Genomic DNA, 72,089 nt, shown 5'->3' with positions numbered 1-72,089 from the left:
AAAAACATCTATGGTTTTGTTTTGGTAGAAATTTTGTGAAATGAGTATGGCAACTCAACAAGTTAATTTGGCGGGATTAATATCATTTGATTTGGCGGGAATAGTTTCCCGCCAAATCAAATGATATTAAAAGAAAAGAAAGGGAGACACGAATACATTTTAAAATGCATTCTGTCAAGTGTTCACTGAGTGACAGTAAATCATAAATCACAACACAGAGTGAAAATACTGGGGCTTGTTTTGTGGTTCGGCCTTTGCCAAAACCTTCCGAAGGTACCCCCGGTGTCAATTGCAAAAGGAAATGAGATTCATTAACCTCTGGGCTGAGCCTGGTCTTCTGCTTGTCACCACAGCCATTCTATATTGGGCAGCCAGTTTGTAATGTTTTAATCGGAAAGGGAGCGGCGGAGTAATGAGAAAAGGCTGTCGCTCTTTATTGGCACCGGAGGCCAATCTGTGACTCGGAGACGACATTTGTCCAACCCCGCATCCAGAGGGGCGCAAATAGCTAAAGAGGTCCCATCGCTGCGAGACCAGATGACAATCAGTGTCAGAAACCCGTCGTTCTGATCAGTCTTCGCTGGGTGGCTTGGTGGGTATCCATTGCTATTCTAAACACACAATCCAGTGGGGTGGTATTCGCCGCCAGAATGATTGGTCTTGTCAGCGCCAGTGATTGAGAACTTGGCGGCTTCCAAAAATGGCTGTCAGTCCACGGAGAAAAGAAAGGGCTTGCAGCGACAAAAGCGTTTACCATTCATGCTGTCCCGCGAGCACGCATGGCGCACAGACATGTACTGCTGCACAAAGACCTGGTCCAGAACTCTTAGGCCGCCGAGCAACATCTGAACTTCTGTTGAGCTGTACTCCCTAGGCGCCTACGTTAATAGTTTCCACACATTTGTGCACACTGTGACATGAAATCTACAAGACATATTTGAGGAACGTGCAAGTCAGATTTGTAATTCACAGCGTGGTCAAGCTGTTAAACTGCTCGTTTGTTGTTTTGCTGCGGTGAAAGGTTTCAATGCCATTTTATGAGCATATTCTTTTCTCCTCCTTTTTTTCGTTCTTTTTATCAACACTTACAAAAAACTGAGATTAGAGGCATTGAACTATTTTTCTTCTTTCCACTAAAAAAAAGTATATATATATAAAGAGCATGAAAAAGCCCCTCAAAATAGACAAAAGAAAAGTTATCTGTGATCACAACCATATAAAATACTGAGGCGCACCATCTGTGTGATTCCAAGCCAAATTCTCACATCATCATTATGTGGTTTTTAGTTCCTATTTGCACTTTTATGTAACATCTGTGTCAAAATATGGCCCTTGGTTGACAGTAAAAGGATTTTTTTTTTTTTGGGGGGGGGGTCTTAAAAGGTAAGAGGTGAATAAAAGGGGCCACCATTGTATTAAATTAAAGTCCCGTGGTTGTATTCTCTTCAAATCTAACGTGACTCTCCCCTCTGGTTTCACCTCTACACGTGTTAATGTTTAGAGACCAAAAGGGAAAGGCAAAACAAAGGTTTGGATTGATTGGAACAAATCTTGGCTTTGCAGCTTTCTTTAAATATTTGTTGCTGATATTAACATTTTTCCCTTTGCAATTTCTGTACAAAAGATCTATTTATATATTTGCAATAAATTTGTATTTAAAAAAAAAAAAACATGTGCAAGGTCTCTTTAATTCCCCTGGATAGATGTTGGTGAAATGTAAAACTGTGCATCCGCTCTGTTGATCCGTTCAAACTCAGCTCTGATTACAGCCGAACCACTCGTTGGCATTTTTTTTTTCTTTTTAATCTTTCAATTTCCTCTAGCAAATTGCCAGATTTATGGAAGCAAGTCTGTGCCGTGCCCCCACCGGAAGCATGCAAATCTCTCAGCTTTAGCCAAGGTGTTGGAGACTTCGGTGTCAGCTGAAACTATCCCCAGACTCACAAAAAACTCAAAATCTGGGTTCAGAACCAGACACCGTGCCGTGACTGCTAGTTTCACATTAGACGACATTAGTGCTGATTATATTATTTGATACTGTGGATCATTACTCGTCAATTAAGAGCCTGCAGAAGACTGGTATCAGTCGTAAACTGTCCAGTTGGTTTCCACTTTAAAATTGTATTTCTTTATTTTGCACAATTTAAAAATAACAAAAAGTAAAGATAATAATATAATCAGCATTTCAGGGAGAGGAAGAAACCCCATGTGGGTTCATTTGAAGCCTTCACCTTAATAATACTGAAATTTCACAATTATAGAGAATACAAAATTCATATAAATAGTGATATAACTTTTTAAAAGTGTTAGCTGACTTAATGGTACTAAATGTACAATACTGTGAATGAAGCAAATAGAACATGGATATATGAAGGAGCACAAAAGGAAAAAGACTTACTTTTCTGCATTTAATCAATTTTTAAGCATCTTTTGTAATGTTTCAAAGAGAAAACATTTTTTGGTACATGGGAAATGCTATTACATAATTTGTTTTCCCCAACTGTTAATGAGAATTGACCTCTGCCAGTTTCAAGGTTTCAAAGTTAAAACCTTTGCAAGATGAAAAAGCCAGAGTGTGGACCTGTGAATTTGCTATAAAGCAAGTCTTGAATTGTTCCCTTCACTTGAATCTAATTTTTAACTTAAAAATATTTGAGAAATTTTGATGTCGTGAACAGTAAGAATTTTGGAAATAGAGAAGCAGATGAAATATGGGACTCTGATCAGGTTGCGATCTTGACAAAACCATTCTGAAGGAACAAATGTTTGAGGAGAGTGGTCAAAACTGTATTTTAAAATGAAAGTTAAGGATAAATGAGACAAGATTAAGGAAACAGTGTGAAGTAACCCTTCTTATTATGCCAATAATAAGTCAATTGGTTCTCTCCAATTCAATTTCTTGTCAACTATAACTACCAAGGATCATGTAGATGACACTTGAAGCATGTTTTTTCCAAATCTGAAAATCTATTCAAGGTTATTTACCTGACTGTTCGCAGCTTGTCAGGTCTGCCTCTGATCCTGTTGTTCTGGAAAACGGTGTTCCCCAAGGATGTATTTTGGGGCCGCTTGTGTTTCATTATTTGTAATGAAATTATATACCAACTGTGGCAGCACATACGCTGACAATACAGTCCTGTATTCCTCTGCTCGTTTCCTTTTCAGACTGCAGTTCCTCATTCCCAATGTGGCAACAATCTTAATTTTGAAACATCACACTGTGTTGGAAACTGGGTTTCTCATATAGATTAAAGTTGTGGTTCTGCCTATCTGCAACACCTGGTTACAACCCTGCTTGTGTCTGGCTAGACTATGGTGGCACCATTTACAGATTTTCTAGTCCTACTGCTTTGGCCATAACTGATCAGGTGACTTTGCATTATATTTCAAATTAAGACTACACAATCTTATTTTTACTACAGCTCTTGTTCTTAGCATGAAGCTCCACGCTAGACTCACCCCAGACTCCCGCATGTCTTTACTTGTTCCAAACAAAAGTTAAGAGACGTCTTAACCAAAAACTGTTCTTGCTGCACCACGTTACAATTGTGTCTCATCTTGGTGGAAGTAATTTCCTTATGTAAAGCATGAGGACTGTCTATGTGAGAAATAGTGAGATTTCCTTCACCACAACACACTAATGACCACTTGCGCTTTCCTTTGAAACCTCTCAGTGTATTGAGGACCCAGAGGCACAGATGGGCACTCAAAGAGTGGAAAAATCGAAGCTTGATGACTCATGGCAACAACGGGAACATCCACGTCACAGTTCCATTGAGATTCTAAAGGACCTAGATATCTACACAAATAGACCAAAACAAAAAAATAACTGGAATTAGAGAACACAGTTAATGTTACGGCATCAAATCTAGATGAGCGTTATAATGCACGATAAAACAACCCTTGTTCATCTCCTCCCTTTGGGTGAATTGTTTTCTTGTGCAGAGGTACACTGTATTAAATTATTCAATCATCCTCAACAGAAACTTATTTAAAGGCAGAAATCATCAACACAAATGTTGTGGCATATTTGCAGTGTAACCTTCATCTCAGACATACAGAAAAATATCAAACTTTTACCTTGCAACATTCATATGAAATACCAAAGATTTCAATAGCTTGTGAAGTCTCAAACTAATGAGGTATGTTTGGTGGGAACTGGTTCTTACTTACATGTAAGTTTTTCAGTCAAAAATACAAGATAGCTCATCAAGGCCATGCACATCTCTCTGTATGACCTCGTCCTGGTTGTAATTTTAGTATGGGAAGGAATGGTGAAGCAGCTGCCTGATATATTGAATCTGTACTCTTGTGCCAGAATGATGCAACAGAGTGTGACCGGTGAATCTTTCTTTATTCATCTCTAAGGAACTGATTATTTTGCCCTGACCTTCCACCCTTCTGGGGATTGGTGGATGATTCTGTTCTGGTCTGTCGCAACAACGCTGACAGTCCACTGAGGCTTTTGCGGATAGCGAAACTCCACAACGCGAGGGCGGAAAGGTCAAGGATCAGCCTTCTGTTAGCCGTGACACAAACGGGTCGCCGTGACCCGACTTTCTTTTTGCAGCGTTCAAAGGGAAGCCAGTGTGAAAAATAACAGCTTTCATATACCTAGCTCTATAATTAGAGGCAGAACTTCTCAGTTACATCACTGTACCACTGTATTACTTACTGCCCTTAAAACAGAGACCTTTAGAAACACAGCTAACCTCAATTTATTGAGACAACATTCTTTGGTGTATTCACACTGACGAGCAGAAATTTTACAATTTCACAGACACAGATGCTTTTTTTTGTAATAAATGAAGCCACATCCTAACAGCTAGGCTACAAACCATTTGTGATATCCTCCTTTTTTGTAGCTACTCTTACACCTCTGGTGATGGTTTCTTTCCGCCCTCCACGCACCTTGGTAGCAGGTGAAGACGCAACAGAAATACAGTTTCTTTTTGTTCATTCTCTGGTGATGGATACGGAATGGGTACTTGCTTTGTAGCAACTACCAAAATGTGACCATGACGTTATGACCATGACCTAATACTCGTGTAACTTTCAGTAATCGTTCCACCTCATCTTTGGCCCATGCAAAGAAATATTTCCTCTTTCTTGCCTCATAGTACTGACTACATCTAAGTACCATAGACATGTACCAATCAGGTATATTGTGTAGGTCTCTTTCACTCATCCGAGAATGGACATGGGCCTTCTGAGGGTGTCCTGTGGTGGGGCCTTTGGGTCCTATGGGTTGAGGGGAGGAGCCTCTGTGGATCATCCCACAGATACTTGATCAGTTTGGGATCTAGTGAATTTAGAGGCCAGGTCAACACCTTGTGCTGTTTAGTTATGTACATTTTCATGATTTATACATGACATCAGTGGCAGATGAAAGGACCTTGAACAAACTCCGGTCCATCAAGAACAATGTCCACCACCCTCTACAGGACACCATAGTCAGACAGAGAAGCTGGTCATTGCTGTGGTCATTGATGATACTATGCTACTCTATCTATCTATCTATCTATCTATCTATCTGTATGTATGTATGTATGTATGTATTAATGTGGATGTAGCCTTAAAGTCAGTATATTCCCCCACCAGAGCTGTTGTGGCGGCACACAAAGAACCACAAGCATACAAGGCAGGGGTGGTCATAATGTTTTGTCGCATCATAAATAAAATACAAGTCAAACGTATAACGTCACAAAAGTGCAAAACTATGTTTAGACTGCCCAAAATATACCTGACCAGTCAGGCTATCAGTCTCTTTCTATATTTGACTGAATGAGCCGTATACTGTCTTATTCCCCTCTCTTCCTTCCATTGTTTTTCATCCATCTCATATCAAAGAAACCAACTTCCCTTTCCTCGTCTGTCAATCTTGCTCTCTCACCTCTTCTCATCTCTTTCATCACATTTTTCATCATTCACTCATTGCCCTACCCGCTGTCTCTCTCTCTCTCTCTAACCACGTTCTTCCCCCACCACTTCATCCTGTCTTCATTGTTGCCTCCGCCTCCCTGCTGAGAACTGTGTAAGCCAAACTTGGCAGCTATAGAAATACCCCGTATTTCTAAATATTCATAACTCCCAAACCATCCATGTTAAGCTCTTTATCGCCTCGGGATTAAGGGGTGGATTAACCCCTGACTATCCATTCTGCATTTTACTAACATTTAATCCTGCCCGCTTTCTGCGAGTGCCCTTTCACGCCCGTGTCTCTCATTGTGTTGCTTCACTGTGTGCGTGCATTTGTTGTTCATACATTGTGCACGCACAAAAGAGGCACACATAGAAAAATAATAAAGGATGCAAAAGAGCAGATGATCAAAGTCTGCAGGGGAGAAAAAAGAGACGATGAGGTCCAACATTTTGTGGGAACTCCGCAGCTTTTATTGACCAGAGAATATGAGATTTACTGTAATCTCCCTTTGACCTCACATCGCTTTATCTCACACACACACACACACACAATAAACACACCAATCTGCCACAACATTAAAACCACTGACAGGAGAAGTAAATAACATTGACGATATTGTGACAATACAATGCTCTGCAGGAAACCTTTGGACCTGGCATTCATTCAAGTGGATGTTACTTAGACATGTAGCACCCACGGATGATCCACAGAGGCCCCTCCCCTCAAAGGCCCCCCACTAACAACATCCTGTTGCCAGACACCACAGGACACCCTCAGAAGGCCCATGTCCATTCTCTGATGAGTCTCAACTGTTGTGGAGGCTCAAGGGAGACCTACACAATATTAGGAAGGTGGTCATAATGTTATGCCTGATTGGTGTAGAACCCTTCATGCAGGTCTACAAGAATAAGACCATGAGGCGGAACCACGCTTGAGAAGAAGTGGAAAAAATTAATCAAGAATAAATTGTATACTTTGCATAAAACAATTTCAACATGTGTTCATACATAAACAACAGAATAGATGGATTACCAATCACTGCCACACATGACTGTTTGTAGAAATAAACCAAGAGAAATGGTGGCATACGCCAAATATTAGACTTTCACCCAAGAGACAAGGGTGTTTCTTCATATTGGACCATTAGTTCTTTATGTAGTTGACTTAGTATTCTTCTTTTTGGATTATTTTTGTCACTTTCAGTTGTTGTTTGTCAGGTTTGTGCAGCTAAATTATGTGGTTAGGATTAGACAAAGCTCAGGGTTTGAGCGGAAAGGGGTCTTAGTTAAACGTGCAAAGCAAACTTCTCTGATCTGCAACCAGCCTCTCTGTGATTTTGTTGGCTTAAATGGTGACAAATCTCACTCTGGCCTGGAGGTTTTATGCGTCACAGAACTGCAGAAGGATGCGTAACTACACAAAGACGTTGTCTCAAATATTCGTCAACTGCTGATGTTTTACTGGAGAAGACTGGCTGAGACATTCCTCATTTACAGTTTATATAAAATCCTGTCAAACTTTATAGCCGTGATGGAGAAATTAGCTAAAGAGAGCCAAGCCGGTTTTTGTACCAGGCTGTAAACATGTTTATTTCTGCTGTATTTGGATATTTTTAACACGGAGGTCTACAGGGACTGATTCGCTTTCACAGCCAGTTTCAAGTGGGCACTTCTGTGCTGCCGCTTGTGAAATCACCCATAAAAATGATCGTTCTGTGGTTCTCTCTTAACCTGTGACATATACAAATGTAATAAAATGAAATAAAAATGTAAATATTTTGTGTCACAGATAATACCGTAAAGTAATTGATTATTTTTGCCTTCCAGACTGCAGAGAATTTTGACCGGTGCGCGTTCTTGTCCGCCTCTGAGATGTTCAAAGCTGTTGGAAGCCATGGAGCCCAGAGATGGAACTACCTTCAATATTTGGTTCGAATCCGGCTTGATTTTTATCGGAGGATGCACCGTAGGACAATGATGGACCAAACTTTGGCCACACTAAGAGCCAAATCCTGACCTTCCTGCTCAAAAAGCCTTTCCAAAAAACATCCAGCTGCTTTTAAAAACAGAAAAATCATTGCAGTGCACCTGTAAACAAGGGATGAGGTGTACGTGTAGAAAATAAGCAAGAAAGCCTGAAGGAAAAAAAATACAACAAAAATGCCATTAATAATTCATTGTCTACATTTTCCCTGAGAACCTTTCTGTATTTTGAGTCGTAAATTGTTTCCAAAGGTTGGGGAGATGGAGGTGAAATGGGATGCTTAAATGTAGATGTAGAGGTAGAGTTATTTGATTAGATTAAAAAAAAAAGACATGCTGCTGTTTTGACTGGTCCTTTCACTTTTATAAAATGCTGATATTTTCAGTGCATAGCTTCGCACTTAATTAACAGAATTGTCTGTGTGTGGAAAAATACATTCTAATTAAAATAAAGCATCAGACCTGGAAATTGAAAATATTTAAATTACACTCTGCATATTTATGCTTTCTGCGGTTTGTGTTTAAGATATATGGTTATAGCTGGCACTATAAGAAATCTTCCAATTGCTAAAAGGAAGAACCTGTGCAGTGTCCTTGCTACCAGGGTTACTGCCTTATTCTGCAACCGTGATGGACTGATAAGTGGTTCTCTCACAGGGGCTACCTGAACCCTCACTCAAGAGACGGACTCACTTATTCAGTTTCTTACTCATTCCACAAATGCCAGGGGGTCTATGGAGAAGAGGAAGTTTCATGCACATTAGAAGTCACTAAGAGTAAGACGTTTAAGGATAAACCTATTAAGGCAGTAACCTGGAGGTGGGAGCAAATGTTTCAAACTTCTGCAGCAGCTTTAAGGTATACCTCTGTATAAACTTGGAATTGTTGGTTATCACTATATCCCTGTCTCCAAACCAGTCAAAATGCAGTTTACATCCATGTTTGTCCAGAATCACGTGGCATATTGTACATACTGAAGATCATGACATCGCAGAGAAGTTTATAATTGACCTTTTAAAATATGAAATGTAATCGCTGCATCATTCTTCCTATTAAATATCTGTGCTGTCTCAATTAGCATTTAAACTTGTACAGAAACCCACACCAAGTGATGCAAAAACCTTTTTAAATACAGTTAAGCATTAAAGGATCCCAATGTAGGATTTTGAGCCATCTAGTGGTGAGGTTGCATATTGCAACCTTCTTAATACCACCCCCTTTCCAAGCCTTTAGGAGAAGCTATGGTGACCTTCACCGGGCCAAAAATCCATAATCTAAGGTCACAGTGAAATCTGACCAACAAATTCTGTGCATTTTGTGATTTTGGCATTGAGTCATTTCAGGGAGTGTAGTTTCAATGAAAGACTGCCAACCCCTGTCCTTAGCCAGAACCTTAACCATCTTTTCACACAAAATAAAAAAACTTAAAATGCATTCCCATGACAAGTAAAATAGTCCTGAAGTGCCGTGCTACTCTACGATATCACGTATTTGTATTGTATTCAAGAGAATGGGACAAACGTGAGGTCAAAGTCACCTTTGTCCACCAAAAACCTATCACTTCCTCCTTGAGTCTAAGTGAATGGTTCCCCCAAATTTGAAGAAATTTCCTCAAGGCGTTCACAAGATATGCTGCTCAGGACAACAGGACAGACCCACTTACGGATGAGTGGGCGCACAACCCAAAAAGCAACCACATGATTTCTGCAACAACGTTTTAAAAACCAGAGCACATTTTCAGGCAGTTTCTCTTGGGAGCCACTGATAGTGTCATACTGGTTTGCACACGTGCAAAAAAAAGTGCCACAAGTATGAATGAGAAGTGGGAAGTGCAAACCCACTCACCACCACACTGTGTGAATTGGGTGTGAATGTCAGATTGTCGGTTTCAGAAAGCCACAGATGATAACGGACACAGACACCTCCCATCCCGCCTGGGGGAGATGGTTTCTGATTATATTTGACCAGCTGGACATCAGTAAGCTGCTCTAGACTGGTCCATTGGACATAGTGCTGGTCCAGCTTGCTTATAGGTCCGTCATTGTTTTCATGTGCAGATTTTATTAGATGCATTAAATCTTTACACATTGCCCTACTTGGATTACTGGATATCATACATAAACAATATTATGCACAAATTGTCTTTTAAAATCTACTCCTGCTTTGCAAAAGTGAAATGTGGAACCATATCTGGCTGTGATGTTCTCTCCGTCTACCAAACAAGTACAGCACTGTCAGCGACTGCTGGTGGGGATTTAAAAGCCTTCCACGGCACCATGTAATTACTCTGAATATTATGTGTCATCCAAGCTCCCACATTAAAAGCATGTCAGGAATCACCCTCTGCGATTATAAAACTATTAACGCTCATTTGAATGTCTTCTCATCCCTCCTTTCCACCCTCTTTCACTCTTTTTTTTAAAAAAAACCTTCCCATCCGTTAATCCTTCCTTATCTCTCTTCAGTTCATCACTCCTTGCATGGTCTCTCCTCGTGCGTTTGGCTGCCGAGCAAAGTGCAGCTAATGTGCCACCAGCCATCAGTCTTTCTATTTTCATCCTAGTCATGCCCCAAATAATTACATGAGTTGTCAGGAAATATTCTACGAGCCCTCGCGGTCCCTAGACAGTGCGTCGTACTGACTTTGGTGGTCTCCTGACATTTCCTGCAGTGTCGCCACGTGGTTCACATTTAAGTGAATTTTGCTACACAAATGTATGCCCCCCTCTCAGGAGGACTTTGGTGATCCCTTAACCTTTCATGTGGTAGCCTGACGAGCAAGTGGTATTAGTTTCACTTAATCGCCTGCTGCTGCACAGTGGGATGAAAGCACCTGAGACCACGCAGGAACGAAGAGAAAAGACAAGAAACTCGACCTGTAACAACTACCCTCTGAGGTCAAAATACGAATTTATGGTTCTATTTGCATATCTCTCCGTCTATGCAGAGTGAAACATTCAACAATTCAAGCAATTCCAACAAGCCAACATTGTGTCACCCCTGGGGCATGAATCTATGCGTAGGTGGTCGAAGGCAGATTGGTTGAATGGTTGGCTTGAACCGAAAAAGGGAAGGACCACAACAGATTCCACTACAAGAGGTGCAACAGCCAGAAAGCTAATATCGTGTAGGTCTCCCTTGTGCCTCCAAAACAGTTCTCATCAGAGAATGGACTTGGGCCTTCTGAGGGTGTCCTGTGGTGTCTGGCAACAGAAAGTTGTTAGTGGGGGTCCTTTGACGGGAAGGCCCTCTGTGGATCAGCCCACAGATACTTTGGGATCTAGTGAATTTGGAGGCCAGGTCAACACCTGTTCTTCATGTTTTTTGAGTTGTTCCTAAACTGTTTTCGTGTGTGTCATTGGTATGGGGTGGGTCTGCCTGGTCTGGTCTAGATGGGTCCTACATGTCTAAGTAACATCCACACCAATGAATGCCAGGTCCACTAGTTTCCCAGCAGAACACTGAATTGTCACAAGACGGTCAATGTTATCTACTTCTCCTGTCAGTGGTTCTAATGTTGTGGCTGAATGGTGTACTGTGGCTAAATAATAAATTTGGTCTCTGCTACAAAGAAATTCTTTGTCCAGTCTTTCCCACAGCAACAGCAAAATTGAAGAACAACGACACAAAACGGGACAAAAGCAACATATATTTCCAGTTGTACCCTAACGCATTTTGTGGCATGGTATTTCTGGGTAGTCTCGATGGATAGCTGCCTAGCTCCTGTTCTTGGCCAGAACTTTTATCATATTTTCATGCTGCTAAATGAAAAAAAAAAAAAAACCTTAGAATGCATTCCCATGCATCCCAACATCGTACATTTCCAGTTGTTCCAACCTGGCAGCAACCTGCTACAAGTGGCATAGCACCAAACCAGCACTGATCCGGCCTGACCATGCGGTTGTGGAGCAATGGAGGAAAAATCGCCAAGCCGATGGGGTCTTTCTCCATTCTCGCACAAATGAACCCTCGTTCACATGGCTCCTCCAACCAATCAGACTCATTAAAAACCTGTTGGAAGAAGCCTCTGCATTTTTAATGTAGAATGAGCATTGAGCATTCTGCCAGATGTTTTATTCATTGCACTTAAATATAAATGGCATGCGATGAATGTTGCATGTGTTTTTTCTACATATTTGTTCATAGTCCCATTGATTATGCGGGAGGTTATGTGCAATACAGAATTAGGAATGAGATGGCATGGATAGAACATGGCAAAGCATGAAAAAACGACAGCTCTCTGACCTGATAGTGGAAATATCCGTTCACAATGGATTCCCTGGCTGGGCAATTTAACTAGTTGGCCGGTCTACCCTGGTAATTATGTCTACACTGCATGCCTCTCACAAATTCAATCCAGTATCCCTGTTAAGTGTCAATGCATTAAGTAGTTGGTGCACCCTGCATTTAGCAATTTATCAAAGAGTGACCCATGACTCTTTATAAATCTATAATAATACATAATTATTAGCATGGGGAAATCGCTTAGAATGAGCCATTTATATCTACATACGTCAATGCTTCTACAGTTCTTATGTGATGTTACATTAAAGTGATGGCCAGCATATTTTCTCTTAAACCCTTGAAAAGGGAAGGGTAGTAAGTTGGTTGCAATACGCAGCCTCACCACTAGATGTCTCAAAATCCTACATTGGGATCCTTTAATGCTGAACAATATTAAAAAAGGTTTTTGCATCACTTGGTGTCGGGTTTCTGTTGAAATGTGTCATCCACTCTTCATATGGCAACCACTGCTGTTCAAAGTTCTCCTTTGAGAGAATAAAGGCACAAACCCCTGTGAAGTCCTCAGCTCCCTGCTTCTCTCAAATAACATTTGGTGACGCACTCCCTGGGGGTTAGTGGTGTTTGTCTGTCTCTGTATGTGTGAGAGGATGAGGATCCCAAAAGGGGATAAAGGGAAGAGCGCAATATATGTGTTTGTGTGTGCGGTTTGAAGACATGTTTATTACTTTCCAGTGATTCGTCAAGCTCGGAGGCCGAAGAACCGCAGTAACACTCTTCTAATGCCAGCGCAGTCATTCAGCTGCAGCCACAGAATATCATCACATATAAAAAACACGTACACAGACACATATCAGGGACTCAGAGATGTTAACTCAAGCATAGCGACATTCAAACTCAGCTCAGCCTCTACAGAAACCCAGGCTCATGAACACCAGGCCGTAAGTAATCGCCAACAGGCCTTGGTGTGCCCGGGAGCTTTCCTTGGATCCTTGTGTATGTTTAGGCAGTGGCAGCTGTTCTTGTCACAGCTATGCACACAGAAGCCATTAGCACAGGCAAGCACATGCAGTAGCTGTACTAGAGAAACCCTTAAAGAAACAATGATGTATCTGGCTCTCAGATACTACAACATGGCTTTACTCTCGCTATTCCTTACAGTCCTGAGAAAAATTATTGACTTTTTAAACATATTTGAAAAAGCAAACATTTGATCCTCTGAAACAGTGCCTATTAATAAAGGTGTTACAGCATGCTCTGCAGATTGGTCGACTGCCATATTAGGAACCATAGCATTTTCATAAACTGAGATATGAGCCCTTCATCTCTACATAGATCCCACCGTGTTGCACCGCCATATTTCTACAGTAGCCCAGACCAGGACAAACCAAAAAGAGGGGTCTTTTGCATTGCTGCATTGCGGTGGTGCCTCCTTAGTTGCTCCTAAACGCTTAGAAGGGCGGGGGGTATTAAGTTGTTTGCAATCTGCAGCTTCACCACTAGATGGCTCAGAAACCCACACAGTGATCCTTTAATGGTGAACTTTGTTTGCATCACTTCACCTTCTTTTGCCTCTTATTCTGCCACTAATACTTACACTTATGAATCTAATGTAACACGCAAAAATAAATATAGAACAGAATTATAGAAAACTGTAAATATATATATAAATATATTCAGTTGGGCAGTTTCTTGGTAATTTGGGTTTAAAAAGTTTAAGCATCAAATGTGTAAATTTGTATTTGCTTAAGCCAGCTTTGTTGTGTTTACATCCTGATGAGCTTTATTTGAATCTCCAAAACAACTTTGGGCTTGGGGTTGCACATAAATTCCAAATAACATTCGAATCGTTTTCCAGCAATTTTTCTAGTCTATCTTTTGAGACAAGGTGCTAAACTCTTTCTGATACAGCCTTTAGTTTCTGTTTACTCGATTCAGATTGCTCATTGATGCATTTTTTACGTCCAATAATAAACTAATATGCTCACTAATGCGTCAGGCCACTGCTGCAAAACCGCTGATAAGAAATACAACACAAAACACGGGCCTCGATCAGCTCCTCTAACCACCACTTGTACAAATTTACCAGGGTTAAAACTCAGTCTTTCATGTTACTCTCTAAAGACAATTGTTTCCTCGCCCATAACACTGCTGTTAGAATTTATTTGCTGGAAAACTCTCAGGCCCAGGAGTGAGTCACTGTCAAATAATAACAACAGAAAACCTCTTGACACCAGGAGGATCTCGAATTAGGTTCGAGCAAACCAAACACAGTTTTCAATATGACGATTTCTAGTTTTATAAATATCCAAATATGGCGAGCAGTTGAAAATTCTGTCTTTTTGTTCACTTTTTCGTAGGACATTTGTTGTGCAGTTATTTGATGTGGCAGGTGCAGATGTCTAACATAAAACCAACAGAGTTTGAAAATGGCAGATCAGATTTTTAAGTTTACTCAACACCGCCTGGAAGTTTATTGCCAAGATGCCACCGGGGAGTCGTAGTTACGGCGTTAATTATTTGAGGCGATGACTGAACCGTGCATGTTTCCGAGCGTCCTCTGAGACAAACGTTACAGGGAGGGAAATGGTACTTTTTACTTCCGGAACCAGGAGAGCTTGAAATTGCTTCTCCCACTTTGCAACTCCGCTGGCCGCGTTGTGCACAAGAGGCCCTCGGTGGGCATGTCCGTTTAAACTGCCGGTTTCACGCGGTAATGTAACTGCTTATGAATCTCTCTCCAGACGTTTGAGACGCTCACTGTTGTTCAACATGATTTAACAAAAATGGGAAGCTATTCAAAAGAGAGGAAGGTGATTTGCTCTTCCCACGCTTCACTTAAAATGTTCAACAATTTGCATTCAAATAGACTTTTTCTTTTTGCAACACCCCGCTTATTTCTTTCCGATATTTATTCTTTATTGGATTTTCCTTTTCATAATTTGTATTCATGCATTTTTTATTTTAGGGAGGGCCGTAAACTAAGGCACTCGCAACAAACCACTTCCGCCGCTTTCTTTGATCTCGACATTAATCCAACATGAGTTATTGTTCTGCGGAGCGTCCTTCGGCCAAGAGTATGTGTTTATTTGATCCATGAAACCATCTGGAGATGTGGGCTTCGAGAATGGAGAGTGTCAGATCACGTTTTATGAGAGCTTCTGTCTGCTGTGTTTGCATTACTAACATTTTTTTAATGGCAATATACTGCAGATCTCCCCTCTCTCTCCTACTGTACATGATTCATGCTATGGAATCTAATTGCCTATAACAGAGACAGATCTGTACATCCAGTTGGACGCCTAATACATTTTATGAGATGCTTAAAATTGAAGATTTAATGCAGTGTGGGAATTGTTTACATGGATAGATAATATTGCTAAATGTGTGTGTGTGTGTGTGTGTGTGTGTGTAACAATAACATATTGTACCTGCTTGGCTGAGTTGTGTTGTTATACCAGGCCTCGTCTACATGAGTGCAGATGAGAATAAAAACATTAACTTTCATCTTCACAGAGCCTGGCAGGCTTCCACTCTGTGACGAACCTATTTTTCGACCCGCTGTGCATGCAAACAAAGCTTGCAGCACATTTTGTGAAACAGTAAAACTAAATTAAAAGCTTGAAGTGATGCAGGTTTGATGACACCGATCGGATCCAACGCCGCTGACTGTACACGAAGATGGACAAACCATCCGCGGAGTCGCCCGTAAGTTTCCTCAAAAGAGTTTTGAAGCTCAGCGCTGCGAACCTGGCCCACGCCATCTTGGTCATTTGATCAAATGGTCAACATTTGATCCTCTGAAACAGTGCCTATTAATAAAGGTGATTATTAGCGTGCTCTGCAGATTGATCGACTACTGTATTAGTAACCATAGCATGGTGAGATATGAGCCCTTCATCTCTACATAGAGCCAAAATGCTTTGAAAGGCGGGGGTAGGAAGTTGTTTGCAATCTGCAGCTTCACCACTAGATGTCTCAAAATCCCACACAGTGATCCTTTAATCCTGAACTTTGTTTACAAAGGTTTCTGCATCACTTCACCTTCTTTTGCCTCTTATTCTGCCACTAATACTTACACTTATGAACCTAATGTAACACACGCAGAAATAAATATAGAACAGAATTTGCCCGTAAGTTTCCTTAAAAGAGTTTTTTAAGCTCAGCGCTGCGACCCCGGCCGACGCCATCTCAGTAGTACCTGACTCTGTGTAGCTCACCAGCGTATTTAAAAATGGTTAAAGGAGTTTCGTGAGTGGAGCTGTGGTGGATAGGTGTTGTTGAAAGACAGCTAAAAAAAAATTAAGCAGACACTCCCTTAATTATGCATAACTTTTTAAAATAATTTAAACACATGAGTTATGTGGAAATTCTCCAATGTACATTTGTCATGAACGGTTAAATTAGCTTCAGAGATTTTTTATTTGGTGCTAGGCTGTAAACATTTAGAGACATTAAAGCATCTGTAGACATTGTTTCTACTATAAAGTCGGACATTTTAACACTTTTGGAGCCAGCTAATTGACGAACTGCAGATTCTGCCCATTAGCACTGGCCACTGCATTTTCATTCTAACTTTAAATCCTGCTGAGTGGATTGCTTAGTGGACCATCAACAGTGGCAAAAAATATTCACCGTTTAAGTCAGAATTAGGAGTTCAAAACCTTCTTAGTTTGTTAGCCACGCAGAACTACAAACTAAACAAAATGATGTGACGCTTGGTCACTAATGGTCAATAAAAATGTATTTTTAAAGCATATTAAAATGTGTCTCTTTGTTTATTACTGTACCAGTCTATGCAGAGAGTCATCACAAGCTTCAAGATTAAAGCTTCTCAAATGAGTGAATATGTATTTACTGTTTTTCGTTTTTTATTATTCTGCCCTCTCCATCCCCGTGTGCTGATTAAATCCCTGTGTCCTGACCCCCGACGCTCCCTGTTGCATCACGACTAACCTTTACCTCTCTCCCCCCGCCTGGAGGACTGACCTTCCCCGAAGGTTGTGCACCATCAGCTCACCGCCAGGCCTGTCATGCTCCACTCGGAGCTCATCACGCCACGGACCCCAACTGACAGTCTGCCATGGCCGCAGACCTTTTTGTGCTCTTTGTGGGGCACGAAGGTGTTCGGGAAATAGATGCCGGCGTTGCCCTGCTCTTGGAAAATCAGCAGAACAACACAGTTTCTGGGCCAGCTCATGAATAACGTTAATAAAAACATTAACAAGGTTGAATAATGAATGGGTATCTGAAAAGAGACATCTGAGCTGTATTCTTGCAGAATTTATAAATCTAAATTTATTATTCCTTTTTGTTTCTCATTTATTTATATTGTATTCATTTTTCTTATTAGATTTCCTAAATTCATGTTGAATTTTAAAATGTTCTTTTATTGACTTTCTAAACCTAATTTTCTTTTAACTCTCCGCTGCTGAAACGCTGCAAGTCCCCCCGCTGTGGGATGAATGCAGGATTATTTTTTAAATTACTAGTTAACCGCAAATCAGTGTGATTTATGGAGCACATTTGAAAACAAAAAACAAAGAAATTAAAAATACAGATTAACTAATGCAAAATAAAAACCTCATACGGATTTAAATACCAAATAGGAAAAATTATTGTTGTAAATTGCAGGATCTGGGCCTGCCAGAAACTTCTGGAGTTTTGGGGCTGCAACTGCAAAAAGCACATTATTCTGTGTTTCAAATGAAAAGCTACCAATGGGATTCAGAATTTAATAACTCGGTCAAGAGAGTCTTTCTCAGAGAATGTGGCAACATTACTGGACACTGCAAACTCTGGCTACCGTACGGTGCCCCTAGAGAGCGCCATTGCAACTTGTGAACAAGTGAACATTTAGCGAGCATTAAAAAAATAAAACTAAACACTTTGAGGAATGTGGAAACCAAAACCTAAACAGAAAACACATTAGCTTCCAACACCAACAACTGATATGATGGCTTTAAATGGGGTTGCGTTTATCATGCTCGTGAGAAGAGTCCATATGAACGGCCTCTTCTTTGGTATTCAAGTCCACAACTTGGAACTTGCTTGCTTTAGTATGTTTGGGGGTGGGGGGACTGGAGCCTATCCCAGCTGTCATTGGGTCACACTCACACCTACGGCCAATTTAGAATCACCAGTGAACCTAACCAGCATGTCTTTGGACGGTGGGAGGAAGCTGGAGTACCTGGAGAGAACCCACGCAGACACAGGGAGAACATGCAAACTCCACACAGAAAGGCCCCAGTCAGCTGAGGGATTAGAACCTAGAACCTTCTGGCTGTGAGGAATCAATGCAAACCACCACACCACTGTGACATGTACCCTAACCCTTGCTTTAGTATAGTTTGTAATTTTATAAAATGTCTCGGTAATTGAGTGTAGGCAATGTGAAGGTAAAATGAGACTAAGTCATTAGCTTGCAAAACTGTTAGCCTCTGTGGCTGCTAGACGACAACGGTAGCAGCAGAGAGCTCATGTCTATGGCTGATGTTTACACTTAACGGCAAGCACTTGGTGTACACGACTCCCCATGTGGAAAACCAAGAGATCAGGAGTTCCACATGAAGCCAGCAAGAGTCGGTTTCAGTTACTTCATGAGCAATGTCGCCAGATCGGGCGGTTTCACTCACAATTGGGGTGGTTGGGCGGATAAACAAAAACTCTGGGCTGGTTTGGGATCATTTTGGCAGCTTTTCTAATAACTTTTCAATAAGGATTTGAAACAAAACCAATGTGCATTTACTGCACATTGAATGTGCACCAACTGTGCAGAGGATTCCCATCTCCCTGTCAGCCTCCCTAGTTGTAGTGGTTGGCTGCTCCAGATTGCTGCTGGATGATTTCCATGCTTCGACCGCCTCGTTTCTTATGATAGGCTGCACTAGTTTAAGCAATCTGAGAGGTTAAAGTACTAAACAAAATATTTATCTAATATTTTGGACAGTTTTGTGTGCATTTTGGCGTTATTTTTGAACAGCTTTTGGTCTCGAAACCATCATCTGTATCTGGCAGCACTGTTTATGAGTCACAAACTATGGGAACAACAGTGCACACAGCCATTATTTAAAGTGCCCACTGGAAACGACTGTAGTATGTGCTATTTGAAGTGACTCTCTGTTTGGCTTTGCTGCGCTGTTGTTGTTGCCGTCCAGTTGGTAAAGAAGCTTTTTTAATTAGTTTTCCTGAGCTGAGTTCAGCTTTCAGGACCACAACATCACAGTGACATGCTGTATTTGGGTTTCAAACTTAGGTGACAACATGTCCCACATTCGTAAACCCCTTTTAATCAATTCTGACCTAAGGCCGGGTAGAGATACACGTATATGTTCTCCGGGTTCTACCAGCGAAGAAACATTAAAGTTTCAGAGAGAAATAACCTCTCTGAGTGCCCCCATAAATATTTAATGTGCTCTATTTTCCCGTGCGAGTCCTCCTGTGTGCACGTGTGTGTGTGTGTGTGCGTGTGTGCAGAGTGTAATTACCTCGCTGCTGCAAAAAACACCAACAGAAGAAGCGAGGGAAGGGGAGTAGAGCGAAGGGATGAAAGAGAGAGAGGATGGAGGGGAAAGAAAAGTCAGACTACTCGGAAAAAAACACATGATTATGATAATTTACACAGTTGAAGGGGCATTGTAAAGGTTTCAACTCCCTTGCACTGTAATTAGATGGAGGCACGTGTGCGCCCGTGGGTGTAGATACACTCGCGCGCACCCGAACTCACGCGCGAATGTCTTTTATTTTCTTGCCATCTCCTTGTTTCGCGCAACTGTGGATTCGTTTTCTGAAGAGGTCTTCTGAAGGACACGGATTTTAAGCAGTGAAAGGTCGCACATCAGCCGCAATACAAAGAGAAGCTGACTTTAAAGATGCAAGTTTTGTCTCTTCCTTGTAGCAGTGAGAGTAATTACACAAACGTTGTTGTACGCACGCAAGTACGGCGTAGTCACTCAGCCTGTTATCTTCTTTCAGCAACCGGCAAAAGCAGCAACCAACCTTAATGTGTGTTGGTACTGGTTTGCCTTCTCGGAATGAGTTTCTTCTTTATCTGTAGCATTAGAAATGTTTCTTGGGTATCTCTGTTTCAGTTCCATTTCATTCATAGAACCTTAGTTACATCTATAACCATTGTTTCTCTGCCCTAGGTTCCACCGTATTCTTAGATGCTGTTGCCGACCCTGTTTCTACAGTTGCTTCCCTCTTCATCTCTGACCAACAATCATTGCTGGTTGATGTGAAATGCATCTCTTTCCCAAAAAACCAGTGCAACAATCTTGCCTCACATCCAGTGCAGATATGACATCCGTTTTTATCCGTTTCTATGCAGATGACACTCAATTGTATATCCCACTAAAACCTGGCTCCTGATGCTGCCTGTGTTATGTCCTACCTTACGGAAATTAAAAGCTGGATAAGCATACTAACAGCATTGCCAATCTCACCTCCAGTCTGGGCACTTTATCAAACATTGTTCACAAAGAGGACCTGAAACCTAGTTGTTATTTTTGACTTTTGAGTTGTTTTTTTGCTCTGTTCGCTGAAGTGTTTTGTTTTTTTTTACTCGTCTGAGACAGATCAGACCAAAATCAGGACACTCATCTCCTCTGCAGACTTAGAAAAGGTCATCCAAGCTTTCATGTCTATCAGACTTGACTACCGCGATGCACTTTCTTCTGGAATCAGAAGGCGTTTGACACATTTCAAAGAAAAAAGCAAAAGGAGTGTAAAACACAGAGGAGTGAACACTCAACAAACGAACTGTCTTAAAGACACACAACAAAACCAAAAAAGTGGTGAAAGGTATCGTTCAGATGAGGGCATTGTACAGTCATTGGTTTAACATATCATATTACATATATTCTCCATTACTGCTTCTGGACTGTCACCACAGACACGAGATTTAAAACTCTGGTATTCTTCAAAACACAGAGAGATTTACATGGAACTGATGCTACCTTAATAAGCACTGTGTGAATTTGTTCTGCAAGGCCTTGAATGCAATGGGCCTGGTGAATTTTGACGGTGAATTTCACTGTCTAAAGTTATTAGACCTTTAACTCTTATGCACAGAAAAGGATTCGGAGATATATATAGGATTTTTTTTATCCTAGCTACATTATATTATCTTACAACAAGCTGCAAATTAATTATTAAACACTACTGATGGTGCAGATTTATATAGGCTATAGGCTGCAGCGCAGCGTTCTGTTGTGTTGTATTACTTTACTTTGTTGCCGTAACTATACTAACCTACTGTAGACTACTATAGGTTTCCTAGTGGTGAATACATATTATATATGGACCAAGTACACTGAGTTATCTTATAATATATCTATTCCACACTGACATATCTATTAGCTCAACATGTTAAAGAGGGAAGACATGAATCCTCCATTCACACGTTAATTCACTGTGGATTTTAAGTAACACAGGACACCTGAAGTAGACCTCAGTGGAACAGGGACAACGTAATGTTCATTGAGATGCTCCTCTGATACATCACCCCATTGACCCACAAATATTTGGAATTAAAAACTACATTCCAACAATGTTTAGCGTTTGTCCTTTGCATTTTTCCCACACCGACAATGAGGCCATCCCCCTCGATCGATAAACCGGGTTAAGCAGGTGGAGAACAACATGAAGATAAAGAAAAGCAAATGTAAGCTGGGATCTGGGAGGATGGAGGTGACATGGAAAAGGGGACGCGGAGGTTGCCCAACTCTCAGTGTTTACTCCTCTGTGTAAATCTTTTCCTCGCCCTTATCTCCCTCACCCCTGCTCTCCTATCCCCGCGATAAGCTTTTCTCGAGGGACGCCTTGCCGCCTGAGCGGTTCCTCAACGGGCACAGCAGAGAGAGCGGAGATTGGACGGCACGGGACGGATAACCGGAGGAACATCTGCACCTGATTCGACACACGTGCTCGTGAATATACAGTCCGTAAAGTTAACTTATGTGTATACTTATGTAAATCTACTTCCCAAAAGCAAAAGAGAAACACATCATCCTGCTCATCCAACTCTCACCAATGAGCCAACATCATAACACAAAGCAAGGAAAGAAAAGAGCTCAATCAGAGACTTTAACAGTGCAGTGGTGCTGTCAGATTTTATACCTCCAAAGCTAGAACCACGCCGCAGAGCTAAAACATTACCAAGCATGCGTCATAAGCAGGAGAATCAATTTAACAACCGTATTTATAATCCAACAATGCGGCACAAGAGTCAATGCCCCAGTAAACCCGGAGTCATAAAAGACACTGAAACTCAACAAATTCAAACACAGCGACTGATAACTTTTTAGTCTGAATAATGGCCTCATTCCCTCTATCCAGATGGGTTTTTCGGCACATTTATTTGCCCAAAGAAAATGTGATTAAAAGTGTTTAAGTGTTTGTGTGCACTGTGCACAGAATGCATGACTTTAAGAGTGTTGTATCTGTGCAAATGCGTCACCATAGAGACTTATTCTGTGTTAATAGAAAGCAGAAGCCTGTAAACGTCTGTAACTGATGACCAAGCAGGGCCCAAATTTCATCTTCTAAGTCATGTGGAAGCAGAACTTACTATTGCATTGGACATAGATATTTAAAGTTTGGAAGTATTGTTTAGGGATGCTTGATATTGGCTTTTCTGCCAATATCCGATATTCCGATATTATCCAACTCTTAATTTCTGATACCGATATCACTCGATACCGATATGTGCAGTCTTTTTACACCAGAATTGTTAGGTAACAACATAACATATCACCTATTATGGAATTAACACATTATGCCTAATTTTATTGTGATGCCCCACTGGATGCATACATAAATGCAACATGGGTTTTCAAATGTAAACACTGTCTGTGCAAAATAAGTTATTGAAAAAAGTGCCAAAAAAGTGCCATTCATTTATTTTTTTGTGTTTTTAGAGAGAAAATTTTGCCTCAAACAACACTACAGACAATATCAAAACAAGGAAGATGCATATCTTCAGTCCAGAGTAGTAAACAAACATAGTCCTCTTTTTCCAGGTTCAATGACTGAGTAACTGGCCATAACTTGGAATTCTTTAATTCTTCTAGCAACACAAAATTATGTATGTATTTTGTTGTTGATTCATTATTTTTTTTACTACGAAACAAGTAATCTGATTGAAATTCAAAGCTGCATCCATCGCTTATTTTTTGACGTCCTCTGCAAATGAAGGACAGTTTGCTCCATCAGTCCTTGTCACCAGTGTGGATATATACGAGTGGATACTCAGAGCAGAGGTGTTAAAGCAAACAGCAGCATGTTGGCCGTACTATTAACTCCTAGCGGCAACCTCCAAACTGCAGTTCCTCAAATGGCCACTTGAGGGTGGCTCCGAAAGCGAGTCAGTCCCCATTGACCTCTGTGTTAAAATGCGCAACTTTACAGCAGAAATAAGAAGCTTACAAAAACAGTTTCGATCTCTATAGCTAATTAAATTTAGGATTGAGGTCGGGGGTTGATTGGAATGACAGACGTCGCTCGTAAACCTCAGCTCCGCTCTCGCCGAATTAGCCGGAAGTGAGCTGCGGTGAAGCTCTGCCAAGATTGAGGCACTGCACCAAGCTTCAGATCCGCTCTTGGTTAATCTTCATGCAACTTATAGTAGATCATAGCAGCAGGCACTTGGCACATTCCTGCTCTGCAAACTACAAGCAAATGCAAACAGTCATTCAGTTACAGTCGGAAGACGCAAACACATTGTGTACATCTTGCACTAAGGGAGAAGGTATTTGACGTCATCGAGGAGCTTTAAAGTATTTGTTTGTTGTATTTTGTGGTTTTGCAAGACACATGCACACCCTTTAGTCCACACTGGAGCACGAAGTCAAACACGCACACACAAAAACTACAGCCCACTGCAGGGCGTTAGGATCAGTCATGGACTCCCCAGAGCACGCCCGTGTTGGAGCGAATGCATTGCGACAGGGAACCTGACTCACCACGGCTCCCGGGGGAGCTCCGGCATCAGCAGCGAGCCGTCGCGGCCGGCCGCTCGCAGCACCAAACCTCCTTTCTGAAGGGAAACGGCGCCCAGACGCGTCATCCCACGACTGTCAGCGTCAATTATGGTGACTTTTTCCCAATCATCTTCATGCTTCGATACGTCCTGAACGGGAGGTGAATCAGTCATGGTCTCAGGGGCCCGAGACAAACCCGAGAACAGGCTGCTCCACAGTCAGACGTTATATGAGAGTCAGTGTTTTGTCAATGACATTTGAAAGATGTTTTGATTAGCTGGTGTTTGTATTAAGTGTCTTGATGCACTGGCCAAATATCAGACAAGATAATTAACTGTTTTGGGAGCTTGTCCTGTCGCTTGAGCGTGCAGCACATGTCAAATGTAATAGGATCAGTGTTGCATGTAGGAACATCGATGTTCCGCGGGCTTTACTTTCTCCTGTGGGAGCCGGCAAATCCCAAGAGAAGTTCTCTACAAAGGCAGCGCACTTTCAAAGGCGTTCTGCAGATCTGTGTCACGTCCTGCTACGAACGGCATCTCCACGTTGAGATTTTACACCGACTGAAGGTCAGAAAATGGTTAGCGTAAAGGCGTTTAACAGCCGAGTTATTCTCATTAAACGTACTTCAAATCTGGTGCAGTTTACTGTAAGGCTCCACCTAAATAATTCAAGGCTTTTTCCTCAACCTGTCTTATACACTTTTTAAAAAATAGATGAGAATCCTTCCCTTATTCCTGGCGGATAGATGAAGCAAGCGCCTCCTTAAAAGAACAAAGACCGCAAAAAAATAAATAACACAGCGTCGGCTTTATCGCCTCCAAATACATAACAGGAGCGGAATATTTACCAGAACTAATTTTAAAAGGAGAGCGCATTATTAATGGTTACGTTTACATGAGCAGCATTTCTTCTTTCATTACTTATTCACCGCTTATCGTTTAGAGCAGCGGTGTCAAACATGTGGCCAGAGGGTCCAATCTGGCTATGCGGGAAGAAATTACAAAGGAGGAGGAGAAGAAGAAGAAGAAGGAGGGAGAAGAAGAGAGAAAAGAAGATGATGAGAAGGAGAAGGGGATGGAGGGGAAGAAGGAAGAGGAGGAGAAGAAGGAAAACGAGGAAAATGAAAGAAGAATAGGGTGGGGGGGTGAGAAGCATGAGGAAGGAGAAAAAGAAAGTGCAGGAATTACATAGAAGACGTTAACTGCAAATGCTTTAATAAAATTGGGTCCTATTCCTAATTTGTTGACCAAGAGTTGTGGACATAACGCAACACCGAGACCTAGAAGTAAAGAGCAAATGGCAGCAAACAATTTTTACAGTTTTTTGTGAAAGGATAGTTCATTAAATGTACTTATACTTCTTTGCGCTTAAACAAAAGGAAGTATTTAGAGTTGTCGTCATATATAAGTTATTATGTTACTGGTCCGGCCCACTTGAGATTAAATTGGGCTTCATGTGAAATAAAATGAGTTCCGCAAGAAGCTAGAATTTTTTTCTCGCTCCTAGGGCTGCAAGAACAAGAACAAAGTTCGTTTTGGCAAAGTAATCTATACTTCACGGGAAGGTCAAGTGCCGAACTCCGGGGAAAGCGCAAAGCATGCACCTCCAGAATGTAACCACGCAGACCACAAGAGCTGTGATTGGTCCGCTTGGTAGTAGCGTGTTTCTGTTTTAGTATTGTCAGCTGCTTCTCCATCTCCGCAATTTTGGAACTGATTGTTTTGGATCAATAAAGATGGAACACATAGAGGAAAGGTAAACTGAGGAGGTTCGAAGATACAAAGATGTGTTTGACTTGTCTTCAGCAAAATTTCGGCAAATGTTGCCATTGTTGAAAGTGACGCAGGAAGTAGAAACAGAAATTAACCCGACTAACAAAAAAGACACAGCGCCGACTAGCGTTTGGGTGGCGTTGTTAAAGAGTGAGACAGACTGACGAGCGCACAAGTATAAATGGTTTACACCAACGTTGGCTACATACGTAGGTTATGGCGTCTAATGTCCCCGCGGTACTGTAAAAGAGACTGATGTCCTCATAGGCCCCTCCCACTGCAGCACATGTCACATATGGACTTTTCTTATTATTGTCGGATGTCGGACAGTCGCATTGACGACCGCGTTCGTCGGATCACGGCGTTCATTCAGCATGCACCCACACACAGTGTACCGACCTCTACCCAGGAGAGATTAGCGGTCACACTGCGAATCTTAGCATCTGGGGGCTAACAGAAGAGTGGTCGCTAGCATGTGGTCGCATCAACCATGCCCCCTTCTGATTTCTGACCAGTCACAGAATGGTAACCGGACACCACACGAGAAAAAGGTTCTGCCCAGCTGATGCGAGGACAAACTTGTATGTAACAGCCTTTAGAGGGTCGTGCGGGGGAGGGGGGGGCACACCCTGGACAGGTCTCCAGTCTACCACAGAGCTAACTCAGAAAGACAGGCAACCATTCACACCTATGGCCAGTTTAGAGTCACCAGTTAACCTAGCTAACACGTCTTTGGAATGTAGGAGGGAGCAGGAACACCTGGAGAAAACTCAAAAGGTACAGAGAGAGCATGCAAACTCTGCACAGAAAGGCCATAGCGGTGCTAACGTCACTTCTTATTACAGATTCACACTCAGCTCTTCGCAGTTCACACTAAACAAAATGATCTGATCAGACACATATGCCGATTTATATTAATCTTCTTTGTTAAAGTTTACGTAAAACAAAAATGTGAAAAGACTGTTAACGCTAAGCCTAAGACTCTTCGGTATGTTTTTCCATTAGCAGCTCAAATTAAAATCCAACCAACAATCCGTTAAAACGAAGACCTGTACTCTTCACGCTTTGTCAGTTGTGATTTAGTTTTCTCTGCTTTTCATTTTTAAAAACTCCTTCATGTTTTATTTTTTGTTCTCATCTCTTGCTGCTACCTTTTTCATTGTACACTGTCTATCATTAAGGCTCCTCCTTCCCTTGTGCTCTATCTCCTCCCAATACATCTTGCACATCACTCGCCTCATCCCTCTCAAGTTCTGGCGGTCAATGGCAAACAGGATTCGGAGCCTTAATTACACCCCTGAGGAGCGTCCTCCTCCTCCTCCTTCTCCTCCTCATCCTCTTATCACCGCTGCTCCCTTATGCTCTTAGCTTTGTTCCTCCTCCCTCTCTCCCCCCTCTGCTTGCTCTCTTTGCATGCTTACACATTCTCTTATCCTGCTTTTCGTCTTTATCTCCCGACCTGTCACCAAAACCTATTTTCTTCCTCTCTGCTTGTGTCCCGGGTCATCTTGTCCTGCTCACTCACTCTGTCCTTCCCTTCCTTCCTTATCCATCTCTAACTCGGCGTTAAAGCATTTATCACAGCGCAGAAATGGGACGGGCTGTCAGACCTTCTTGTCACTCATGGGCTGAAGCTTTGCTCCGACTGCAGGCAAATCCGATTTGTTCTCTCAAATCAGATCTTCAGGGCTGACTGTCCTTGCAGTCATTTGCAAGAGATCAGGTTGGATCCCTGTGTCCACGCATCACCAGCACGTCTGCATGGGTTGCTGTGGTAACAATGCAGGCATCAGTAAATCTGTAGCTATAGGCTCCCGGTACGCCTTTCCAGGGATAGATTTCCTACTAGCTTTGCTTGTACAGAAGCCTCCCCCAAACTCCCAGTAGATTTATATATATATACCAGAGTCTGTGCACGGACTGTTGTTCGGCTACTAGCAACGTGAACTCTGCACAGGCTCCTCGTTTTGACGCTGCCTTTGTCTGTTGCTTTGAAATCCAATTTGAGCAAACGGAGCATCAAAAGCATGAGACGTGTCTATCGGATTGGAATCAGGAGTAATTTAAAAGCATCTCCATGTCTGGATCAGATTCGCAAAAAGCAAAGACAAGCAAAAAATATGTATGCTCTTTCCAATGTCTTCTCAAATCCAAACCCGGACAAAAGGCCACTTGGCTTATGATTAATTACAATTAAGCAAGACTGTTTCAAGAGCCGAGACCAAGGTTGCTAGTAATCTGTTTAGGCATTAGCCGCCAGCCTCACGTCTAATCACGTTTCACAATCACTTTGACCATTTTTGATTTGGGAGTTCAGAGGAATCAGGCGCTGGCAAGATGGCGACGACTGCTGTCAACATGTTGAGCATCAAAAATCCTTTTCAGGAATCAATATGGGTGACGCTCCGTCCGTCTGTCTGGCTTCGTCTGTCTTCATACAGTCTGTGGTCTGAAAATGAAGTTTGATTTCGTCTTGAAAGCAGATCTTCGTGGATTTTTGTTATTATTTATCTGTTATTGCCTCACAGTAAGATGGTTCCGGGTTCGAATCCATGGGTCGACTGGGTTTGCATGTTCTCCCTGTGTCTGCATGGTTTCTCTCCAGGTACTCCAGCTTCCTCCCACCATCCAAAGACATGCTGGTTAGGTGACTGACTGTCACAAAGTGTGGCAAGGATGTAGGACGCAAACATAGGACATGCACAAAAGAAACGAAGACTTCCGGTAAGGTAACAAAAAGTGCTGCTTATACCAAAATCAAAGCAACCACGAGGAAGCACAAGGGTACATGAACGGGCAGATCTTGGGCGAGGGAACAGACGAACGAACAGATGAACTGACAAAGGACAAAGAGAAAGACAGGACCACGAACGCACACACCGCGGCTAATGAGGCGCAGGTGAGGCTACCGAGGGCGGAGCAAACGACACGACAGGATTAGAGAACATGTTCAAAAGTCAGTACCATGACACTGTCAAGAGAGGTTGCCCCGCCAGTTAATGTTCAGCCTTAGCTGCCCCTGCTGGTCAGCAATCTGTTGATGTGGTTTGTCCTGTGGACAGCGTCGGCATCCCAGAAGAGGAGCCACCAGCAGAGAATTGTATATATTAGCAAGTATCACCGTTCATGCTGTTAGGCTTTTCTAAGAATTGCACCCCCAGTTTATGTGTTTTATTGTTTTTGTGCCTACTCCTGCTCAGATGTTTTATTAGTTTTCAGTCTTTTTTATATCAAAGGAGCAGTATTATTTAAATTAAACTCCAGGATATTATAATCCTGAATATTTAAGACGATTGAAAAGACTTTCTCTTGCTTCCAACACATGTCAAATCCCAAAGCTGGTCTTGCAGCTTTACAAAGCATATATTCTCACGTTCAACTTTGTTAGATGACCAAAAGGGGACAAAGAAGTGGTCTTGAGCTATGCAAAGCATTTCATAGGCACCCAGGGCTGGCGAGCAAGAAAAATTAATGTTCTGGTCATGAATTATGGCATTATTCATATCCATGACTTGCTGCTTCAGCACTCTTGAAAGTGAAGCTGGTGAAAGACAGTTTCAGATTTCATTACGTCGTAGTGGGGCGCTAGCCGCTCACAATGCCGATGACTCACGGTGAAAGTAGATAAATGAAATATTTTCCAGTTTGCAATATGTGTGTGTTTGCAGAACAAGTGAGGGCTCGAGCTACCAGTGAGCGTCTGCGGGGATTGTGTGTTTCTCTCTCCATGCCGCTCACATTCTTCATGTGCAGCGTGGAGGGAGCCCAGCGAAGCGTGGCATTGCACTACCCTGCTTGTTATCAGCCGGAGAAGACGAGGACAGAAAGTGGGCAGACGGAGCCGGCAAGCAGGGAGAAAGGGAGGTGAATGGAAAGATGAGTAGAGAATGAGAAAAATGAGGGAGAAGCGCACGGATGACTGGAGAGGCAGAAAGGGATCGGATGGAGGGCGGCGGGCCCCGGACAAATGACTGGGGGAGAGGAGAGAGGCAGACAGGATGACACTTGAATCTGTGCCGGGAGCGGCCGAGAGAAACTGTGACGGGATTAAAGGCGATGAAGACGGAGAGGAGTGTGAGAGGAAGAGGAGGCGTGGGGTAGGGGTAGGAGCTGGGGGGTGTGGGATGAGTTACAGAAGATCTGCTTGTCGGAGAGAACAGTGACAGCCGTGTTATTAGCTTCCTGAAATATTCATCATCTGCAGACACTGACGAAAACAAGGACTTGCACGTCGCATGCAAGTGTAGATGAATGTTGCATGAAGTCCCAAAGTTGTACTGAATTCAAATCTAATCGCATAAACAATGGCAAATGGCTCGCTGAACAATATTTAATAATTCACAAGGTCTTAATAAAATCCAACCATTCATATTCGTCCACTTGTCCAAAGTCGGGTCTGAATGACGACAAGCTAAGCAAGATATTCCAGACTTCCATCTCCCTGGCAATGAGCTCCTCATGAGGGATCTCGAGGCATTTCCAGGCAAAGGGGAGATCTGTCATCCCTCCAGCAAATTCTGAGTCTTCCTCAGGTTCTCCTCCCAGCTGGCTCCGCCTGGTAATCCTCCACAGGGTGGCAGCCAGGGGGCATCCATGGATGGAGAGGTTCTGCAACAAGCTCGTCACCCTATCTCTGAAGACCAGCAATGAAGGCTAACTGTGAGGTTGGCTCACGTCTGGACCAAACTGTTGCTCACGAATACACTGCAAAGAATGCATCCAACAAGCCTAACTATTATACAGAGAAAGCCTCTTCTGAATCATGCTGGTCAGTTGGTTACAGTTCAAACTAGACGATAATGACGTTGTGAAAATATTAGTTGGGTTGGGTGACGACAACCCAAGCAAGACGTCCTTCTCCCTAGCAATGAGCTCCTTATGAGGGATCTCAAAGGGTTTCCAGGTTTCTCTCCAGCAAATTCTGAGTCTTCCTTAGGTTCTCCTCACAGCTGGTCCTGCCTGGTAAACCTCCACAGGGAGGCAGCCGGGGGGGCATTTCCTTATGCAGTGTTGGGTCACCAAGCTGAGCAAGGTTCTCCAGAGCAATGAGCTCCTCATGAGGGATCTCGAGGTGTTTCTTCGCCATATGAGACTTGTTATCTCTCTCCAGCAAATTCCCAGTCTTCCCCAGGGGGCATTTTTGGAAGCAAAGAACCAGTGGTTCAACTTCGATCTCGTCACCTTATCTCCTAAGATTGGCAACGAAGGCGTGATGTTGCCTCACATCTGGACCAAATGGTTGCACACGAATGCACTGCAAAGACTACACCCAAAAGCCTGCATTATCCATCAGAACAGATGGTCTGCACTTCAGTCATTTTAGGTGCTCATGTTGTTGTGGAGATATTCATGTATTTGAATGCTCAGAAGAGATGTGTGTCCTCTTAACTTTGTCGTTTGCTTACTTTCGTCATATCTGCTTCTCTTCACATGCACCGGTTCACTAAGCTGAACAGGCAATCAGAGTGACTGAACTCTGAACTGACAACCCGCCGTCAGAGGCCAGATTTGAGGCACCGGTAGAGGACACGCTTCCAAAACTATGGTCACAGACGCTTATCAACCTTCACCTGGTGAGTCACAGCCCCGAGACTGAGCCCAGCCACTCGAAGGAGTAGGCTGAACTTTCAGTCCAAGTTCATGACCGCTGAAGACGGGAATCTAGACCAGCTGGTAAATCGAAAGCTTTGCCTCACGGCTGAGCTCCCTCTTCACCACAACAGTTTAGCATAGATAAAGATATACACATAAATCTAAGTGTTTTTACAGAGATATATTTCAGAAAACACAAAGCACAAATACTGTGTCTCCAAAAAATAAAAACAGCACGAGATTTTCATGGAGGTTCATGCAGAGGACAAGTTACTCAAATGTCCAGCAGCCCTGAACTGCCAAAAAATAAAACACTCTGTGCTTGAAAGAAGAACATTTTACTGTTCAAATGCCTTCAGGATTTGTATCACTGTATATGATTCAATGCGAAAGTGATTATTTCTCCCGTCCCTGCTGTCCAGTGTCCGAAAACCTGTCAGCCGCGGTTAGGTCACATGCACTTCTAATGTACATGGAAGCCTCAGAGTGTCCTCGTGGTGCTCCAGCTGCATGAACTGTTCACGGCACACATGACTTTTCTGTCTTTTGCACGCACACATTTTGCACAAACATGTCAGCACATATCAAATAGAAAAAGAAGAGTAGTTGTGTTCCCCTGATGTTCTAATCCCAGCTTATAACGTGCTTAAGAGCAGAGGGAATAACTAGGCAGCGTGCAGAGCCATAAATGCAAAAGGCAATGCCCGAGTTTTTTTTAAACAAATCCTCTGCAGACGAAGGACTGGCCATGGTGGTGGTGGAGTATTTTTGAATGTATGAATGGCTGAAATTGGGCACACAGACCTCATGTTAAACTTATTTAATAAAAATGCAGACTTTCAGCACTTGAGTTTCTTTGCCGAAGCTTCGAGGATGAGTGAGTGTTTTAAATATTTGATCGAACCCAGGTAGTGCCATGGAAAAGCGTGCTCTGGCTGCTTGAAAAAGATGAGATCTAGCCCTAATGTATCTGCAGACATTAATGATTTATGCTTACTTTTAGCTTGGCTTTTTGCAAGTGTTGACATTAAGATGAAGATGATTTAACATTAGATTCTAGCAGATTCAAGCTGTTCATTTTTCAACAATGGTGCAGAAAAAAACCCAACCTGGTACATATATATATTTTTTTTTATAAAAGCCATATTTACACACTTTGAATATGTGCACAATCAGATTCCGAGGTCGAGAGCAATCACAGCATTGCGTTTACATTCAGCAACTGAGCTCTAAGCTCTAGAGTTAATGAACTAACTATATTGACCCCATGCATAGCAGGTTATGAAAACATATTTGATAGGGAAAACAACTTCGAGAGTTCGACAGCAAATACCGTGGCCTCGGACTTAGAGGTGCTGACTCATCCCTTTCAGACTTCTTAAGTTGGAATGTAGTACATGCGCAGAGCGGCTGAAAGATTGTTTGCAAGAGGGCAATAAAAGCAGCAGGAAAGCATAAAAAAAATCCAGATAAAGCTTAACATTCATGGCATATGAATGTTTTCTGTTCATACAAATCAGTACTTGGAAATGTAAGAGCTACTGTATGTATAAAGAGCAAGGAACCTTCATTTGCTAACAAGAATCTATAAATTTTGACCAGAGCAGACGGATGCTTTAAAGAGGAGAAACAATGCCAATGCCACAAACAAAGCAGTCTTAACCAGACGCTCCAAACCGGCCTCAAAGAACTACCGTCGCTGATGGTGGCGTCGGTTCTCATCACTTGAACGCATTGCAAAGAATACAGCCAACTAGCATGTATGTCCTGCACCTGCGTGAGAGATAAACATCTCTTCATACCCGCATTCCTTCGTTCATTTTCTGTGACCGCTTGTCCTCTGGAGGGTCACAGGGGGACTGGAGCCTATCCCAGCTGTCATTAGGCGAGAGGCCACCCTGGACAGGTCTCCAGTCTATCACAGGGCTAACACAGAGAGGGGGACAACCATTCACACTCACACCTACGGCCAATTTAGAATCACCAATGAACCTAACGAGCATGTCTTTGGACCCAGGGAGAACATGCAAACTCCACACAGAAAGGCCCTAGTCGGCCCATGGATTCAAACCCAGAACCTTCTTGCTGTGAGGCATCAGTGCTAACCGCCACGCCACTGTGCCGCCCAAAAAGGAGAAACCTAGAGCTAATATTAGCTGAGGAGCTAGGAAGCAAGAGTACTGGCCTCTCCTCAGTCATGCTAATCAGTTGGTCAGCGCTTTACTCATTCCAAATGATCCTGTGCATCTAAATCTCCAGATGAACCGATAATGAAAAATAAGCAGACCCCCTTGACCTTCTTGTGATTCAGATAAGGAATAGGCTGACAAAAACAACCGCTCAAAGGTACGTCACATACGCTTATCGACCGTCGCTGTTGACTGTCGGGCCAAATAAAAGTTGTAGTTAAATAGTATCCAAGGTTATTACTTTAACATCAAACAAAGGTTCTTTATGACTTCAGGGTTGGCTTTGTGTGTTTCCTAGGTGTCCAAACCAGATTGGATGCCTTCAAATGTTAAGAAACACGATTCATAGCCACAATCAATATCCATTGTTAAACTGTAAAAATCACTCTTGGGTTCAGCTGCCTTGAATTTGAGCAGATAATCATTTGCTTTGTTTCCAGTTCTGCAGTTTCTTCCACTGAAGGTTACATCTTTGGCCACCCATTCCGACTCAGTGGGAATAATGTGGCGGGAAACGTACAATCAATGCCATACCCTCTACAGCATGGGAATAAAACACACATGAGTCTAGGGGTGTTCATCTAAACCAAGTATGTGAACTTCAGACTTACGTACTCAGTAGTTTGGACTAGACAAGTTAGATTCAGTGGTCTCTGGAGGACGGACGGATGCAGGGCGGTCATTCTGGATACCTGGGTGTATCTTTGCCCACGCAAGTTACCTTCGGATGGATCCTCGATAAAAAAGACAGGGCGAGAACACATCTAGGTACTTGGACTGTCCTTAGTCTGACGCGTACTATGGATTAGAACCGTACGTTTCAGTAATACTGACAAGAACGCCTATTGATAAAAAACGCCCTAGCTCTTACAGACAGAGACTTTCAGATGAGTCAGTGCAAAATATTGACTGAGGAAGTCGAATCAATGTTCAAGCAAATATTTTATCCAGCTTCTTGCTGGTAAAGGCTCCCATCAGAGCAGAACACTGAAATGTACTTACTGCATGACAGTACAACATTTAAATGTATTATTCATTGTTTGTTAAAATGACAAGAAGGAAGAGATGTAAAGATTTCATACCAAAGGCTCATGTATTTGGACGTTCTCTGATACAGGGACTACTTGGTGCTGAGAGATTTTTTTTATTTTTTGAAAGGCTACATGTGTACCTTTGTACATATTTATGAACATATCCTGAAGCACACTTAACTCTGCGTGTTTGTGCCAGTCAGTGAATGTTTCTTTTGTGTGTGTGTGTGCACCTACATGTTTTTTTTTTGTTGCATGGCTGAGTTTTACTTTACTTTACAGTTATTGGAAACTTGGAGGCATCACCATTGCTCATTTGGTCCGGATACCCGCTGGGATGTGTTTACACAAAACAGGTTTTAATGAAGTCTCAGAGGTAACATTTCAAGCGGCATTTGCATCCAAATTGCACGCAGCGTTTAAAGTGAATCTTGGCGGCACAATTTTAGAGTTTTTTGTTACGATGTTTGGTTTGTTGTTCTTTATGTGGTCGGTGTGTAATTTCCACGGCTGTGATATATATATGCGCTGCTTCTTGTCCCGTGTTGTGAGACAGACTGGTGAGTTCATCATGAGCCGATCTGGAAAAGTGTCCTGTTTTTACTGGAACATGAAAACATTGTTTTGCGCCAGTTCTCCCTGACACGTTTTCACCAAGCACTTTATCAGGAACACCTGCTTATTTCTGCAGTTATTCAATCAGGCAATCATATAAAATCAAGCAGACACAGGTCGGCAGCTGCGTTTAATGTTTACATCAAGTGTCCGTTTCAGCAAAACTGTGATCCCAGAGACTCTGGGGTCATTTGTGGTGTCAGTATTTCTGAAACTGCTCATCCCTTGGGCATGTAGAGCATTTTTATTCACAATGGTGTGACTAAATATCCCGTGAGCAGTAGTTCTATCCATGTAAATGCCATGCCGACAACAGAGAGAGTCAGTAGAGACGGGCGTCTGACGGAAAGGTTACGTACTGCCAGCTGTAGGCATGTTGACGATGACTCCTAAGAGCGCTCTTTATGCACAAATCTTACTACGGAGCCAATGGGTTTGGCCCAAGTTGTGCAGAGTTTGTATGTTCTCCTTGTGTACACATTTATTTATTTTTTACAGTAAATGCAGGTTAATTTGTGAATCAAGGTTTTTTAAGTTCTGAATATGTGTGCATGTGAGTGTTAGCCCTTTGATACAGGGTGTACTCCACCTCTCACCCAATTTGACCCTCTAGGGCAACTATGTCAAACATCTACAGCCAAAACCGGCCCATCAGAGGGTCCAATATGGCCCGTGGGATGCAAAGTGAGAAAATTACATAAAAGACATTAACTGCAATTTAGAGTAACGGCTATTCCTAACCACAAAGCAGGTTGTTATGCTCTAATGCAGTGGTTCTCAAACTTTTTACACTTGGTACCACCTGAGAAAATACTTGGCTCTCCAAGTACCACCTAATGACCAACATTAAAGTACAGTAGCGGAGTAGGCCAAAGTTTTCATGAAAAACATTTTAAAAGTTTTATTTAACAAGTTTATTTAATATTGTTGGCCACGGTAACAATCATACACAGATGGAACACTGTGTTTAAAATTGGAAAATCATAAACTTTACTTAAATAAAAAAATCAATTAAAATGCACTGCATATGAAAATTAATCATTGTAATAAAATAAATATAAAACAAATCTTCAATGTTATTTGAAACTGTACTTAAAATTTAAATAAAACTGTGCTGTGCTGAAATGTTACTGTACTTGACTTCAAAAAACAAAACACAAAAATCAAAACAGGCTATGCCTAACTGCAGTTCTTGTTTCTCAGCTTTAGTGACTCCTTTCTGAAACAGAGACACCTTTTAAATGTATTTTATTTTATTTTAGTATAAGTATTATTTTGCGTACCACTAGAGGGAGCCCGCGTACCACTAGTGGTACGTGTACCACAGTTTGAGAAAGGCTGCTCTAATGGTACTGGTCTAGCCCTCTTGAGATCAGGTTGGGCTGTATGGGCAGCGGTAACAGACAATGAAAGAATCAAAGAACCGTCTACTCTTGTGCTAATTGCACAGCTAGCTATTCTGACCGCTAGCTAGCTCTCAAGCTCCTCAGACTGTGGATTTTTGTGTTCAGATGTTGGTACAATCATCTGCTGAGCTTTCTTTTTTCTTTTTTTTTTTGCAAAGTGCCCTTTTCCAAGCAGTTTCCAAAAAGGACTTCCCAGGGAGTTTTTAACAAACCATTTGACATTATCAGATCATCCAATTCAATTACGCACCACATCTGGAAGCTTGCAGGGGCCAGGGAACCAATCTTTGGTTCATTGCCCTTCGGCCACCAGATCTGACACCAAGAGAATACCATTTAGATGTGGCAGAATGTGAGTTTTGCAGCATGAATTTGCGCAAATGGGAGGCCTTTTCCTGTTAAAGTATGGTGTCCCTAAATGAGCTCTCACTGTCTATTACTATGACCTCTCGCATACACATACAAAAAACATTAGCGATAAGCTAGAGAGTTGAAGTTGACTCCACTTTCAGGGCTACAGCAGAGTCCTCATTTGTTTCTATTATCTTGGTGATTACCACCACAAAGTGCTCTCTTTTGATGCTGATTTGTACCTGCATCTGGAGAGGCTAAAGGTCTCTGTCAGACATTATGGTAGCTGCCGCGAAGGTATGAACATTATTAATGCACAGCTGCAACGAGATGACGATTACAGCCCCTTCAGAACGTGTCTGAAGTTAGATTTAGCTGTGCACATGTTCTTATTAGACTTCAAAAGGTACAAATGCAAACCCAGTTGCAGTTCTAAATCAAGCTCAGACTCCAGTGAGTTTGTGCAGCAAACATGGAATTGTCTTCTATGCATGGATGTTGAGGTTGCTGCAACAGTTGGCCTCTCAGAATGGGCCATGGCTGACTGGCGTAGATTCTCCGCAAAACAAGTCGTGCCTGACGAAACAAAACGAAGAATTGGTTTTGTTGGTGCAATGTGTAAAAAGGGAAAAGATCCTTGCACATTTCAGTGAGCTGTACACGGTATATTTATTTAGGGCGTGCAACATTCACAACTGACAGCAACCAGAAAACAGAACAGAAAGAAATCTGTGTGTAACTTCTTTTTGTTTAGACACCAGCGGCAGTTAAAGCACGACGACAAAGGGGCCATCTGTTGTTTACAGCTGAATTAACTCACAAAGATGTGCATTTAGTCATTTAACTTACAACAACTTCATTGACTGATAGCGGCCCGCCTACATTTTCATAATCCCCTTGCTTTTTACCCATTAGGCTTTCACTTGAAGCTCTCTTTCAAACTGATTGTACGGTTGCAGTCATTACCGTCAGCGCAGAAGAGTCTGTGCCCATTATTATTAGAGTAACTGTGATATAAGTCAGCGTATGGATCAAGGACATGCTGCTCTTTTATCCTCTTAGCCAGCACTTAGCTGCAGGCGTAAGCCGCATAGAAATGCACATGCATAGATGTTCAGACGCAAGTCAAGATCTCTGCTGTCTTCTACTTTCAGTTCTTCTGTTTCTTTCTTTGACAGACACCAGTGGGAGAGGTAAACAAGCTACAGAGGGATCCATCTCCATCTACAAATTAGGAAATTAGCATACACATGTTTTTTCTTTAGTTTTTTTATGTATATTTTCTGCAGGCTGACAAACAGAGGCTTGTGGTCCTGTATTCCTTTCTTCTTAAATGAATCAGAGGAGCATCGCTACATGGATAGAAGGAGAACGCTTAGCTCATGAAATGAAAACTGTGAACCCACCGCCATAAACAAAACCAATTTGAGCTGCTCACGAAGCCAATATCACAGAAATAATTAAATGAGTGTTCGATGTGCGAGGCAAATCCCTAAAGCCAATAAACACCCAGCCTGCAGCTAATGATTATTTTTTCAATTGAACTATTTAACACTTTCTGAGTAGTCGATACCATTAATTGTACCGTTGTTGCTCCATTAATCTAATGAAAAACATAATAGCGAGTTCAAACGGAGAAATATTTCAGTGAAGAAACTGTTTCAAACTTTAATCTCAAAGTTCAGATTTATGCAGCGTAATTATGACAGATGTTATTTACTATACTCATGTACGGCATTAATTAGTAACAGTGTGATTTACTGTAGCAACTATCAGAAATACATACGTACACAAATATATATATATGTATGTATGCAGTACTTACAGCTTATTTAGTCATCCGAAATGTACGTGGTTTAGTTTGATTCCAAACTGTAAATGCGCTGGGAAGCAATGATTTTGCATCTGCTGCTAGCCATTAGCATCTTCTCTACAAAGTCTTTATTCAGTTCTTGTCTGAAACACGACGATGACTCCCAGGCTCTGACCCCCAACCAACAATCAGACTAAGTGTCTCAGTGTAGATACAGCATAGACTGTGTAAAGATGGACGGCGGAAGTGCTCCTCAAAGGTGAAGCCAAAGCAATTAGAGCTCCCCCTGGTGGCTGGCTGCAGTTTAGGTCATAAGCTCCACCCCCTCCATGTTAGCTGATGATAAAACACTAAATTACACATCAAATAATTTTTTTATAAGGATGGTTTCAGGCATTTTTGCCCACTTGAAAACCCCAGTGACATGCTGCATACTGCTGTTGGCAAGGCCAGGTGTCTGATGTCTTCATGTTGTGTGGTTAGCTGCTGAGCAGGCCATACAATCCAGCAGCATTTGGTTAGCTTATATTTCACAAGGTTTGAATTATCCTCCGCTGCTCTGTGGGCCACACAAGCCAGCCGCATTTACTTCATTTAGATTGTAGGTTAATCGTCATATCTCCGTAGGTATGTTAGGGTTTCTCAGTTGGACAGGGCCTCCAAATGTGTTTTGTGCACAAAGTAACATCTAATCCTGTGTATTAACCAATATTCAGTTCTTGTCTGAAACACGACGACGACTACCAGGCTCTGTCCTCCAACCAGCAATCAGGCTAAGTGTCTCAGTGTAGACAGAGCATATAGACTGTGTAAAGATAGACGGCGGACGTGACCCTTAAAGGTGAAGCCAAAGCAAGTAGAGCTCCCCCTGGTGGCTGGCTGCAGTATAGGTTATAAGCTCCACCCCCTCCATGTTAGTGGGCGGGACTTGGGACTTTTAGGTAGTTAATAGAATAGAATGGATAAGTTTTGTTTTAGTTAGTCATTTGACGCTTCAGAAACAGGATGTGACATACCAGTTGCCATGCCAACCGATCCGTAAAGCGGTCTCGAGGGATTGTGAGAGTTGTGGTGGAGGTAGAGCAGTATTAATTACACAAAAAACAACAAATAGTGGCAGTTTGGTCAATGCAAGGAAGTGGCGACGCCCAGTCAATGAGATAGAGCAGGGTAGTTCCCAAACTGATCAAGTACAGGCCCCTCCCCTCAAAGGCCCCCCCACTAACAACATTCTGTTCCCAGACACCACAGGACACCCTCAGAAGGCCCATGTCCATTCTCTGATGAGTCACAACTGTTTAGGAGGCAGCTGGTCATCAGCAGTCTTTGGTGAAGTGTATACCGCACTGCAGCTCCACTGTTTCATTACTGAAGTTAGATTGCTTTTGTGGCAATAACCCAGTGGCTAAAGTATAAAGGTAAAGGTTTTATTGCACTTGTGTATTAATGCTGCTCTTTTATATGCCGCTTCTGCATTTTAATCTCCCGTTCTTCGCACCCGCCGCCTCCTTTCCCAGACTCCGCAGCCGGTATCAAACTGCCTCACATCACATCCACTCCTGGAGCGTGTGAATGTGTTCCGCGGCGGCTCGGAGCTCCGTTTTTCCCAAATGACGTGACCTCCATAAATGATAAACAAGACGGAGAAGTGTAAGATTCGCACAGAGGTGGATTAAAGATGATGCCTGAGAGATGTCTGACACATTCATTTTAACTCTTCCTTCTCAGAGTTTCCTTCACATGGTCCAAAACAACAATAAAACATTTATTTTCAGAGATTTCATCCCATGTTGATCTCTCTTTCTTTTTCTTTTTTTTTTTCAGATCGGCAACACAGCTATAAAACATGTTTGCATTCAATCTCCTTTGCGGCTTGCTCCACCTTCCGCACGGTATAGATTTAAAAACACGGAGTCATAAATACCATCCCATCACAGCACCCAGGAGAAATCACTTGCCGTTGCGATGTGTAGCCTCAGAGCTCCTGCCCTTTACCTTCACTCCTCCGCCCATCACTGGAGAAACCCTGTGAGACTTTGGGGCAGGCGGTGGTGGGGGGCGGGGGGGGGGGGGGGGGGACAGCTGTGATCCAGCCCAGGAGACCCCCAGCCTGGCTGAGTCTAGCCCCGGCCTTGTATGCATAAATGATCTAAATGATCCCAAAGGCTGAAGCCACATCATGCAGGTTACATAAACCTGTGCGCTGCGCTTAAACGGCGCCCTTTGCATTCCAAACATGACACATGTAGACTTGATTTCACGTTAGTTCAAGTTGGCTACATGCACGTGGACGCGAGGGAGTCTCGCTCATTACGGTTTTACGCGTTTGATAGCACACAAGATAAATATGCATGCATGTGCGCTCTCTCGCATATTCATGCACATCAGCTCGCACGCATCTACAGTCGAATCCACTCAAACGTGGCCCACATACATAGATAATTGTGCACTGAACTCGTGCAGTGCAACAACGCTATCTTCTGTCCGGAAGAGTAACTGCAAGACTGCAGCAAATTGATCTGATGTGAACAAGTGGTCTCTCTCTCTCTCTCTCTCTCTCTCTCTCTTTCCATTTCTCTGATGGTAACCTGCTGATTCATGCGGATCACTTAAATCTGAGCTAATGAACAGTGTGAATAGCTCTTGCGTGTGCAGGCTTTTTAAATTGACTAAAAATGCACCTTAATGTTCAATGAAGCTGTGAGTTTTCCATTTTTTTCTTAAAGAATACATCAGAAGAATGTATCTTTCGGCCCACGTGTTCTCTTCTCCCTCGTCTTTCCCTTAATCTTCGTGTCTTCCTTCAACCGCTTGATACTGTACGCACACTTTTTCGGTTGCTCCGTCCCTTATCACTGCATTGTTTATCTCCCGCGCTTCTCCCACCCTGTGTTTCTTCTCTATCTCTGTCTCCTGGCGTCTCCCCTCCGCCTCTCCCCTTCCCCTTCCTCCCCCCCGGCCGGCCTGACGTCACCTTCCAACTGCAGTGTGAGGTTCGGGGCTGGCTTGACAACGCGCGTCACTCTGTCACAAACGCCAAAGACGGCCAGGCCGGCGAGAACCATAGGTGAAAGCCACACCCGCGTGGCCGTGGTGCGTCGGGTGAATGCGATGTTTGGGCTGTTTGGCCAGAAAGCTGCGGGCAAGGTCGGCGGCTTGGGCATTTTTTCTTTAACGGCGTGACTCACTGTGTGCGTCGGACTGAGTGTGCAAGAGGGCTAGAAACAGTGCTGTCATGCTGATGTGTCAAGCAGGGAGAGGAGGAAGAAGAAGGGAAGGGGGTTTGTATATGAGGGCACACTAACTTTTTCCTTGTGTGTGTGCATGCATGTGGCCAAAGAAAGCAAGAGAAGGTCTGCAGGAGATGAGGCGAACCTGAGCAAAACCAGAGTGAGACACAATGTGATTAGAATTTTAAAGGATTATACGGTCTGCGCCTTCACACTCGAACAAGAAACGCAACCGCAGTCTCTCGCTGTGCAGAAATTTCCAGCTCCGGCATCAAAGCGCTACCTCCCGCCATGCGTCGGTCTTCTGAGAGACAGAACAGCAGATGATCCACCAGCTGAGCGGAGATGTCTCAGGGTTCTGTCCCCGAAGGCCGGTTTGTTCTAGGAGCGCGCAACTGCAAAGAGGCTGTAGAATATGTTGGCGGGTGTGTGGAGGATGCAGGATGGAGGCTTGGGGGAGTTGTGCACTGTGCTGTGTGATCTTCGTCTCGGCCGTGCAGCACAATCAACGGGCTGTATGGCAGAAAATAGCCAAAGCTTGTATATGAAAAAAATATATGAGAATACTGTGAAGGGTTATAGGAGGACGAAGCTCGAAACGGGTTTTCAAGATCAAAGTTTGTATCATCTATAAAAACTTTAGCGGATACAAGATAGATAGATAGATAGACAACTTTATTGATCCCTTTGGGAGGTTCCCGCAGGGAAATTGACATCTCCATCGCATACAGCGCTGTCAGACATACATGTACACGAATAGAAAGCAGTAAATAAACCCCAAAACAAGAAAACTGGCTCCTACCCCCAAGTGAGTGGTGGTTAAACAGTTTGATGGCACAGGGGACAAAGGAGTTCCTCAGTCTATTTGTCCTGCACCTTGGGAGGAGCAGCATCTCACTGAAGGTGCTTCGCTGGCTACTGATGGTCATGTGCACAGGGTGGCTGGCATTGTCCAGGATACCTGTTAGTTTTTTAAGCGTCCTTCTCTCTGCTACAGTAGCCAGAGGGTCCAGCCTCGTGCCAACCACCGAGCCAGCCCGCCCGATCAGCTTCTCCAACCTGGAGAGGTCTGCCTTTGAGGTGCTCCCACCCCAGCACACCACAGCGTAGGACAGAACGCTGGCGACCACAGACTGGTAGAAGATCCCCAGGAGCTTCTTACAGATGTTGAAGGATAAATTGAACCTCCTCAGGAAGTACATCCTGCTCTGGGCCTTCTTGTAAAACCCCTAGATAAGAACTGTGCACTTGTACCACAATGCTGCCACCTTATAGGGGCCAGGGATACAAATTAGCTGGAATCAGCTTCCACATTAATGAGCACATTAACCAATTAATCAATCAGTTGTCTTGTTATTATACGTTTAAAGGTGGAGTACAATAACTGCCTTAATCAACTAGCCTAACTACTTAGGTGCTTAAGAATCCGTATAACCTTTTTTTATTGCCCTTATGACCTTTTAAACTGTATTTTTGGCTGTAATAATGTTAATATTATAGTCTAAGTCATTATACACCGATCAGGCATAACATTATGACCACCTTCCTAATATTGTGTAGGTCTTCCATGTGGTGACTCATCAGAGAATGGACATGGGCCTTCTGAGGGTGTCCTGTTGTGTCTGGCAACAGGATGTTGTTAGTGGGGAGGGGCTTTTGAGGGGAGGGGCCTCTGTGGATCATCCCACAGATACTTGATCAGTTTTAGATCTAGTGAATTTGGAGGCCAGGTCAACACCTTGTGCTGTTCTTCATGGTTTTTTTTTGTGTGTGTGTGTGTCTGTGTCAGGCTGCATCCTGCTGGGGATGGCTGCTGCCATCAAGGAGTATCATTGCTGCAACTCACAACTCACCTTTCCGTAACAGATAACTCCATGTTATTCATGTTAATGCACATTGATGCACCTCTTCTATTAATCCTCTTCTGTGTATATAATATATATATATTTACTTCTGCTCCCGCCCGATGACAGCTTCGATCCTTCACAGGACAAGAGGTTACACAAAATAATATTATTTTATTTTTATTTTATCTTTCTCTTTACTTGTGGTTCTCAAGCGTGTTGTTTTTTATGTGCAACTAAGCTACTGTGACCAGGAAATTTCCCTTGTGGATGAATAAAGTCTGTCTAAGTCTAAATCTATGGGGTGAGGGGGTGTCTGGTCTGGTCTGGTCTAGGTGGGTGCTACATGTCTGAGTAACATCCACACCAATGAATGCCAGGTCCAAAAGTTTCCCAGCAGAACACTGAATTTTAACAAGATGGTTCAGTGTTATTCACTAATGTAGTGGCTGATCGATATCAAATAAGTCACATGTACAAAACCCTGGTTTGGTGTATATATCTGCTCTTATCTTATATTTTATGTGTACAGATTGAAGTTTATTTTATTTTTCTTTCACTTATTTAAGTTGTTTCTGCACAAGAGAGCAAAGTTGCCGGAGTCAAATTCCTTGTATGTGTACATACTTGGCCATTAAAGCAGATTCTGATTCTGATTCCGATTTCATAAATGAATGCATACATTTATATTTCATAATTTTTTTTTGTGTATTTATTTGCATGTAAATAGAATTTCTCGAGTCATTTTTTTTTTATTATGATTTATTGTTTTTTGTCCTCCATGCAGTTTGTACAAATTACTAAAAACAAGGACTTATTTTTTTATTATTATTTTATTTTATCCAGCTGACAGTTTAAAGTTAACTAACCTGTATAAACAGAGCTGTGGATGGTGACTGGCTGATTTCTAAAAGGATGAATGAGTTAAGAGACCAGAAAATGAATGAATGGAACAAACAGGCGTCACGTCGTGTTGCCTGCGTCACCTATTCCTCCGCGGAAGGATATTTTTTTTTCTTTTTAAATGAGAAGTCTAGTTCCGGGATCTGGAACTACTTACTCTGTCAGTGTGGGAAAAGGAACGGGGATAAAAAAAGAAGTCCTTTAAGGGCGCATGAATACGACGGAGCTACACGTCGCCACTAGCAGGTGCACAACGTAGGAGGGGGGAGAAAATCATAAATACAGGCGAATGATGGCTTAGCGTATGGTGTTTTCCCGTGTGCAGTGGACGGAAAAGCTTCCCCGTCATAAACCACGAGCTCGTGCTTTGTCCCGAATAATGTCACGGTAAGTTGCAACGGCAGGCCAACAGTCTAACCGCTGTGTCTTAACTGTTAGCTGCTAGCTAGCTTTAGCGTGTGTTGCTAACAGCTGACGAGTGAATACACGGACGCTGCTCTTGAGACGTTAGGAGGTTTATCACATATTATAAAACATGTTTTGTTCTTGAAACAGCAAGTGGATAAATTTAAATATAAATAAACGTTAATTATTTTTACCTGTTTAGCATTTAACTGTACCCGACGTCAGCTTTGACGTAACGTTAATTTAGCTGTCAGACGTCACGGCTGTGTATACATATGGAAGCCAAAGGATGTCAAATAAATGTCACATTTTCTTTATATATATTTATATGTCTAATTTTTCAGGATGTCACTTTAGCAAATGACTGGGTTAATGGTGACACATAATGCTGCAGCCTGCATTTAAAAAAAAAAAAAAAAAACTACAATTAAGTCACATCCCAGCATGCATTGTGTTTTTTTTGTTTGTTTTTTTTTTTTCTTTTTTTTTCTTTTTTTTTTACACCACTAATTTCAAATACAGTTATTTGTTTTTTTTAGATTAAATCTTTGGCGCAGGAGATGGATTTAAACCAGACTATTTTTATCCTCCTTGGTAGTAAGAGGTTTCTTTTTATATTTTTTTTCCGTATCCTTCCTTGGAGGAAGTGACACACCTGTTCTTCCCAGTGGCTTAATTTACATTGACAATATTTGTTCAACCCGATAAAATCATTCCCGATTGTGGAGTTTAGCCTTAATTGTGTTTGCACTGTGCGAAATGTCAGCCAAAATACAGCGTTTGTGACTCATGCACAGTCAAGCCACCAACTGTGGAGAATTGAATATGCTGGAAATACAACAGTAGAAGAAGAAGTTTCTCTCCCCCTCTAAGCTTCCTGACAACACTGAAATGATTCAGTAGAAGAAGATGACCAAGTTTATCTTTTCGAACACCTGTGTGATTACAATCGCTTGCCAGTATATTAGGTACACTAAAAGAAATTCATTCTAACAGTCCTGCATTAAATCTTACATTCGTGACTTTTCAAATGTTCAGTTAATGTTGAAACCGCATCCAAAGGGTGGTGATTTAACTGGATGATCATGTTGGAGGATGTTGGTTCAAGTGGATTGAATTAAAAGCTGACTAAAATGCTAAAATAACAGGAACATGCATCAGTTCGATAGTACTGCAAACCACAGCCTCCAGAGTGAAAGTGCAGTTGCATCAGCAGCTCTCTGTTGTTTTAAACTATTGTTGAATACAATGAGCATTTAACGCAGGGCTGTTATATTAGAATGCATTCACTAGTGTACCCAATAATCCTGCAAGTGAGTGTGCAGTCCCATGTAAATGCAGCAAGTGACACATGCTTCTGTGTGTCATCTGTGAATGTGATATGCGACGCGTGGCGGAGCGTGTGCCGACAGAGCTTTCTTGGCGTGTCGCAGGGCTGCAACGCTGTGACATACATGACTGCAGTGTGTGTGTATGTGTGAAGGCAGGCAGGCAGGCGTATTCATGAGACGGGAGCATGAGTCGCCAATGTTGTGGTTACCGTGACGGGGAGGTGTGTGAGAAGAAGAAGAGGAGGAGGACGGTGGTTGTTTTGGCTGCACGTTGTCCCCGATAAAAATTAAGAATCCTCCGCGCTGCTGTGAAAGGGAAGGGTTTCGCCGTGCAGCAGGATGTAACTCATTGCTGTTCTCTCAGCAGGCAGGGTGTAGACCGGTGTGTGTGCAAACATAGTAAGCACAGCCACACCTTAACAAAGGGAAAGATGTTCTGGCGTTTAGAGTGAGAAGCTAAAAACTACCTGCTATAGGTCTCGTGATAAAGCACCGGGAGGGATTTGGATTATTTACGGCGTTTCTGGAGTTTACATCCTCGGGAGGAAAATGTACGAACGTGGAGTTTTTACAAACCACCTCAAGTCTTAAATCTGTAAATACTTTCCCACCTGCTATTACTCATTTGTTGTGTAGGCTACCTGGGCTGGGGAGCGTGACTGATTTCCTGAATAGATTACGTCTACTTTCACATCTTGCATATGGCTTTGATGTTGTGCAGCTCTTCTAAGTCGTCATACGTTTTTAAATCTAAAATGTGAAATGTATGCAAAACCAGCCTCAGTGAGATTTCTTAAGAGAGGGTCACTATCGGATTTTACAAATAAAAATGTATTCAAATCAGAAAATCACAGGCTAGCCTGTGTAAATAGAGCGTATAATCTATATTAGCGCTGGACTGTTAAATCCGATTAATTTTCCTCTCTGCCATGCTGGCTCTACTTTAAAAGTGTTTTTATTTCGTCATTGCATGAAATGAACCAGAGAGACTGCTTCGTAGCAAAGTTATAGTTTTAAATTTTTTGTTTTTTGTTTTTTTAATCAACGTACAAACATTTTCTCAGCTGATTTCTATAGAAAATTGACTCCATCATAGTACAGTATGTTTTTTTTTTTTTTTATATAATTTTATATGACATTGATAGATGTAGTTTATTATGAGTTTACATGTAGAAGATTTTAAAAAGTTGATTATATATATATATATATTGGAAAATTAATCTTTTAACGTGCTGCCAGTTCTGGACTCTTTAACAGATAATATTGGAATTTGATAATTAATTTATTAGCAGATATTTTGTGTAAATATATTTTGGGATAAAATATATTTAGCTCGAAAATCTGCTGCATTTACCTAAATTTCATTATTTAAACAAAACTAAATCCATTGATTTTTTTTTTTTTTTTTAACATTTGAAATATTCTGGTAAATTTGAAATAGTAAAATAATACAAAAATAGTAGCATGAGGTCTATAAATTATACCAAATTAAAATAAAAATTATTAAATTAAAAATATTTTAATTCTACCCCAAAACATTAAAAAAAAAATTAAAGAGGTAATAAAAAAAAAAATGACCAGCTTCCTAATAAAAAATAAAAAAAATAATTAAAAAAGAAAATAGAGCAGAATATTTGATGGCTTCTGTTCTTAACAATATTAAAAGCTATGTGGTAACTTCAGCTATAGTGACAGAGAACAATCAGTTTGCTGTCAGGTTGTTAACACACTAAAATGTCATAATTGGCTCTGCATACCACACTTTAACTCTGAAAATAAAGACTCAGAATGATTCCTTGGTCTGTAAAATCTGCAAAAAGTCTAAACTTGTATGCGATGAAGTGTTTCATGTCTAGGCCGACACTTCCAGCCTCTCGCATTCGGATCATGTGCAACAGTTTGCAGGCAGGAGTTCTGCTGATGTCGGTTTCCTTGGCAGGTGATTAAACTGTTAATGTTCTTGTAACGGAGTAGCTCTAAAATCCCAGTACTCCCCTGAGCTCCACACAAAGCTACCCTGAAAGAACCTGGCCGTCCGCCAGACCTCAAATTGATTTCTCATCTCTCGTAAGTCCTAAATCTTCCCCCCCTCCTGCCCCTTCAGATGCCGCAAGCCTGCTGCTTGAATGAATCATTTTGGCAGGGCGTTTGCGTGGTGCTCAGCCTCTCTCTCGTAGGTGACGCATTCTTGTTTGTGTGTGGTTTCTCGTTGGCCACACAAGGTTGGTGTTTATTTTCCTCACGCGGCGTTTGTTTCTCAAAACCTAAGAGAGAAATCTGCTGAGATGTCATTGCCGCGAATAAATCTGCTGCAGAGCGGCACTCGGGAGTGCGTTCAGTAGTGCATTCGTTCTGCTTATTTTGGCTCGGCGTTCTTTGGCTCCCAGTTCCTGCTCTAATACGAGTTTATGTGCAGCACATGTTGCTCAGAGCTGTACAACTGTGTGATCATCCAAGGAGCCTGTGAGCCAGGCAGTTAGTTGATGTTGTGTCGAATGCAGAGAGAAAATCCATTGCCAGCTGGAAGTTAGCAGACGGGCACGGAAAAATGTTGGCATATTTTTAAAGCCCCTCGCTTCCCAGTTCATTAGGTACGCCTACTGTCGCTGCTGATTAATCAAGCGGTGTAATTGTGAGAAATGTACAAAGCTTGCCAGCAAAAAAATGACAAAGTTAGTTTACATTTACAAGTCCTCCGACTGTTTTCACACAACGGCTCCTGCAAAATGTTTGCCCCAAGACTTCTTCTACTCCCTAAAAATAGAGCATGAACACACAAAGCAAGATGATTAGCCTCTGGTAAGGACGGCAGTCATATGCCCATGAGACGAGACACAAGAATGTCTTTTGTCTCTGGCTTACTGCGATTGTGCACAACTTCTGAGTCCTTCTAGCAGAAGGAGCGTTTCTTCATTTCATATATTGTTAGCCTTGAGACTGGACTCATAATAAGATACTTTCTTCTTCTTCTTTTTAAAGATTTGTAGTTTCAGACGTTGCGTATGTTGAGGTTATTTTGCCTTGAGAGGATTGCAACTGCAGCAACTAAATCAGGCTGGATTTTCACGCCAAGCAACCAGTTGTGGTGATTTGATTGCAGCTTTATATGGACAGCGACGCCACATCTGAATCGCTTTGGGCGTATAACTTAAGGACACATTCACAATCGGCCTGTTTTCTGTCCTTTATCTCTTCTACAGAGTGGCAATCAGCTGATGTGCTTTCTCCAGAGTGACTCCAGTCTCTCCATATTGAAGTTATTCACTCTGCTATCAACAAAATGTCAGGTATGGATTTGCTCACCTACATTTTTATTTTTTTTTTAAATGTCTCCAAGTTTGCCTACAGTTATAATGAATAAATAAATCTCTGTCTCTCTTGTAGGCACCTACACGCCAGCCCCTGGTGGGCCATTCTCTGCTCTCACCCCAAGCATGTGGCCCCAGGACATCTTGGCCAAGTACCATCAAGTGAGGACATGACTTTGCATCTTGAGAAACAGAATTATTAAATAGAAAACAGCAGAAATGAAGGATGCTTTCACACCCGTCTTGTGTTCTGATTCAGGGAGCAAGTGATAAGAGTATTCTGTAACATTTAACCTCGGTTCGGGGTCCGCGTTAACAGATCAATCGAGACAAACGCATCCTCAATATAGACTGTAGAAAAAAATGGACTACACATCTCTACTTCCTCCCTTTTGGTCAAACTAGTATTCCGGGGATACTGGCGGCGCCATCTTGAGAGTTTGGAGTCAGTCTCTGCTCTACCTCTACCAGTGTTTATTTTTTAACTTTTTACTTTTTTCCCTACTCTCACGTCCCTAAGGGGCGGTTGTCAATGGCAACTGTCAATCATCATGATGCCACATCCTATTTTAATAGCGCCAAATTATTAAAATGAAACTTTCCAGAAAAATGGGACTCTTAAACATACAATCTTTTACAAATCTTTGAACTTGACTGTTTTAGTTTGGTCTAAGTGCCATCCACTAACATGGAGGGGGCGGGGCTTATAACATATACTGTAGCCAGCCACCAGGGGGAGCTTTAGAGGAGCTGTCATGGCGTCCACCTTTCTTACAGTCTATGGTCCTCAACATATGCTCCCAGTTTCAGAACAACAAGAATGGCTGAGACGCATGTGAACAAAAACGCTTCGTCCTCATATTACACTGTGAAATCTGATTTGTTGCATGGTAAGCTATTATCTTATCCCACTGTGAAATGTGCACTAATGAAATGCATGCTACTGTTTATTTTTATCTTTTCATCTCTACAGAAAGACCCTGCAGAACAGCCTGAACTTCAGTATGATGAGTTTGGCTTCAGAGTGGACACTGAGGGTATTTTGTTCAGTCACACAAAAATAAAACCATAACAGTATTATCTACTCAAGTGGAGTTCATGTGATTTCAGCAAAATAACATAAAGGACTCCAGTTCTTGGCTTTTAATAATAGAGTTCTTGTTTTGGCTTTCTCAGTTAATGAGGTTTCCCTGTGTCATGCTTGGATATACAAAATTTACAGCCACTACCATTTTGTTACTAACCTAAAGCCTGACTTGTTTCTCGCCCCCCCTCTCTCAGACGACGGCGAGCCCAGGTCCTGGCTGGGCACCGAGGGCTCACCCCAGCGTGAAGACCCCCAGCAGCGGCTGCGCTGGCAAGCCCACCTGGAGTTCACCCACAACCACACGGTGGGCGACCTGACCTGGGAGCTCATCGACCCCGTCCTCCCACGCTCCGAGCGCCTGCGTACCCTCGTGCTGGGTGGGATACCTCACAGCATGAGGCCACAGGTACGTAGACTTTCACAGCAGTGTGGCGTTGACTGGAAGCGAGACACGGTGGTTCTGATGTTTCTGTCTTTTAGCTGTGGATGCGTCTGTCTGGAGCTCTGCAGAAGAAAAGGACCTCAGAGATCTCCTACAGGGAAATCATCAAGAACAGCGCCAACGACGACACCAGCACATCTAAACAGGTACAATCCTCAACTGTTAGAGTCCAAGAATCTATGATAGCATATATGTGGATGATTTTAGGAGGATTGTCTTTGAAAACATGCTGTGATGATCGATTCTTAACCCTCAGATAGAGAAGGACCTGTTGCGGACCATGCCGACCAACGCGTGTTTCAACAGCATGACCAGCGTCGGAGTGCCGAGGCTGAGGCGGGTACTGAGAGGCCTGGCCTGGCTCTACCCAGACATTGGCTACTGTCAGGGCACCGGCATGGTGAGAACCTCATACTTAACAGATATACATGGAAGCATCCAGCTGAGTCAACACGTCCAGTTAATCGTCTTCTCTCCACATCTGTATCTGGACCCTCCCAGGTGGTTTCCTGCCTGCTGCTCTTTCTGGAGGAGGAGGACGCGCTGTGGATGATGTGCGCCCTGATCGAAGACCTCCTCCCTCCGTCCTACTTCTCCTCCACTCTGCTCGGCGTCCAAACGGACCAGAGGGTCCTCCGCCAGCTCATCGTTCAGTACCTGCCGCCCCTCGACCGCCTCCTGCAGGAGCATGACATAGGTAAGGATGGCTAAGAAGCAGCGAGGGCAGAGATTATCTAGAGTTGTTCTATATGACACCTTCCTTCTTCTTCTTCTTCTTCATCCAGAGCTGTCTCTGATTACTCTGCACTGGTTCCTGACGTCGTTTGCCAGTGTGGTGGACATTCGCCTGCTCCTCAGGATTTGGGATCTGCTCTTTTATCAAGGCTCACTGGTGCTGTTCCAGGTCACACTGGGCATGCTCAAGATTAAGGTCAGTTTCACTACTCACCACTGTCCAATAACCGTTTAAACTTGCCAACTTGCTTTACGGTGATTTACTATTTTGTAACTCCCCGACTCCAGGAGGATGAACTCGTGTCCTCCGAGAACTCCGCTTCCATTTTTAACACCCTGTCGGATTTGCCGAGCCAGCTGAAAGATGGACCCTCAGTACTGGGGGAGGCTATGAGGTTAGCTGGGACGTTATCCCAGGACACTCTGGAAGCTCACCGACACAAACACCTCGCCTACATCTTAAATGAACAGGCGCAGCTCAACAATGGAAACAACGCGACACTCCACACCAATCTCAACAAGGTCCGTTAGAGTCTTCAAAGCGCGTCACAGTCACATTAACACATCTACCTTCTGAGCTGCACGTGTCCAGTTCATCCAGAGAGAATGAATCCTGTGTTTGTTCTGTTTGTCAGGTGGTGAGGAGACAGTCTCTGCGCAGGAAGTCCACCCTGAGCTCCTTGCTGTTCGGCGAGGACGAGGCAGAAGCCCTGAAATCTAAGAATATTAAGCAGACAGAGTTGGTGGCCGCCCTGCGAGAGGCCATAGGCCACACCGCGGAGCACTTCCACTGTCTGGACCCACGCCACTCCAGCACTGTGAGTCCACAGTCCTGCCACCGTGTCTTATGTCCTGTTTTTAGGTGCGTCCGTTCATTTCCTCCCTCTCGTCCCTCCAGGACCTGACCCCCGACTACTCCATGGAGAGCCACCAGAGAGATCACGAAAACTTCCTCGTGGTGTCTCGCAACCGGCGGAGACGGGCAAAGGCCTTGCTGGACTTTGAGCGCCATGACGACGACGAGCTGGGCTTCAGAAAGAATGACATCATCACTGTGAGTCAGGACTGGCGCAGAGGGATGCACAGAAACTAAACTGACTTAAACTGACTTATCCTCCTAAAACCTGAATAATAAAAGTGAAATATTTTTAATCATACAGAAGTTGCAGGTCGCTCCTTAATTCTTATTCCACTGAAGGTTATTTAATTTTTGTTTCTTAGATCGTCTCGCAAAGGGATGAACACTGTTGGGTTGGTGAGCTCAATGGCCTCCGAGGTGTGTCCCTTTACATTATCGACATCAGCTGTTGCCATTTTTTTCATAAATGAGTTTTCTGATATTTTACATTTTCTGTTTCTCAGGTTGGTTTCCAGCAAAGTTTGTGGAGATTCTAGATGAAAGAAGCAAAGAGGTACAGACACGTTTGTTTTCCAGCCTTCCAGTGCTGTCAGTGCTGTGATGAGTAGTGTTTTATGCAGCGTCCTAAAGACCCACCGGTGTCTGTCCCCAGTACTCGCTGGCAGGTGACGACTCTGTGACGGAGGCGGTGACAGACCTGGTCAGGGGAACTCTGTGTCCAGCTCTGAAGGCCATATTTCAGCACGGCCTCAAGAAGCCGTCCATACTGGGAGGCCCCTGTCACCCCTGGTTATTCATAGAGGAGGTAGAGGAGATTTTTCCTTTTTTGTTTTAGTCATCCAGTGTTAATTTCGTTAACAAAGACGGTGATTTCATTAGAAATGGTATTTGAAGGAGCGTCTCCCTGATATTTATGCAGCCTCCATCACGGACAGTTAGCTAACTATGACGTTAAAGAAGTCTCATCTAAGTACTTTACTAGCTGTAAAATCCCTCTGTAATGTCTGATCCAACCTTATAAATGATCAGGGACAACACAACAGGCTGATATCCAACTCTGGAACGGGATATGTACAAGTCAAGTGCTAAGTGTCGACACAGACTGTTGCCTGGAATCACATTTCTACCACAGATTAACCCTAACCCTAAAGACGACATATAAAATATCTGCCAAAATTAATATTGTTAGTTGCCGTTAGACTAAATGTGATAATCAAAAGGTGACATTTTTGTCTAAAGACGGAGACTAAGACTAAATATGTGTCATGTTGTTCATATCAGTGTGTTGTATCAAATTCAACATCATCATGTGTTTTCTCTCAGGCGGCCAGTAGGGAGGTAGAGAGGGACTTCAACTCTGTCTACTCTAGACTGGTGCTGTGTAAAACCTACAGGTAAAACACACACACAAAACACCAGACAGAACATTCATAGAATAAGGGTTTCCCATACAATGTTAATAACAGGGCGGCCCGACATTGTCTAATTGACTTCTCCATGGTCCATGGTGGCATTGTTTCGATAATCTTCTCCAATGTCACCAGATTTATTTCCATCCAGTGTTGCATTAATTTCTCACCAAGATCTTGTATTGATGATGGGAGAGTCTGACCACTGCACAAAGCCTTCTCCAGCACATCCCAAAGATTCTCAATGGGGTTAAGGTCTGGACTCTGTGGTGGCCAATCCATGTGTGAAAAGGACGTCTGATGCTCCCTGAACCACTCTTTCACAATCTGAGCCCCATGAATCCTGACATTGTCATCTTGGAATATGATCCATTGATGGAATAACCTGGTCATTCAGTATATTCAGGTAGTCAGCTGACCTCATTCTTTGGGCAACATAATGTTGCTGAACCTAGACCTGAGCAACTGCAGCAACCCCAGATCATAGCACTGCCCCCACAGACTTGTACAGTAGACACTAGGCATGATGGGTGCATCACTTCATCTGCCTCTCTTCTTACCCTGATGGGATGGTTCTCCACTATCCTTCCAGTTTTTAATAATGCGTTGGACAGTTCTTAACCCAGTTTTAGTAGTTTCTACAATCTCCTTAGATGTTTTCTCTGCTTGATGCATGCCAATGATTTGACCCTTCTCAAACAGACTAACATCTTGTCCACGACCACAGTATGTGTCTTTAGACATGGTTGTTGAAGAAATGAGAAGCTACTCATTGCATCAGTTGGGCTTAAATAACTTTTATTAACAGCCCATCTTTGTCTTTGACATTTACCAGGTTAGATGAAGATGGGAAAGTCCTAACACCAGAGGAGCTACTATACAGAGTGAGTACACATGTCATAATTTAGTGATAAAACAAGAAGGTAATGAGAGTTTGTCCCGATGAGTTCAGCGCATCGTCTGTTTAGTGATGAATGTCTCGTCTCTGCTCTCCCCAGGCGGTGCAGTCGGTCAACATGAGCCACGACTCCGCACACGCTCAGATGGACGTCAAGTTCCGCTCTCTGGTCTGCGTCGGCCTCAAGTGAGTTTCCGCACAAACGATCGGAGCGTTTCAAACGCGCACACACACAGTCGCGTCCCGTTTGCTCATCAGCGTGTCTGTGTACAGTGAGCAGGTGCTGCACCTGTGGCTGGAGGTGTTGTGCTCCAGCATGGCCGCCGTAGAGAAGTGGTATCACCCGTGGTCGTTCCTGCGCAGCCCCGGATGGGTACAGATCAAGTGTGAGCTCAGGTAATAAACACACACGACGTGGTTAAATAGCTACAAACGAACACGTTCTCCTTATAACTACTGCTGTGGTCGTCTCCGCAGGGTCCTGTCAAAGTTCGCCTTCAGTCTCTCCCAAGATTGTGAGCTACCTGAGAAGAAAGAGGTGAGACGAGCACACGATCACAGCCCACGGCTGCACGAAATTCTTTCTGACCCGAAGAGTTATATCAGGGGAGACAAACTGTCTGACTTCATGCTGTTTCAGAGATCCACTATTCTGAAAGCAGAAGTTATGGATGTGCTGGTTCAGCATCACCTCTTTAGTTGGGATCTCTAGGTAAAACGAGACCGTCAATGCTGTAGCTGTTGGTTAGACTTCTAATAGAACTGTGGCTTTTGACTTTAAACTGTTCAGTTGGTGCCAGTTCATTAGGTACACTCGCCAATCCATCCTAATATGTTCTAAATCTTACTTTTATGAAGGTTCTTGTATTCAAACAACTGAAAGCTGTGTTAAATTGTGTTGTATTGATACGTGTGCCTATTATTTTGGCCACCCATAGTCGGTGGGCTAACACTTGCAATCTGTTGTACCTGAGGGACGAGAGAGGACGACGACTCATAATTTAAATGAAACAGAACAACACTCGGTGAAAACTTATGTCAGACACTCAACTGCCAGTTCATTAGGTACACTAGGAAGACGTGCATTCTAAATATAAGTCCTGCTCTGTTATTTGAAACTGTGTTTTATTTGTCAAAGCCGTGGTTTGTAGTACTACTGAATTATACTGGCACGTGTTCCTATTATTTTGACACTGCAGTCAGTGGGCTAGGCTACATATCAGAAACACAGATCCTCCAAAAATGATCCTCCAGTTGAATTACCACCACCTTTCTGATGCTGTTTCAACATTAGAGCAGTCATGAAGGAGGATTTAGAGCTAGTGTACCTAATGAACTGGCAAGTGAGCTTATCTCTACCTCCTTTACCCTCTGCTTCAGTGTTTCCCACAAAATTAAATAACAGAATTAATAACGCGGATATAAATTGAAGCTAGTTCATGCTGCGTCTTTAAATAATCGTAAATCTTCATGGTCTAAAAGTCAAGAGCACAAAGATCAGGTTTTAAAAAGTGGGGGCAACGTAAATTTTTATTAAATTGCTTCTCATGCTATGTGAGTTGTCCGAGCCATTTTCTCCGTCAGGTTAAATTAGTACAGAGCAGGTGAGTAACCTGTGTGTATGTGGGTGGAGAGTCTCGGGGGGGAGGCGTCTGAGAGATGCTTTCGGGAGCAATAGGAAAAACGACGCAATTACACCGTTGTTGGAAACGTGCATAAATATTTCCGATTCGTCATGAGACCATGGTGGAGTAAATTAAACCCTGGCGGGCCGCTGTAGAGTTAGCAGTGTATGGGAAACACTCTTTAGAGCGCGGTGATGGCTCTTGCTTACTTAGCAGCAGCAGAGGTCATTGCTACAATAAGAAAAGCTCAACAGCTGCACAGAGAACAGAAAATCAAGTCTTTCTACGTTTCATTTGTTTCTCAGGAGAAGGAGCAGAAGCCGCTGAAGGAGGGAGTGCAGGACATGCTGGTGAAACATCACCTCTTCAGCTGGGACATCGACGGCTAGACACGCAGCAAAAAGACAAACGACAACTAAAAAAAACGAACGTCTGAAACCCAACCCGTCCTGCGTCGGTGTGTAGTTGATGTCTCCTCACCCGTTCCTCACAGACTGTCAGTCATAACTTAGGCTCTGTTGTGTGCTAAAGGAAACTCCACAGACCACGCCTGAAACTCATTAAGTGCAACAGGTTCGTATGTGCAGAAGCATGTGTACATTATAGTGCATACTTTATTTTTGTTCATATCGAGTATATGAAGGTTCACAGCAAGGTTAGAAACACTCCTGTAGTACAGAACAGTCTGTACTCCTGGGACTGGAGCACAGAGCGAGGATTCCTCCAGTACTCCTGGTCATTCAGCTTTTCATTCAGTGTGTTTTGGACTCGCCCACATTACTCTGTAAATTTCCCCAGTTTTAAGACCAAAATAGAACATTCCTAAACATGAAGCTGTAAAGTTTATTTTTGAGAACAGTTCTACTTACCTCGATATCCACAGAAAAAAAATTAAAAAACAAAAAAAAAAAACTCCATTTAATCCAGATGTTGCACATGCCAAGTATAGCCTTCTCAGATTGTGATACAAAACTCGGGGTTACGTGTGCTGCCATGACAGTGGTAGCGAGAAGTGTCTGCACTTGTATGATGTACTGTACACAGAGCAGATACTGTTTGTGTTACATAAAAATGAAATATATATATATATATCTATATATGGTCTATAATTTGTTATGTTGTTTTTTTTTTGTTTTTTTTTTGTATATAAACAGTTGTTGCTTCTTAATGTAACGTTACGCAGGATTTTATCATGATTACTGCACGTACTGAGCTTAAAAGTACATTCAGGCTCCGGTCAGATGTTAAACAATCCAATCGCAAGGGACCAGCTGTGAACACACCCAGGACGCATTTAAGTGATCTGATCTCAGACCACATTTGGTGGTGTGAACACTAGGGATGTGTGATATTTCATCGTTTGCGATATATCGTCAAAAACATTCCCCACGGAAAGAATATGTCGTCCCGCGATAAAAACGATAAATTCCCATAGATGACGTATATATGTGCGCGACACACACACAGCCCAACATGTATGGAATATTGACAAATTGATGGAAGGCGGAGCAGATACGCGGAGCAGATACGCTGGGCAGCGAGGAGCTCGTTCCTAAACGAGGCTCCACCTCCATTATCTGGTTTGGTTTTAACCCCTTAACGCTTGAATTGATTTTTCAATTATATAAAGAAATTAAATATTTGTATTTTTGCTTACCACTCCGGCCGGTCCTACAAGAAACTAGTGCTTGCAAAAGGTTCCTAGGGAATTTTTTGAATGTGCACAAACCGTCATTGGAGTATTACGTGCGTTATTTCGGCTGCAGTCTGAACGGAAACAGTGCGTCGCAAATTCGCGACACTAGGCATGAAGGGGTTAAAAAGTCTGATGCGGAGCAGCAAATTACAACATGCAAGGTTTGCAAACAAATAGTGCATAAAAAGGACAGTAACACCACTTCAAACACAAGCACAAACCAGAATATGAAGAAAGCCGGAAGATGCAGAAGCAGCGTCGACTTCATCCAAAGAGTCCGGTAAAAAAAAAATCAACTCAGATAAAACTTGCTGATGCATTATAGTCAAAAAGTTTAGGCTGAATTGGTGTTTATTTATCGTAATTTTTATCGTTATCGGGATAACTTTTTTTTTTTTTTAGTCCATATCGCCCATCCCTAGTGAACACACAATGAGTGCTGTGTCACATTACAGACCACCTACTCAACAGGAGGTGTTCTTGTTTGCCTCATTCATTCAGAAAACAAACAAATAACGCAACAGCTTTTATAACTTATCGCCAGAAAAGAGAAAAGCATCGTTAAGTGGTGTTTGTCTGTCTTTGTAGCTGTTAATGTACTAAATAAGGATTAGTTTCTTAAACTAGCTAACGTCAGGACGAAGATAAATAACTTGATGTGCTTTCATTTAAAGCTTGTTCCAAAATCTGTACCGCCTCCCCAAGTAATGACACACACACACACAGAGCTAACCAAATGAGGTCTGTGTTTATTTGCGTGAAACTGAAATGTGATCTGAAGCGCTGGCTGATATTTTAATCCCAGGTGTGAACACAGGTGCTTAAAGCTGGCCACTTGTGATTGGATTGCCTGGTTACCTCACTAAAGCATGGTGGTGGCAGCGTCATGCTATAAGGGTCAAGAGCCGAAAACCCAGCCAGCTTAAATAAAGTTATCTTGAGTGGCAAAAATTTGCAAGTAAAACCCCACTTTTAAAAGAAAAGTACAAATATTTTGAAAACCCATCCCTTCTCTTGTTACTATTCCCAGTTTAAATACATTTTCAGCCAAGTAAATTTAACATTCGGTGAGAAAACAATAAGCGGGAAAAGTTGAAAAGTTTCGTAAAATGTGTTTTATTGTTCCTTTTTGAGATGTCACAACATGTTAACAGCAACAGGCCATGGGAAAGTTACAAGTAGCACTGCGGGCGCTGCGTGCCGTCTTTCCCCTGAGAGAGGCAAAAAGACGACGACGATGCTGTATTTGTGCTAACACTACCGTATGATGTAAAGGCTCCGGACTGACGATGGAAGCATGACTACTGGATCTACGAGTACCGAGAGTAAATGTTCTGCTTGTATGCCAAATAAATAAGTGACAATTAGAAAACGTAACAGTTTATATTTTCCCCATAATATCTAGAATTTTACATCACGTTATGTGCCCTCTGCTACATTCATTTGTGATTTGCATACATTTTATTTTTTTTTGTACAATCTCTCCAATCAGCGCGGCTAATTTACAAATGCGGGTACAAGTGGTGCAATGGTTAATCGCAAACACATTGGAGGGAGGGGGGAATGCATGGGGGGGGTGTAGCTGCTCATATTGGACCCTTTGCCTCTGGTTTAGCCTTCATCTCGGAGAACTTTCTTATATATTTAAATAAATCATCCTGAGTGAGGCTGCTTTCCGTCACCGTTCGAAATATTAAAAGGCAGCTGCTGACGTTTAAAATGCATAAAAAGGTGTACGCTTCTTTTTGTTTTTGTTGTTGTTGTTGAGGCGTAACCCTATGTGTTCCCTTTAAAAACAATTTAAAATAAAAAAACCTGGTTTAAAAAGGCGAGAAGTGGTAAGACTGAGGAGTGTCTGCTCCAAACAGCTGCATCCTTGGTGTTTTAGTGGAATGAAGACACGTGGTGGAGTGATAAGAGAGAGGGGGAGGCTTCCGAGGGGACGATTCAGCAGCTTCCTGTCCCGGACGACGAGGATGGGGGCGCTGCTGCCGAGTTGGAGCTGCTGTTCTGGCTTTTTCCTTTGTGCCTCTGGCCGCCTCTTCTCCTTCCTCCACCTCCGGACTTCGGCTGCAAAGGAGAGGAGAGAAAATATTTGATGAGGCGTCGCCCAACGACGCAACAGGTCATGGGTATCACTCCAACACACACACTCCACGATTCAGGTTCTCAATCTACACGTTGTACCTTGTTCTCTTTGTTGCCCTCCTTAATTTGAGGGTCATCATCTCCCTCCCCCTTAGGAGGCCAGCCACGCAAGCAAAGGAGAGGGACAGAGTGTAGAGGAATCACGCGGCAAGGTTAGTTCAGGGTGAAATACGACGGTTTGGAAGCGAGGTAAGATGTTATATTGACAAGAAGCACACAGGTTAGAGGAAGGGAATTAAAGTTGACACTAGAAGGGAGCAGGACCAAGCACACACGCAGGGTTTTGCACTAATAAAGTTCATAATTGACTCACCGACTGCGCTGTGCTGGGGCCCGTCGGCTGTGCTATCGTGGCTGCGTCGTCGCCGGCCGCCGTGCCGCCGTCCTCCTTTCTGAGCGGAGCCTTTTTCGTGGACTGCATTTTGATTTGTGGCGGTTTGGAGTTGGATGGCATGTTATTGGTGGACTGCAACAGCTGGAAAGAATATGAGCCAATGGGTGAGTACACAGTATTACTAAACCAATTCTGCATTTTGAGCCCTGTTTGAATAGGAGTGGTATTACCTCGGGACGTCTACTAATGTGTAATAATAGCAGAGGTCGAATGTGATTTTAAACCCGCGTGAAATTGCCATGTCGGTAATTTGGAAAGTAAAAATCCTACCCTTAAGCCTTATTCTCACGAGACTAGTTTTACCTGGGGACGTCATGTGATTCAGATATGGCCGAAAAAAGCCGCAAATCAAACAAAAGTCTTCACTAAAGTAAAAAAAACATGGCTGTTTTGCACAGGATTAAGATCACAGACGACCTACACAGTTATTACAAATTACCAGAGGTCTCCAGATGAAACTAATATTCACAAAGGACTAGTATTACCATGGGACCTCTAGTAATGTGTAATAATTGTGGAGGTCGTCTGTGATCTTAAGCCCATTCAAAACAGCCATGTCCATAATTTGCAAACTAAAAATCCCACCCTTGAATCACCAACCACATTGCTCCAAACACAGAGTTCATGGGACGAAACTAATCCAGAGCGAATCAGCATCTCTTTGTTTTGTTCACAACTTTTTTCTGCCACTAGTGACTAAAGTTTGGACAGCTGTAAGGTTGAAATGAGCCACAGACCATACTGATCAGACTCTGGGTCCAAACTCGCAAGATGGCGAAAATAGAGTCAGTTTGGCTGATGCAAGGAAGTGGCGACGTATAGTCCATATTTATATCCAGTCTATGGTTTACATGGACGTTGCCCCAAAACGGCAAACACCCTTTTTGAGATGTGGCATATCGAATTTGTCAGAAATGGATGAGAAACCATCACATCTTTCCATGGTGCTAATAGAGGCTGTTACCTGAGGTGCTTTTATTCTGACTATTGGTTGAATGTTTGTGTCCACGTGAACAGAACCTTCGTCTTGAACCTGGTTCATGATCCTCTACTGTACATGTAAACTTTCTACAGCTTCCAGAGGCCTTTGCTACCTTAGTGATGGTCCCCACAGCCTTGGTGCGCCCCTCCCTGAACACCAGCCTCTGGTCGCAGTGCAGGTACTCGGGGGTCTTGATGAAGCGGAAGTGGACCGAAGCCTTGTCCCCTGTCCGTAAGCAGTCTCTGTTCATGGACAGGATGGTGGCCGTCTGCCTTATGCTTCCGCAGTGGACTGAAGGTGAAAAAAAATAATAATAAACACCTCAAAATTGGGTGGGGGGGTGGGATCTAAACAATGAATGACTGTCGCTGTTACCCACCCATGGCCTGGTATCTGGGGGATATCGTGGTGGGATGGTGGAGAACCAGGATCTCGGCCTCAAACTCCCAAGTTGCCTGTGGGCTCAAACGCGGGGACACCATCACCATGCCTTTCCTTATGGACGAACGCTTGATCTGCAGAAAGACATGTGAAAAGAGAGGATGTAAAGGTACGTACTCATGTTCAAACACTAATATTTTGATGCCAATATCATAAAAAGTGGATTATCCAGTTACAATCCAGATAAAAAAATGCATAAAATGGCTTTAGAAGGCAGCCATCTTGGAAAATGACGGCTATAGCGAGTCGGTTCCTTGTGTGGTTACCAGACTTATTGACGCATCTGTTACTGTTCCTTAAAAGTTGCCGAACCTATGTAATCTCTGCTGTCTGAGATCACCCCTGCCTACCTTTTTGAGAGCGAACGAGGCAGTCTGGCCTCCTCTGACTTCCTTCACGGGCATCCTCTTGCGGTGGATTGATTTTACAGCGATGGAGATGAAGCTCCCGAGAGGATCGGGCCCCAGCAGCATGGTATCATTCAGACGTATGAGTCCGCGTAAAGTAGTTCCTGATACTACCGTTCCCACTCCCTGAAACGGGAGAACACGACATGCAGTTTGGTGAGCACTTCATTGGAAGGATTGTATTTAATTCAGATAATCAGATAAGAATAACTGGAAGGAGTTTAGACGTACCGGTACAGAGTAGGTATCGTCTATCTGAAACTCAGCCGGCTGGTCGTCCCTGTAGGACGTCCTGGAGGACAGCAGGTTGAGAAACATCTTGAGCAGGTCCATGTTCTCTCCGGTCACGTTGGAGATCTGGAAGATGGGACACATCCTGGGGAGGACGTAAGACAAAAGATGTTACACCGAAGCATTTGCAGCACTCTAAATCTAGCTAGGACGGGCTTAGTACCTCTCAGAACTGAAGTTTGACGCCGTGACTATGACGTCGTCCTTGTTCTGCACCAGGACGGGAATCTTCCTACAGCCTGGCGACTTCAGTAGCCTTTGGAGCAGCTTCAAGGTCTCTGTCAGAAGAAAATCAGGAGAGTTGTAGCACATAAAAACAGCTTCAACGTCCAGGCTGTTTGTACTGAAGGGAGTAAGAAGGGGAAACTCCAGAGGGACTGACCTTGCAAGATGTTGGCTGGACACATGTCTATCTTGGTTACCACTACAAAAACGGGAACATTCAGAGCTAAAGCCAGGCCCAGGTGCTCTTTGGTCATCCCTACGATACCTGCATTACTTCCCACCTGGAAAGAGAAGTAGATTTATTGCTTAAATATTTGACATTGCACACGTCAAAACAGATGAAAAATACATGAAGACGCTTCTGACCATGAGCATGCAGAAGTCGGGAAGGTGCCCAGTCATCCCAAACACGGTGGTCTTGAGGTACTTCTCATGGCCAGCCAGGTCTATGAATGTAATGACTTTGGAGGACTTCTCACAGATTTTGGTCCAGTCCAGACTTCCTCCATGACTGTCTGGTTTGTTTACCACCTGGGGGCAGACAGGTGCCATACCATAAACCACATGAACTAAACTGCTTTCCGGCAACTTGTAGACGCCTCCTCTTGGCCACAAGTCCACCACTCACCTGTCCCTCCTGGTCAAAACCCAGGATGTCGTTGCCCACGCTGCTGGTCCTTCCGCTCTCCATCTCGTGCTTGTGCCTGAAAAGCTTCTGGCGAGCAAATCCCCTGCCGTTGTCCAGCTCGCCGTGTGTTAACACTCCCAGCAGAGTGCTCTTACCGGCGTCCACGTTACCTACCACTGCCACCCTGAAGGATAAGACAGTACCAACATCATCCACACTGTATTAAGAAGGCGTTACTCGTGGCCGCGTGACAATACCCACTTGTCTATGTCTGTCCAGACTCTGAAATTTAATAAAAAAAACTTCTTGGAAATACAATGTATTTTGATCCAATAGGACATTTGTAAGAAAGAGTGTGAGAATTCTTGAGTTATGGGTAAAAACATGGCTGGGAGGGCACAGTGTAATTATAATCAGTGCATCCTTGACTCCAAGTGAAAGTTTTGCCAAATTTGAAGAAATTCCCTCCATGTCGATATCTCATTGATGAGAATGGAAGTGGCGTACGTACAAAGAAATGGACGGGCAACTCCCAACCCATAATTATCAGGACAGAAGCATTAAGATGTAATGATTAAGAAAGATTTATGTGACCCAACACAAGTAGGTTGAAAGCAGGTAGAAGGTAGGTCATGGGTTTTACATTGCGGCCTTCACTTTGACTTCCAACTAGGGCTGGGTTAAAAGAATAAATTAAAATTTTAAATATATGCCATTTCCTCTATCCTCTCATTAGAAATCTAGCCGTGTCTCACAAAAAGTCCACGAGTGAAGGAGACAGAAGCTCCAACTCTGAGAGCTTAATCCGGCCTGAAAGCTGACTGGATTTAAAAAGGTATGATGACAGAGAAGAACTGCACAAATTTAAAGAAATATGCTAGATGTGAAACTGGAGATAAAATGTCATGGAAATACCACAAATCTCTGGAACCAATGACAACATTAGTTTGGTGAAAATCGCTTTTACGACTAAGTAAAACTATTTAAAAACTAAAATATCTTTCAATGAATTGATTCTGAATCAAACCAGGACCTTGTGAACTGGAATTAAATCTGTAGCCCTACTTCCAACTGACTGACTTAAGCATGACCCTATGTTGCCATCACTTAATGGAGATTTTTGTGTAAGGCATGTAGTTTTCTTCTGGGATGTAAACTAGTGAATCATTACTATTACAGGTATTAAGTGATTTTTGCAATTATTATAAGACTAAAGCTAGATATATGCTTAATGCTCCATATCTCAATAGGTTTTAGTGGCAGGCTCTGCATAGATTAAACCCTGACGCATGAATCTAGCTTAGGATGCAGCACCTTTCTGAAGGTTCTTGTATTGAAGGAAAGCCTTTTAGGACAAATGAAATCAAGTTAACTTAACTGCAGACATTACCCCATCAATCCTCAAACACAAAAGGCCCAAGCACGTTAAAGAAAACTAATAAAGGTCCCTAACCGTGGCCTCACCTGACCTCCAGGAAGTCCAGCTCACCCACACGCCTCCGAATCAGATAGTCACGTACCAAACCAGCCGCCTCGCTGCGCTCCCGTAGCGGGATGAGGTCGGCGTCCAGCTGCTCGCACAGAGAGCGCACCGTGGCTACCGAGGCCTCCATGTCTTTCTCATCCAGACCCCAGTCGCCGCCATCTACACAGGAGGAGTACAAGAGGAGATCTGCTATAAAGTGATCAGAAACAGAGAGACTGAAAGATGAGGGAGGCGCTGCGTTAATCCCTCACCTGAGCCCATCCCGACCACGTAGATGGTCTCTCCACATCCCTCCTCCATCCTGTCCCGTAGCTGCCGAAGTAAGGAGTCATACTGCTCTCCGTTAGGGCTAACAAGTGCCAGCTGTTTGGGCCCGGAGAGGGGAAGAGAGAGAAAACATACGGAGAACAATGACGCTGGCTGCATTGTTGTTCTTGGATCGTCAAGAGAAAATCCTTCATATCTTCTCTTCCACACCGTAGAAAAGTTCAGCTGAGATTGCATCGTATTCAGAAGAGACACTGGCTATGTTCACGTGGAGGCTAGTAATCAAAAAGAGAAAAGGCCGGTCTGATCAAAAAGGAATTTTTAATCAGATTGAGAGGGGTGGTGTAAACCTTTGATGGTTTCTCTCTGCTTGGAATAAATCTGTTCTCTCTGATCATGTTTGCTTCATGTGGAGCTAGAAAAACAACCAGTTGTTCAAATAAGTGTTTTAACAGCTGAGCCAAGCAGGAATCCACGTGGACAGCAACGCTGGAGGCAGGGAGACTTCTTAGTCATCTTCTTTCAGTGTTGTCAATAAAGTTGGGGTAAAAAAAACTACTTCTTCTATTGTGAATGATGTTTTGGGGACGTTATTAGATCATGACTGGATGATTTTATTTGTTGTACACAGATAAGCTGGAACCTATAATCAGATTTATTTCAATTGGGTTTAAATATCCATGTAAACGCTGTCAGTGACTGGATAATTACTCATTTAGGACATTTTTTATTTGTAGTTCTCGTATTCATTATGAAAAGCCAGATGAAAATGTACAGTCCGAAGGTGAACACAAGTTCTGAGAGTTCCCCTTTACCTACAAACCCAGCTGTTTGTCTTCCCATGAAATAATGTCAAGGTTGCAAGCGAACGCGACGGTTTTACCCCAGCCGAGGTGGACTTCAGAAGCTCCACTATGGCTGTCAAAACACGACAATAAAACCCCGTTCTGGTTGTTTACTAAGAGAAAACTAGTAAAGCGAGTAAAACAATTCCAATAAAGGGATCTTGCCGTCGCAGAAATGTGGTTTAAGTCGGGCTGTGTGCTTTCAAGTCTGGTTGTAGACTCTAAAATAAATAAGATTTTATTTGATTTTCAATTTAAAAAGCAAAAGACTAACATTATACTTTCATCCTTTAATATATGAAGAAAGAAAACATAAAAAAAACCAAAGGAGAAAACAGCCGGAGGTGAAGAAGAAGAAGGTGTTTACAGCCAATGTCAATGATTTTGTAGCTCTCTATAAAAAAAAAAAATGTTCTTTGGAGCAATATTCAAATGTAATTTTAGACTTTATGACACAAGTTATGTCATCTCAATAGATCAAGCACCAGGTTTATTTAGTGCTGAACACAACGATCCACACCTGAGAGAGCGCCGTCTAGACTGCTTCCTGTTTTAATGGAAGGCTTGTTGCACTTATATTTTTAAAATCAAGTTATCGGAAAGTCTAACATTAACTTGCTTTTCTTTTTTTTTTGTTTTAGAATACAGAATACAAAGGATGTTTCACTTGTTTTTCCAGTTTCTGGTACCAAGTAAAATGCACGGTGCACCATTGAGTTTTGGATTTTAAAGTTGCGCCAGTATCAAGATAAATGACACAGGGATGCTAAAACATCTGGAAGTAAGCTCAATGTATAGGATTATTGATGGTGTTACTTCATAACACATACTGATCCCATAGTCAGTAGACAGGAGGTCAAGAGGTTGGACCTGATGCAACCCTGTGCAAGACATTTACGACTAGCACCATTGTCATGTGTAATTTGACCCCTCAAGCCCAAACCTGACAGCTGTCACTGTTGCGTTCAAACATCTAGGATTGAGTCAGATTGAAACCATTAGTCATTTAACGAGTTTCATAAGAGTACATCATTTTTACACTTTTGAGGGATTCTGCTAGTGTTTGATCTTTAAGCTAATCACATCTTGATGCATTTGTGTGTTTTCGTAGTGGTGCTAACATGTCAATATTGTTGTTTGACAAGGGCCAGTTTGTGTTGCTATGTAAGCCCTAAACTTTAAACGCTACTGTCAACATTACATGTCCCTTGGTAGCATATGGTGCAATGTGCAACTAATGTTAGCCGTCAAACATCAGCTGGAGCTACCGTTAGCCGCGGCTAAGCTAGCTGCTTTATTTAACGTCAGCGAAAATTGCCCCGAGTCCTGAAAGTCAGTGGTGTGTAATATTTGAGTATCAAATAGCTTAAGTGTGTGCTATTATACTATGTTTTGTAATAGCGTGGCTATAAGAAATAAATGCATTAATTTTCATTCATGTATTCATTCATTCATTCAGAGGAGGAGCAGCAGCTAGCGTTAGCTTAGCCGCGGCGTCGAGGCCTACCTTGCTAGTAAAGTCGACCGCGCGATCCTCGAGCTCGCCGTTGAACAAGTCCCCGTCCTCGAAGCACTCGTCCCCGGCGTCGTCCCCGCATCCTCCCCGGTCCGGTGCGAAAATGCTCGCGGGGACCAAAGCGTCAGCCAGCACCGCGGAGCCCGGGTTTATGCCCGGCTCGTGCGCCGCTGCGGCCGCCGCAATTGATGCCATTTCGGTGCCAACTTTTGCGGTGATAAATTTTAAAAAGGCTGTCTCGGTTTGTTGTGATGACGGTTGGCGAGCCAGACCACACGCCGACCTGGCTGGAACGCTGCTAGCTCCGCAAGCTAATGTGAGTTAGCCGACAACACTACACACAACGCAGCTTCTTTTTAAGGGTCTAAACTCACAGTATTACAATAACATGACGCTTATTTATGTCCAGTCTGTTTGCATACATGCCATTTAACGACTAAATTACCTCCACCTCATTAATATTGATGAAGAAGGCGTGTGTGACTGTTTGTTTTTAGCTCCCATTCACCAATAGTGTTAAAGTCAGTGAGACTGGGGTTAGCAGTGGACCAATACCAGAGAGGGGGTCGTTCATATGATTACACTGCTGCTGCTGCAGGACAATGCTGTAAGAGGAGTGCAACTACAGCTGATGTAATGCCAACAAAAATATGCAATGCCTTCTGATAAGATACAATACCAGACAGAACTTTGGACACCAGCTCATTCAATGTCTTTTTCTTTATTTTCATTTTTCTCTACATTATACACTGCCTGGCCAAAAAATAAATAAATGAATAGAAGTCACCACCTGGATTTAACTTGGCCAATAAGTACAAGCCTCCTGTTGGATAATTACTGCATGGGTGATTATCTTTCAGCTAACAACAAGTTATTTAACCCCAACTGATGCAATGAGTAGCTTCTCATTTCTTAAACAACCATGTCTAAAGACACGTCCTGTGGTCGTGGAATAGATGTTAGTCTGCTTGAGAAGGGTCAAATCATTGGCATGCATCAAGCAGAGAAAACATCTAAGGAGATTGTAGAAACTACTAAAACTGGGTTAAGAACTGTCCAAGGCATTATTAAAAACTGGAAGGATAGTGGGGAACCATAGCATCAGATGAAGTGATGCATCCATCATGCCTAGTGTCTACTGTACAAGCCTGTGGGGGCAGTGCAAGGGTCAAATCATTGGCATGCATCAAGCAGAGAGACATCTAAGGCAGGGGTCTTCAGCGTTTTCCAGGCCAAGGACCCCTACACTGATGGAGCGATTGAGTGGGGACCCCCTACTTATGTATATGTGTATTTAAAGACATTTAAATTTATGTAAAATAAAAATTTGCGATCGCCATGCAGTACCTCGAGGGGTCATGGACCCCCTGTTGAAGACCTCTGATCTAAGAAGATTGAAGAAACTACTTAAACTGGGTTAAGAACTGTCCAACGCATTATTAAAAACTGGAAGGATAGTGGGGAACCATCGTCTTCCAGGAAGAAATGTGGTCGGAAAAAAATCCTGAGTGATCGTGATTGATTGTGACCAAGACAGCAGAACTCCGGGCTATGTTTAATAGTGAAAGTAAGAACATTTCCACACGTACAATGTGAAGAGAACTCAAGGGATTGGGACTGAACAGCGGTGTAGCCTTAAGAAAACCACTAATCAGTGAGGCTAACTGGGAAAACAAGCTTCAATTTGCTAGGGAGCATAAACATTGGACTGGATCAATGGAAGAAGGTCATGTGGTCTGATGAGTCCAGATTAACCCTGTTCCAGAGTGATGGGGGCATCAGGGTAAGAAGAGAGGCAGATGAAGTGATGCACCCATCATGCCTAGTGTCTACTGTACAAGCCTGTGGGGGCAGTGCTATGATCTGGGGTTGCTGCAGTTGCTCAGGTCTAGGTTCAGCAACATTATGTTGTCCAAAGAATGAGGTCAGCTGACTACCTGAATATACTGAATGACCAGGTTATTCCATCAATGGATCATATTCCAAGATGACAATGTCAGGATTCATGGGGCTCAGATTGTGAAAGAGTGGTTCAGGGAGCATGAGACATCATTTTCACACATGGTTTGGCCACCACAGAGTCCAGACCTGGCTTTGTCCAGTGGTCAGACTCTCCCATCATCAATACAATCTTTGATCTTGGTGAAAAATAAATGCAACACTGGATGGAAATAAATCTGGTGACATTGCAGAAGCTTATCAAAACAATGCCACAGAGAATGCGTGCTGTTTTCTGCTGAGACAATACAGCAATACAGAAATACCTTGTTTAAAGTGAGAGATATGGAAGTGTAGCCAAAACACAGCACCAGTTCTAAGCACTCCATGTGTTCCCCTTAGGCAATAAAGCAGCGAAGCTGAGCAAAGCTACTGTGCGGTAACAGCTGCTGCTTGTTTACTACGGATGTGTGAGCAGTAATATCATTAACAGAGTCTCTGCAACAGCGTTCTGAGTCACTTGTTTCCCTGTACGTCAAATGACACAGTGCTGTTGTTTTAAAGCCGCAAAGAGTTTTTGTCTCCTCCTGGCAATATGCGAGTTATATGTGAGATACTACATACAGCGTGTCTACAATCCGTCATTCCTATCTCTTCTTCTGGTGCTTTCCAGTGACGAAAACGAAACGAAATACCTGAGTGGTGGCTGTACCTGTAACTAACCTTTCTACTGAACGCAGGGTTTATGTTTTATCCAGAGGTATTCATAGAACCCAGGTTACAGTTATAACTTTAGGTATAAACAGTTGATTCCCCCAACAATCATTGCCAGTTAACAAAGCCAAATCCATTGATGGTGCCACAAAAACTAATTGTGTTATAAAGCAAAACACAAGAGAGACTGACATGTCTCAAATGAGCTTAATCAGCATTATGTGAATCTGTTGTAGTTCCTTAGTGTGACCCCTGGGTGGCAGTAAACACTCAGATAAACTGAAAACTGACAACCCAGGATCAAGCCGCAAATAATATTAATTAATTTAGTCCAGAAAGCAACAGAAAGGTGTTATTTACACAAGATGCAGGTATATGTAGAGAAGTGACTGTGCTGGAGCTTAAGTGGTGCTATGTCCTACATGGTATGTACACAGTTAAAGAAGTATGTGCATTGTATGTTGTGACAGGATATTGTGCAGGATATTTACAGAGTAAATGTAAGGGAGTAAATCTAAATGACTAGCAAGCAAGTACGGCATGACAATGAATACAATTATTCACAAAGACATGAGTATTTTTATTTTTTTTTTCATTTTAGTTATTTTGTGTTTAAGTTTGATTTTTGATTCAGTTCAGTTTCTGTTAGCAAGTAGAGGAAACGGTTTGATTCCGTCCTCTTCTTCCAATGGCTCATTTTCAGTCAGAGGCTCCTGGGTCAAGGTGTGAATGGAGGTGAAACCTCTTGGACTTATAACCCTAACGCTTCCTAATTGTAAACTTAATAGGCTCCAACCCTCACAAACTTAAGAGGCCCAGACAAATGGCCCCAAAATATTAGTATTCTACAAGAGTTTGTGGTTGTGGCACACTGAGGGGCCACAGAGGAATTGGCCTCAATTGTCTGTGAAGCTGAAGCCGCAAACAACATTACGAAACATTAACAGTAAGTCTTGTCCAGTTGCCCTTGTTTTCAGAATTTTCGGACCAGTTCCTCTTTTTGGGTGTGGCGCAACGAAACACACTTACTGTTAATTTTTAACTTTTATTTGATGACCTTGGTTATAGTTTCTTTCTCATTTCCAGTACTTGTCGGGGCCAAACTCTTGCAGCATGCTAATGTGGTGGTGCTATT

The 72,089-nt window shown here is 42.8% G+C and overlaps 2 protein-coding genes across 3 annotated transcripts; one reads left to right on the top strand and one right to left on the bottom strand.

The window, feature by feature from the left end:
- The first annotated feature begins 44,851 nt into the window (after positions 1-44,851).
- sgsm3 (small G protein signaling modulator 3) lies at positions 44,852-59,666 on the top strand. Its single transcript, XM_084570192.1, has 21 exons — positions 44,852-45,264; positions 49,814-49,900; positions 49,998-50,083; positions 50,895-50,958; positions 51,203-51,414; positions 51,489-51,596; positions 51,707-51,850; positions 51,952-52,147; positions 52,236-52,381; positions 52,474-52,707; positions 52,821-53,003; positions 53,084-53,239; positions 53,407-53,461; positions 53,548-53,597; positions 53,697-53,849; positions 54,368-54,438; positions 55,289-55,337; positions 55,452-55,537; positions 55,625-55,747; positions 55,829-55,889; positions 57,282-59,666. The coding sequence occupies exons 2-21, from the start codon at positions 49,894-49,896 to the stop codon at positions 57,363-57,365; spliced, it is 2,268 nt and encodes a 755-aa protein (XP_084426318.1). The 5' UTR covers positions 44,852-45,264; positions 49,814-49,893; the 3' UTR covers positions 57,366-59,666.
- Positions 59,667-59,772: 106 nt separating this feature from the next.
- gtpbp1 (GTP binding protein 1) lies at positions 59,773-69,300 on the bottom strand. Of its 2 annotated transcripts, XM_084570193.1 has the most exons (14): positions 68,294-69,300; positions 65,926-66,037; positions 65,653-65,833; positions 64,189-64,372; positions 63,927-64,091; positions 63,718-63,841; positions 63,499-63,613; positions 63,276-63,420; positions 62,988-63,170; positions 62,576-62,711; positions 62,309-62,487; positions 61,134-61,295; positions 60,860-60,910; positions 59,773-60,742 (listed from the first exon to the last, which is right to left on the bottom strand). In XM_084570193.1, exons 1-14 carry the CDS (start codon positions 68,495-68,497, stop codon positions 60,620-60,622), a joined length of 2,064 nt encoding a protein of 687 aa, XP_084426319.1. In that variant the 5' UTR covers positions 68,498-69,300; the 3' UTR covers positions 59,773-60,619. The 2 variants fall into 2 exon arrangements, with proteins under 2 accessions (XP_084426319.1, XP_084426320.1); XM_084570194.1 differs by lacking the exon at positions 60,860-60,910.
- Positions 69,301-72,089: the final 2,789 nt, after the last annotated feature.

The sequence above is a fragment of the Chelon labrosus genome, assembly GCF_963514085.1.
Source record: "Chelon labrosus genome assembly, chromosome: 21".
Taxonomy (NCBI): domain Eukaryota; kingdom Metazoa; phylum Chordata; class Actinopteri; order Mugiliformes; family Mugilidae; genus Chelon; species Chelon labrosus.
This window is presented reverse-complemented; position numbering and strand designations above follow the sequence as displayed.

Excerpts from the sequence above, each read along its gene's own strand:
- sgsm3 (XM_084570192.1), top strand. Across the intron at positions 51,597-51,706 it reads ACACCAGCACATCTAAACAG|ATAGAGAAGGACCTGTTGCG; the intron begins GTACAATCCTCA and ends CTTAACCCTCAG. Across the intron at positions 52,148-52,235 it reads CCTGCAGGAGCATGACATAG|AGCTGTCTCTGATTACTCTG; the intron begins GTAAGGATGGCT and ends TTCTTCATCCAG.
- gtpbp1 (XM_084570193.1), bottom strand. The coding sequence starts at position 68,497 with ATGGCATCAATTGCGGCGGCCGCAGCGGCGCACGAGCCGGGCATAAAC. Across the intron at positions 63,842-63,926 it reads CCGACTTCTGCATGCTCATG|GTGGGAAGTAATGCAGGTAT; the intron begins GTCAGAAGCGTC and ends TTCTCTTTCCAG. Across the intron at positions 63,614-63,717 it reads TCCAGCCAACATCTTGCAAG|AGACCTTGAAGCTGCTCCAA; the intron begins GTCAGTCCCTCT and ends TTCTTCTGACAG.